The 72,089-nt window shown below is 39.2% G+C and overlaps 1 protein-coding gene across 1 annotated transcript; it reads right to left on the minus strand.

The window, feature by feature from the left end:
* Positions 1-9,974: 9,974 nt before the first annotated feature.
* On the minus strand, positions 9,975-41,578 carry gsg1l (gsg1-like). Its single transcript, XM_034144261.1, has 5 exons — positions 41,290-41,578; positions 30,308-30,355; positions 16,916-17,068; positions 14,858-14,969; positions 9,975-13,066 (listed from the first exon to the last, which is right to left on the minus strand). Exons 1-5 carry the CDS (start codon positions 41,576-41,578, stop codon positions 12,703-12,705), a joined length of 966 nt encoding a protein of 321 aa, XP_034000152.1. The 3' UTR covers positions 9,975-12,702.
* Between the last annotated feature and the right edge of the window lie 30,511 nt (positions 41,579-72,089).

Below are 72,089 nucleotides of genomic sequence, written 5' to 3' on the forward strand. Positions count from 1 at the left end.
GGCGGATCAGATAAATGTTCAGCTGCACAACTTTTCCCTTCTTCTTTGTCCATCTTCCTGATAAAATACTTAAACAAATACATCCACATGTCATACGTTGTTCTTTATGTTTGTATGATGTATGTATTGATATGATTGAATTCCAACTTGATTGAATAGCTTCACTTCATTAATATTAACATTGATATTTTAATAATTTAAGGAAAATACTTAATATTTTTGTTATCCTCAAAAGACATCTGACTCTGTGTCTCTCAGATCCATTCCCACTATAAAAACAAACATATAGTTTAATTTTTCAGTAATCAATAATTTCCTTAAACAGCTGCTTACTGTAGTATTGCATTTGCTGGGGACTATTTTCAGAGGCGGATTTGTCCACATGTGGTGCTTTAGCAAGTATTTGTGTGAGCATTAGTACTGTATATGTGTGTAAGAACACGTGTTTACGCTTGGAAGAAGTGGAACAGCTGGTATATCAATAAATGTAATTTGTGACTATCGCATTTGAAAACAAACAAACAGAAAATGTTATATTTAAAATAAAACTGAACTGATTAAGCTGACTTGTTTTGGTACATACACTTAAAGGCCTTTTACACAGAACAATTGTGTGTGTGTGTGTGTGTGTGTGTGTGTGTGTGTGTGTGCGTGCGTGCGTGCGTGTGTGTGTGTGTGTGTGTGTGTGTTTGAAAATGTTTGTTTGCTGGTTTGTTAGTCCCTGCCATTACTCTCAGTATATCATGATGGGGCAGCTGCTCTGCCAGACTGCCAGCCTACATATATTTATAATTTACAATTGATTGTGTGGTTGGGTGTATCAGACACACAAATCAGGTTTTCAACAACAATCAGCTGATTGTTGTTGAAAACCTGATTTGGGTTTGTTTATAAATGACATCAGTTACTGACACAAAGTTGTACCACTTGTGAGGACCCTGATTATTGGACAGGGTACAATTGGTTCCACTTTCTGAAAATGTTGACACTGTCAAGGTCTGATACTCAAATTGGTCCTAACAAAGGTGGAACAACAACAACAACAACAACAACAACAACAACACAAGTACGTGTGTCTCCCTACTGATCCCACCCTGATCATCATGCATTCACTTTCCCCTTATCTTGATTTAATGAAATAAAATAAAAAATTAAATTACATTTCTTTAATGTCAAGGTCTGACACTCAAATCGGTCCTAACAAAGGTGAAGGGAAGAACACACACACACACACACACACACACACACACACACACACACACACACACACACACACACACACACACACACACACACACACACACACACACACACACACACACACACACACACACACACACAGTGCCTTTGGTTTGAGGGGAGTGTGTGATATTTGGACAGAAGGCTCTGATTAACAAACTGACATTTCTTTCCACTTTCTTCATGCACTGTTGGACCTTTTTAGCTTGACTGTGTTTAAATAATACAACACTAAGAGCATCAAAGGGCCGTCGCTCGCTGATGCAACCTCCCAGTAATAGTCCAGTTAGGAGTCAGTAATTGTGATGAAAGGTCCAGACTTTTGTATGAACTATTTGGTCAACTTTTTGGGAATCAGTTGCATTAGAAATGTCTGAGATGTTTGCCTTGTCACGAACTTGGAAACACAAGGTATTGGACTCAAATGCACGACCCGGGAGACAGAGGTAAAGTATGAGTAAGATACTTTATTCCAAAAACAGGATAATAAATAAGGATCGACACTCTGGATGAGGTGACAAAAAAGGCACAAAAGAAAAATCGCTCACTAAGTGAGGAGAACAAACTTACAAAATAATTCGAGAGCATAAAGCAGGCATGAAACAAGGTGAGTAATCACAGGCACGCTGACTACTTGCATAGAGACAGGACAAGACGAACTGACAAGGAACAAAGGGAAGCTGGGGACTATAAACAAAAGGTAACTGGACACAGGTGGAAACAATCAGAGGCGGGGCTGACGCTGATGAGGGCGGGAGACACACACCAGGACAGGAAGTGGGAGACAGAAAATGGTTAAACAAAAACATGAAACATGACTGGACTTAACATTTTTGACGGGACACAACATGCCTAATGTATAATAATAATAATCACTTATATAGTAGACCCAAGAGCCCTGTAAAAGCAGGTTACATAATGAGCAAGACACACAGACTTTATAGATGTTTAGTCTCTGTTTTGTCTTTTTGTTGTTCTGCGTCTATCTGTGTTTTTGTGTCTCTTTGTTATAGTTTTTCCATTCATCACAGTCATTTTGAGTGTCTCATTAGTCTACTATATGTGGCTGTTTGTAGATGCTTAATTATATCTATTGTGAGGGTCTTCTGGTCTTTTTGTGTGTCTTTGTAGTTGTTTTATATCTGTTTGCAGTCATTCTATGTCTTTTGTAGTCTGTGTGTGTCTTTGTAATTATATCATGTCTCTTTTGGTCATTATGAGTCTCTTCCTGGTTGTGTCTTTGAGGGATATTTTGAAAATAAAAGGCAAGTGGGACCAGACCCTTTCGGCATCATGACTACACTTGATAATCTTAGTAAGTTAGTACAAAGCAAAACAAATGACAGACGAAAACAATGTCAGCCTAATATTGTGACAAAGCAGCAGTAAATGTTTACCATTTAATATGAACACACACCTGCATGCACCAAGTGCTTTATTTGCTCAGGTGGTGGAGAATAACACTGAGGATATTTATGGACCTGTCTCTGCAACAACCTGTTGTGTACCAAGAACACAGATGCATGAAAAAAGTCAATGACAATAAACTGGAGAGGGACACAAATCACAGCGACACAGAAGCTTTCCAGAGGCCCGTCCCTGAGGCTGAGTTTAAAGGGAGGTGATATACAACAGTCTCCTCTCCAATAAAAGCTGCGTACCCAGCGGGATGTTTTACAGTTGATAAGTACCAGGAGCCGTCTTGTAAAAAGTCCTACTTTAATGAACAGGCCTGGTGGCTGCTCTGTGACTTTGAAACGTCCTCTGGGATTCACCACAACGGTCTCAGAGCGGTGTTAAAGTGCGTCACCGCTCTTTTCTCTGATCCTGCCTCCTGCAGAGACATGCAGACTGTTAAATGTCTCACTGCTAATAAAGAGACATCCTGATGTTGTTTTTCTTGGCCTTGGCTCAAGCGACTGGAACTTGGTTTGGCAGAAAACACCAGGCTGAATGTGAAGCCTTTTTTCTCATACTGCCTGTGCTGCAGCACCTATTTTCACCCTCTGTCTGAAACCAGAGCCCAGTCCGCTCTGATTGGTTAGCTGGTCAACCAGCTGTTGTGATCCATATGTCAACCATTTAGAGATGTCCCACTCGCTAGTTTATCATGTACATTGTGTTGGAGTGCTATAGTGCGCGTGTTATGCAGTGATGTCACTAGATAGATAGATAGATAGATAGATAGATAGATAGATAGATAGATAGATAGATAGATAGATAGATAGATAGATAGATAGATAGATAGATAGATAGATAGATAGATAGATAGATAGATAGATAGATAGATCACCAGAGTGTCTGAATAATACACAATATAACGAAAATATTGAATTAATGGAATACTCTATAATCTACAATCAAACTATGTCACGTAAGAAACAAAGGAGTCTTATGGAGGCATTTACATTTTCCTAATTTTTAAGCGAACCCTCAATCTTTCTAAAACTGCACATGTTTACTTTGAAAAGACGTGTGCAAAGAGCAGATATTGACATGGAAACCCACATTTTGGAGTGAATCCGAAAAACGGGGCAGATACACGCAATATGTTTGACTTATGGAAACGGCCATGGTGGATCTCCTTGCTCTCTGAGTGCTCAGTCCACGTTTTTAGTTTTGACAACTTTTGTTTTGTTAGACAACTGCTTCCGCTATAAGCATCCAATTCCAATTAGCAGAAATATAAAATCATACTGTTAATAGGATCAGATATGCATTGAACCTCTGAGAAGAACTGGGTAGTCTTAATGAAGGATGGGCAGTTCATGTCATGAGAACACAGCGTATTGATTGCTTTGATGTCTCATTGGAAGCCAATGGTGTAAATATGAATGCCTCCTGTTTTCTGATGACCTGTTACCCTCCTTCTTCTGAACCTATTGTGAACAATTTATTTGTATTACTGATGCCAGATTCACTCACAAACAGCGTCTAGTGATGTATTGTGCAGAGAATAAAGCTCTTGTTTAATGCGGTGTTGTCACTAATAGAGAAGGTCATACCTGTTTGTACAGACTGAAAAATGCAGGTCCACCTTGAGATGAAGCATCGCTATCATCAAGCCCCATTAAGCCAGGAGCAGCACACAAATATTAAACTAATGTATTCTCCAAGGACTCAGACTGTGCTGTAGCTCATTTAGTGCCAAACAAGAGCTTCCTGTCATTATTTGGACGCTGCAGTACATCATGGATCAACTAGGAACCTAATACAAAGTTAAATCAAAGTTTTAACCCACATATCATCAACGTGCTGCACCAAATAATTACTTTATATCAACAACAGATCAAATCTTTTTTTTTCAATCTGTTAGTTTTATGTTTTTAGATGATTTTATACCTTTCAGCTTATATAGTATATGAATGGTTATATAAGGTTATGTAATATCTGTGACTGTATAAAGAAATTGCATTAGGTGACTGAGGTCTTTCTTGCAAGTAAACCCACAAAATCCTTAACTCATGTCTCCAGGCTTTTTCTAGAGATGTCCAGAATTATACAATTACACAACATAATGACTTAATTTTTGTACAATATTTAATTTTACATTCTGTTCTCGTGTATATAGACTTCTTACACTATTTTGTATTTGTATTTTATTATATAACTAGGTTGCGTTGTTGGAGGAACTCGGGTCATAAGATTTTCATTGCCATTTCTACACTGTAGTTTATGTGCATATGAGATTAAAACCTTTGAATCTTGAATGGCGTCACAGACAAGAATAGAAAATGTAAAAGTAAATAGTAATAGTAAAAGTAGTATTTATGACTAAAGAAAGCACAAGATGCTAACCTAAAAAAAGACAAATCAACATTATACTTTTCTGGGAATCCAGGTTAAAGTGCTATGGCAAACACAATGCACATAGTACATTGAGGTAAAGGATATGGTAACTGACAAACACAACTGATAACTGTGTATCTGACTCAGATACACTGATTATATTATCTCTATAATCATACAATCACACAGCAATCACAATTTTGGTTTAACAGTTTGATTGTAATGGTGATAATCACTGTATACAGGGTGATAATGTGCCAATCTCATGTTTATACATTTTGCGTTCACCACCCCAAATAGCCAAAAAATGAATTATTGCTTCTTTAAAAAAGCTATCTATCATTTTGTAACACAATAATCATTTTATGAATTGATTGACACTGTCTAACAGCCAATTCACTGTACTTATTTGGGTGTGCCATAAAAACTGGATTTAGCCTAAAATACAAATTGCAGTTGAGATAATAATGTTAACGATAATTCAAACATAGGGAGCAAGTTGTATTCTTGTCTTTGTGGTAGAAAAAAGACATTGAGGAAATTCACCAAAACCCATTAAAGCATCTCTCTTTACTTGAACTTTAAATGAACTTTGAAAAGACGGTCACCTGGATTTATAATCGAAAAGTATGGATATTGACAACAACCAGTTTGGAGGAGATTAATCATTTAGTGTTTAAAATGCTCTTTAAATTCAAGACAAAACACCTTTTGTGCGTTGGTAAAGTGGTTTGCAAATGTTCGTGAAAAACACATTTCGTTATAAAAGCAAACAAAAGGATTCATGCTGTATCTCCACTATCTTTCTCCCCTCCTGTGTCAGTATGCAGCTATTTGTGTTGTAATGGGCAAGGCAGAGCTCTCTTCACTTATAAATCCTCCACCTCCTTTTACAACGCCAAGCGAAGCAGTGAAACAGAGGCTTTAACTGCCCAGCTAATCTATCTCTACATCTCTGGTGGCCATTATGGCTCAGAGAGTCCATACATCACGTCTGCAAGTGGATAGATTATGGATCAAAGTCGGTGCAGCTGACACATCTGTGAGAAAGATGGGAGGGAAAGGAATCCATAACTGCAGGTCAGCATGGAGGTCCATTCATCTCTAGAGCTCGCTGCAAATGTGTAAAGTTCAGGTAACAGGCAGCGCTCATTTTGATTTTATAATCCATACAAATGAGAATTTTAAGCATGCTGTTGCATTTCTTGAGATTTTTGGGAAATAACATTTCCCTCATTACTTATTTTTTTTCACTGAATTAGTTATCGATAGTATAGTTATATATACTTGTAGCTCATGTCCAATTAAATCTACTATTACAAGTTAGTTAGTTTAATGTTAAAAAAGGATCAGGTATTTCCTTGATGAAAGCTGGCCACCTGTTTTTTTCTGTAATACAAATAGCGGCTGTTGTGTCTCGTCAAATATGTACAGTAAGTGTTAGCATGTTTCTCTTTACTTATACTCAAGTTTAATGGTTAGTCATGTTTCATGTTTTGTTTAGTTATTTTTGTATTGACAAGTCATGTCAGGGATTTGTCAAGTTATCGTGTCACACGTCTAGTCTTGTCTTCCACTTGCTGTTTTATTTTGGTACTTACCTCTTGTGTCTCATTTCAGATCCCTTGACTCTCCGCCATTTTGTGTTACCCCGCCTTCACCAGCCCCGCCCCTGATGGTTTCCACCTGTTCCCAGTTACCTCGTGTTTAAATACTCCAGTCTCCCCTTGTCTAGTGCCAGTTCGTCTTGTCCTGTCCTTGTGTCAGTAGCCAGCGTATACGCAGTTTATTTCATGCATCAAGCCTGTTCCATGTTCCTGAGTTCTCTTAGTAAGTTTTGTTCCTCATACTGAGAGAATTTTTGTTAATAGCTTTTTGAAAAAAAAATGTTTGGTTGTATTTTCTCACCTCATTAATCAATCAATCAATCAATGTTTATTTATATAGCCCAATATCACAAATGTTACATTTGTCTCAGTGGACTTCACAGTTTCTACAGAATATCAGTATGACAATACGACACCCTCTGTCCTTAGACCCTCACATCGTACAAGGAAAAACTTCCAGAGAGAAAACCCACAGTTTAAAGGGGAAATGGGAGAAACCTCAGGGAGAGCAACAGAGGAGGGATCCCTCTCCCAGGACGGACAGACGCGCAATAGATGCCGTGTGTCAATCGAAGAGATAATACATTTCACAGCGTAGGTAGACCAAATGTTTGGAAATGCATGTGTCTATAATAAGAAGATGAATCCACGAGGATGTCAACAATCCTGTGGGAGCCATCAGGGAAGTAGTATGATGAGAGTCAGGCAGGACCGCAGAGACAGGTTCAGCCACGACTCGAAATCCAGGACTCAAATACAGAACTCAGGATAGAGGATCCAGGACACAGGACCGCAGCAACAGGATCAGCCACGACTCAGGATCCCGGCGTAGATAGACACCAAAAAGAAATTTGGGGGAAGCTGGGTTATTCGGAACATGAGAGTACACAGGTACAGACAGACAGAAGGAAGAATTAAGGTGTCCCACGACAGTCTAAGCCTATAGCAGCTAAACTAACGTGTCTACGTACATGCACTCCCTTAGGATAGGTTGAGGGAAAAAGGATAGCAAATAAGAAGTAAGGAACAGAGGTGGAGAGGCACAACGTGTCTACGTACATGCACTCCCTTAGGATAGGTTGTAAGAGTGTTGTTTTTTGTGTTGGTTTACTTATCCTCCTTGTGAGCGTCCTGAGTCTTTTGAAATTAAAGTATTTTGTTATACTTTACCTCTGTCTCCTGGAGTCGTGCATTTGAGTCCAACTGCCTTGTGTCTGAAATTCGTAACAGCGGCGGATTAACCCACATTTGGTGCTCTAGTGTGAATTTGGGGCAGCATGATGCTGTATGTGCGATTTAGTAAAAAGTCATAATAGACACCAATATAGAACTCAGCCCAAGTTTAAAGATACTGTCATTTCCCTTTAAGGTTCTTATCATGTTTATTGATATTGTGCTTTGGAAATGCATATCAGTATTCCTATAAACATTTACAGTTACCACCAACCAGGCTGAGGCCCATCTCCAGCACTGGGAGCCATGCTGATAAATCAGTGTTTATTGCGCTTACTCATGAATGAATAAAAGCATTTACATACCACTGTTTGATTTTATGCCGTATAGTGTTTTGTCGCTTATTGTTAATAAATAATGTGTCCTGCTGAGCGTATATTAAACATTACACAAGTCCATGCTTCTGATATAAGGTATAGTAATGTTAAGCCAATAACACCTTTACTAACCTCATGAGTTTGCTAATGGTAGCTATTGTTTGCTTACTGCTAATGTTCTGTAACAACAGCCTTACCATTTCAGCCAATGTTTGAAAAATCATTATGTTAGCACACATTTTTTGCTGCTAAATGTAAAGTTAGCTAACATATAGTTAATTATATTGAAATATTAAGATATTATTGTTTACTTTGGTCTTATAAATGAAGGTTGTGTGGCTTTTTCAAAGAAAATGTAAGCTAACGTATCCTAATGATTGTCACTGGGGTGCACATTTTCAAAGATTGAGGCATTTATAATGAATATAAATACATTTAATAGAATTAATAGAATACTTAATTGATTGGATGATAATGAGGATAGTTTTTGTTGCAGTATCAATGCAGGTTTTATGGTAATGTTTGACAAGAAATACATAAAAAGCAAAACAATTTAGAGTTAGAAGCTGTATCTGTAATGTGTTTGATGTTTTGGGGGAAATATATATATATATATATATATATATTTTCCAATCCGGTTGGAAAAAAGACAGGACACAGGATGTGTAATACATAGATAAATATATGTAAATAAATACATTCAACAGATTTTCAGTCGTCAGCAGCATGTTTACATCTGTGTACAGAGAGGGTTTATGACCTGCTACAACCAAGCAGTTTACAGACAGGCAGGGAATTAGACATCAACTTCACTTCTGCAACCCTCAGCCAATTCAATCCCTGCTGTTTACAATCTGCCATGCCTTACATAACACACAGATTCCCAGGCAGAGCATCACACTGGGGAGAAACTGTAGTGAGCGCAGCAGGAGAAGAAAGAGTTTTTTCATCCATCATAAAGTCTCATGTCTCACTGAAAATTGAAATAGCTGACTCTCAACATCACAAAGATCCCAGACATTCATCTGTGCTTGTGAATTGAGATTATTTATCAGGTCTAATATATATTACTTTGTTTTGTAAATGCATCAAAATCAAATAAATATATATCTAAATTCAAGTGGTACACACATATACAAGAAAACAACTTGAATATTCTCTGAGATTATAAAGTCATTTGCGAGAAATGTATGAGTTTGATTCAATCTTGTTGTTAATCCGTATGATTAGCTGACAAAAAATATATGTTTGATCTGATGTTTTTTCGGGGGGGTTATTTGTAACTTAAATCTAGAAAGAGAAATCAGATTTTCTAACTAAACTTTTCTCATAAAAATGTGAAGGTTTTTACCTTACATGAAATGTCATGGAATATTACCCATTTCTTGTAAATGTATGAATTTGATCAGACATTTTAGTTTTTTAGATTAAAATGACGTATTTTTGGGGGATTTTGGATGAATAATATATAAAATACAAGTTTAGTTGTGTTTTAACATATTTGTCCCTGTAAACTGTAGATGTTGTGCACATAGCTATTTTCTGAATCGTAACAATTCCTGTAGTGAAACGAATGTTCTAGATTACATAAGATTATATTCAACAATGACAATGATATCATTATTATTTTATTTCGAAAAGAAATGATGTGTTTAGTTTGTCTACTTTTGCTATTTTCCCATCTCAAAATACAATCATCTGTGTATATATAAATCTGTCAATGTACACTTTATATTATTTTATATATATTTTTATAACTCTTACAATAAATAACGATATGTGTCCAAATCACAGTTTTGGTTGTGTAGGGACTAAAAGGATAACAATCCAAGATAATCTTTTGAATACTCACTTCATATTTGAACAGAAGTGTTTGTTTACCTGTGATGTATCGATTTCGGCCGCTAACACAGCCACTTATTGTCTGCTTTTTCTTTTAGAGAACTTTAGCTCTGGGTTACAATTTTGAGTTATTTTCTCGATACAGTGCACATCCCCTTGAGACTTACATACAGCACATTTATGCAGTCAATTTTCAGAGAGGTCGGAGGTCAACGCTTTCCTGCAGCAGCTTCCCCAAGGACACTGTGCCGTAGGAGCACATTAGCTTCCTGAGAGGGTTGACCTCTGACCTCCGGGTGATGGAGCTGTCAATCATGTGTTTGGCCCCAAAGCCCTGCCAACAAACAGAACTGTCCCTTTCCATGAAATATGGGAAATAATAAAGTTTGTGCATGAGTGAAAGCCTTTATAATTAGCTTTATGCTCTAATGTTTTTTTTATGGATGCATTGTGTCAATATTTGCCCAAAGTCCCTAAATAACTGTAAACTACTCATGTTAAAGGGGGGATTGTGAGGTGGGGGGAACTTTTTCTGGAGGGAACTTTGGGATATTGGCCTTAACAGACCATTTACATGCTCAAAAACTTGTATAACACACTACAGGAAAGGTTAAACCCCAAATAGCATATCGGGGCCCCTTTAAATACTTCTGAAGATATAAAGACAGTATAAACAAATACAATTAGACTCATACGAGAACCTTTTTCAAAGATTATTTCCCCAAACATCTCAGTCTTAGTGTTCAAAGTCACATTCATTAAGCTCTCCCAACTACAGAACCCTGTCATAAATTGCCTCTTTCAGCCTGATAAATCCCACCTGTTCATGAGCAGGTGCACACTCGTACCGTTTGATCATTAACATGCTCGATGCCCTCAAATTGCTCCATTTGCGGGGAAAGTCTAATTAACAAAAATGTCACAGAAAAAGAACTTCACACGGCAGAGCTTCCAGTCCTGCCATCATAAAAATCAGCTGACAAAAGAAAAACTAATTTAGCAGAAGCAGTAGAGGTGTTAGGGGGAAAATGCCAAATATGGAAGAGAGAGGGATTTATGGTTTGAAGTCCAAACATGTTTTGCTAAATTAGAGTTCTCCTCAACACAAAGGCAGTCAAGTTGAAGTGGGGCACCTAATGAGAAACCTGCTTAAAAGTGTGCAGAACATTTCAATATGACACTTTTTGGTCATTCTGGTCTAAAATCAAGTTTCACAATTCAGTTTGTAATGATACTTTACGGAGTCTGCATATAGAGGATGTCAGATAGAATAAATGGATTACAAAGACCAAAGTCAATGTTAGGTTCTTACATTTTCATCCTTAAACCTAAATGACCTAACACACCAAACCATGATCTTTTTCCCGGTAGTTGTATTGTCTAAACCTAACTCACCTAACATAGTTGTAGGCAAATAGTCACACCTGCACTCATAAAGTGCATTATTAGAGGACAGCAAAATGACTGAGGAATAAAGAAGTTCAAACATTTGGTCTTGATACTCCGTTTCCACAAACAGCAATAACACTTAATCAACATTAGTATTCACAGTTTGAGACATAAATAGAGCATGGCCTGGACAAGACCTGTTTTAAAGTGCTATGTGTAGTATTTTGTGTTTTAACAGATCATGCTACTTCCTTTTAATCAGTCCCTCTTTGTTCCGTAAAGCCAAAGGGAGAATGAGAGACAATATCCAGAGTGTAAAACTTCCGTCTAATACCTATCATCTAACAAAGTTACAACATTCAATCTGTCAGCATTCAAAAAGTACTGCTCCCATTAGTTCTACCTGCATGCATTACACCTCATCGCAACTTTTGGTTTCTCTCTTATCCAAGATATTCACCAAGACTCTCTTCTAATGTCATCTTTCTACCTTAAAATGTAGCTTTAGAATACATATAACATAGAACTAGCTTAGAGGGGCTAATGTTAGATATTCCTGTGTAACTTCACATTATAACGTTTATACTGTAACTCTAGCATCCATTTTATTCCTGCTTTTCGCCAAAGGAGTTACAAATGCCCTCTTTAGTTCATCAAAATGGTTAATATCATAGTTAGAATAAATGTCTGTTCCCTTGTTTCTTGTTGTAAATATTTGTCCTTTTTAATATTTCAAATTGAAGCTGCTATAATGCAAGAACAATGTACACATTATCTGCCAATAAAGTATTATCATATCCTATAAAATACTACACATAGCACCTTGAAATATACTGGAACAGCTGTTTTACGTCCACGAAGAATCTTAATTCCCAGATTTCAGAGTCAAAAATCTCTCAAAAGGTTTCTCACACTTAATGGTGATTTGCATTTCATATAATAAGTACATATTTGTCTAATATTCTTTAAAACAATTATTTTGTTACAACAAATATGAAAGGGAATAAGGGCTGCTGTGCTTTTGTTCTACACATAACTCCTTGAGATATGCTGGAGAACTTTCCATCTGAGAAGTATCCTAATTCTCACACCTCTGTTTTTCACACTTTATATTAATTCTCATTTAATATATAAAGAACACACCTCTCTAAAGTTATTTATTACAACTACTCTGTCCCTTCTTGTCAAGTTAATCTTATTCATGAAATAAGGTATGCTGTGCTTTTGTGTTCGGTGGCAGAACACCCGGACAGTTCGAACCAAAAGAAGCTTTTCCCCCCCGATACTCAGCACTGCTCCTCCCCCAGCGAGTCTGTGTTCTCCCCCAGGTCTATGGAGGCTGACGTGGCTCTCTGGCCCCGTCCTGGACCAGAACCCAGCCCTGGACACGGCCCTGGACACGGCCCCCCGACTATGAGCCCGCCTCTGGCTCCGCTGTGGCCAGGGTAGACCTCCACCGTGCTGGAGATGGACTGCATGGAGCGGTCCCGAAAGTAGTGGAAGGCCTCCTGGTCCAGGAAGTTCTGCTCCTCGCGCAGGCCCTGCTCGAACAGCTTGCGTTTGTGCCTGAACTCGATCACCGTCTTGGTGTAGGAGTTGAGCGTGGTGACGGAGGCGGCCATGCAGCAGGTGAAGGAACCCCAGGCCATGCTGGAGGGACAGAGACACGTCTGCTTTCAGAAGACTACTAACTTATGATCATCAAACAATGACAAGCCAGGTCATGGTTTTGAAGATGTAAATTTAAGATGTAAACATAATTTTTTTTCTGAAATCACCATCCACTTAATAGACAAGACAAGAGCGTTTCACATAACATTTCATTTAGACTTTTTTATCCAAAGCAACTTAGAATAAGTGCAATAAACCATGAAGATATAAGTGAAGATCTGAAACGATAAGTTGGTTCATCTATTCACCAAAAAGGATGGGAAAAAATGGCAACTCATTGCATGTGTAGAAATAGTGGAAGAATTCCGGTATTCTCAGATATATGCCTATTAAATGAGAGTATTTCCTGCCTGTTTTGGTCATATATCTTTGCAATTTTTTTTGTAGTTTTTGACAAATCAAAAAATATATCATGTTTAGATCTATGCAGTTGTGATTGTGATTTTCAGCGTTACAAAAACAGTAAATAATGGGTAGATGCAAAGGAAAGTGTAAACAGCAGTAAAACTATTTCACCACAAATATTCTCAAATATTGTGTTTACCAAAGTAAGAATTAACTTTGTAGTTCAGCTTTAAACACAGTGCGGATGATTGGCCCCTATGGCTTGTGTCCACATAGCCTCTTTTATAAGTACGTATCCATACGAATAAACTGTACTCGATCAAGATTAGATGGATAACGGGTCAAGTTAATCCACTTTTTGTGTAATGTATGATGTGCTGTTAAGTTAATTGAAGCAGAATTAGTTAGTGTTATAGATGTTACTAAGTACATGTAGTCAGGTACACAATCTTTGTGTAATTAAATCTTATGTAACTTTATACTTCTAGTTCATTACATTTCTGAGGCAAATATTGTATACTTTGTTAAATTTGTTTAACATTCAGTTAACTTTTTACATTACAAAAACACATACTGATGATATAATGCAGTAACATACCACCAAGTAATTAAAATTGTCTCTATAAAGCCAAAATTCAACTTAAAAGTATTATTTTATGAAATCAGAATCAAAGAATAATACGATATTCTATAATAATAATCTAAAAAAAACTTTGAATATGTTTACTTTTGATATTTAAAGTACATTTTGCTGATAATTCTTCTGTAATTAAGACACATTTTGGATGGAGAACTTTTCTTGTAATGGAGTACTTTTAGACAGTGGCATTTCCTTTTATTTTTTGTACCAATTGTTTACTTTAATATCCTACTATTGTCTTCAAATACCTTACATTACATATTATATAGCTGAAACTTTTATCCAAAGAGACTTATATGTACTTTAATAATGTAGTAATGCCTATTTTGGGGTAAGGTATCTTGCCCAAGGAAACTGTGAAATGTTAACTGTAGGGGGTGGGATCAAACTGTAGGCTCCTTGATTGGTAGATCATCAAGACCCTGCACCCCAGTCGCCCCTAAGTACCACAGCTGGCCCTTATATCAAGGAGACCAGGCTGTAATCAGACACCATTGTTCATTCTTCTAACACCACAGGCTTGATCCAAATTAGAGGTATACTTATTATGTGTGTGTATGTGTTGGTGTGTGTGTGTGTGTGTGTGTGTGTGTGTGTGTGTGTGTGTGTGTGTGTGTGTGTGTCTGATCTCAACAGTTGGATGTCTTCCTAGAAGCATAGATATTAAATACTTTGATTCCCAGGTCTCTAGGACCTTGGGAAAGGCATGTCCCAATTTGTCATGTTTTGTTCACAAGTCCTGATATATCCTATAAACACGTGTGTGTGCGTGTGTGTGTACTGACCAGAAGGACCAGCCGTAGTCCCAGCTGTGAGGCCTCCAGTCCTCTGGACCCAGACTGACTGTGATCTGAAACACCTGAGTGTACATCATGTGGGCCACCATACCCAAGAGACCTGCATCACAAACGCACACAGTAGTGTAAATATCCAAACATTAACCTGAGACATTGAGGCTCGACTTGTCTGAGCAGTTGCTACGTAAAAGCAGTCAACCTGTTATCACAATGGTTCAAGAAATATGTCTATATATAAAACAGTGGTTCATTCTGTTAAATTAAAGTAAGCTATATGATGTAATGCATTGACATTTGGTTCATTACCCATGTTCCCTTCAAGATAACAAGAAATAACTTGGGTTTAAAACTAATAACTCGTTCACTGTCCTAAATATGACATATTTATGTTGGCCTCTTTTATGTGATGCAGGTTTATTAGTTTTTTACATACAAATAGACAGGCCAAAAAGTAATGAAAACCTACAAATATTTGAGGGTTGGATCAACATTTTTAAATAGCCGGATTCTGATTCTGGTTTGGGACATAGGCCTTTAGTAAGTAATGGTTTGTTTAAACTAAGCTAACAGCAAGTATAATTTGCCACAGATCAGAATTTCTGCTCCCCAGAGGATGAACCCTACAGATTTGTTAATAACCCTATCCCCTCTCCTCTTGCACCAACATCAGGGTTTACATTATTAACCCCTCCCTTTCAACGCTTTAAACTAATGCTGCTGTACACCCTCAGTGTGTTTCCTATTTCTTACATAACAAAAAGATAATCTGCCTGGATAATTACAATGAACCGAACAACAGTAAATCACTTTCGCTATTTGCAGCTCAACATATTATCAGTAATAAATCAGAACACATGTAACGTATGATAATTAGTCATTATACGGCACCAATTGATTTAACATGAGACACCCAATCAATTAGAGATAGGGTAACAATCGCTCATAATCTTACAGTAAATCAAGAAAGCCATAAATGTAAATGAGGAAATGAGAGAAATGAATGAAAAGGTTATACATCACAATCTTTCTTTGTGTGTGTGTGTGTGTGTGTGTGTGTGTGTGTGTGTGTGTGTGTGTGTGTGTGTGTGTGTGTGTGTGTGTGTGTGTGTGTGTGTGTGTGTGTGTTTGTGAAAAAATAATTTCTTCTTGACCTTGACTCGTTTCTGTGTGTGTGTCACATGCTAGTAAGGGTACATGGTTCTTCTGCTTCACTGGATGTTTTACAGTATTCATTGTAGCTTTGATGCTACCCGTCAAAAATGTTTATGTCCAAAATTATATATAAAAAGCAGGTTAACATCATCATGCTTGGCCAACACCACTCGGCTTCACTTTTTACCATTGTGACAACTACTTTAGCATCATTTTTAAACATGCTTATTGTCCACTTGGTAACTCAAGAAACAGTACTATATTATTATGCTATATGGTTTTCCCTTTCCTGTAGTGTTGTATTGGTTTTTGTGCATATGAATGGTCTGCAAAGGCTAAAATCCCAAAGTTGAGAGAGTTGCTCTCCCGCACACTTTCACGGGTGAAAAGAGGTGCTACAGCACAGGCAGAATGAGACAAATAAAGAGCTTTTTGAACATGTCACAGTCGAGGCACAAAATCAAAATATGAACCTAAATTAACATAACCTTTACATTGAGGTCAAGATAATTGTTTCGCTTGTTGTGAAAAAAAATCACTTTACACACTTAATTAATGATGTAGTGTTTATCATGTTTTAGTTATAGTGCCTGTAAATGTGCTTTAAAACCATCAGTGGTGTGAGGAAAAGGATAGCCGTTTGCAACATGGTTGAAATGGAGCCAACTTCTTGTATAAGAGGTTTAACATGAGTTGGGGGAAGAAATCCTACAATCCTACACAGCGACAGCTTCCAGGGGATAACCTCTGACCATGGGCGACCTCTGACAAATCTCCAACTACTTATCCTCATGTCTGAATGTGTTAAAATAATACGATGTGCACTACTTCCCCAGAGGAACGGCCATAAAAGGTTAAGAGGTTTTGCATGTCTTTTCAGGCGTCCCATCTTACCCGACAGCACGGTGAAGACGGCGGCGAAGGCGTTGAGTTTAAGTCCGTCGATGACGTTGCTTGAGTGGAAAAGCTCGAGACACATCAGACTGAAGCCAACCACCAGCAGCAGGATGTAGAGCACCTCGGACACCACCGACAACCACAGCACACCTGCAATACACACATTGCATATTGCAAAAGCATTAAACAAAAAGCAAAACAAATAGCTTCAGGCTACAAATACAGGGTGAATACGGATAACACAATGGCAGAGGACTATTTGGCAATATTTCGGATTAAAACCCAATGCTTAGGTAGGTAGGTAGTAGCAACATGAAAGCGATGTGGTAATCTGTAACTTTTTTGGTTAAGATCAGTACTCTACAGATATCAAGAGTCAGCCAATTGAGTAGCTAACCCTACTGAGTTCTCGCTTTAAAACAGGTCAGAAACATAAAGAAATTATCCATAAAAGTACGTTTTCAAACACTTTTTTTGAGTTGATGTTAAGTGAGAAAACTCTACTTGGATTGCGGGAATTTGTGGCATCTAACACAAACATCACAACAAAACACACAAACATTGAAATATTAAAGGGCCCATGTCATGGCCATTTCCACTGATCATAATTCCATTGGTGAGGTATACTAAAATAGATTTATACTGTGCAATTTTCCAAACTCACATTGGTTTCGCATACAGCATCTCTGTAAAGTATGTGTATTCAGCAGTATTCACTCTCTCCACTAAACGACTCGTTGGAGCTCTTGCCCCCCCCCCTCCCTGTGAGCCTAGTGTGCTCCGATTGGTCAGCTCGGCCACTCTGTTCTGATTAGTCAACCACCAGAGAGGCTCCGCCCATGTCTAACAGTGCTTTTTTCGGCTCGCTCTCGGAACATCAGTCTTATAATGGCGTCGGTACAGCCGTATATTTTATACGCTAACTAACCGAACTGTACCTACAACTGTTGTTATAGAAGAGTAAGTTATTTTTACCTGTAATAAACTACTACTGTTTGATGAGAAATCAAATCATGGTTTGCTATATATGAATGATATGTTATAGGAGCAAATAATTCAGGGAAGAAAGGATAGGCCTACTAAGTATTTCCATCAAACTTTATTTTTAGAAATGTACAAAATGAACATAAATATACATATATACACGGTATATCATCCATTCCTCCCCGTTGTCGGCATCTTGCCTATCGCAGCCGGGGCTTTTTAGGACGAGGCCTCAGTGTGGTAGTCCCGTCCTCGTCATGTATTGTCCGGCGGGATCTGGCTGGACAAAATCAAATGCAAATCACAAAATATTAGAGAAACTTAGTTGTTTTAGATTTGTTAGTAGTAGTTGTGGTAGGAGTGTGGATCTATATAATCCATCTATCTAATAAACACAGTAAGCTTGCCAGCTAATATGCTAACCTAGCTTTCTTGTTTACCTTGTTAGCAAACACGATATGAACGTTAGCTCGGAGGTACGGCAACTATAATGGAGTGTAATAAAACTACTATGAAATAAAACTTCCTGACGGGCAGACCCCAGGCAGTGCGGGTGGGAAATATCACATCCTCCACCCTGATTCTCAACACCGGTGCCCCTCAAGGCTGCGTGCTCAGCCCTCTCCTCTACTCCCTGTTCACCCACGACTGCGTGGCCACACACAGCTCCAACACCATCGTGAAGTTTGCTGATGACACGACCGTCATCGGCCAGATCACAGACGATGACGAGACGGCGTACAGAGAGGAGGTCGAAAACCTGACATCTTGGTGCCAGGAGAACAACCTCCATCTCAACATCAGCAAAACAAAGGAGCTGATTGTGGACTACAGGAAGCAGCAGGGAGAGGGACACGCCCCCATCGCCATCAATGGGACTACGGTGGAGAGAGTCAAAAGCTTCAGGTTCCTTGGGGTCCACATCACTGAGGACCTGACATGGTCTCTTCACACCACCACCATCACCAAGAAAGCTCGACAGCGGCTCTTCTTCCTCCGCAGGTTGAGGAGGTTCAAAATGGATTCCAGGATACTCTGCAACTTCTACAGGTGCACGATAGAGAGTATCCTCACTGGCAGCATGACGGCCTGGTACGGCAGCTGCACCGACCTCGATCGTAAGGCTTTACAGAGGGTGGTGAAAACTGCACAGCACATCACCAGGACGGAGCTGCCATCCATGGAGGACCTTTACTCCCAGCGGCTCAGGAAGAAATCACTACGGATTATCAAAGACCCCCATCACCCCAGCCACAAACTGTTCTTTCTGTTGCAGTCTGGCAGACGTTACCGCAGCATCCTGGCAAGGACAAGAAGATTCGGAGACAGTTTCTTCCCGCGGGCAGTGAGACTGTTAAAAAATTGAACTGTTGAAACAACTTCAAACATTCAACTGCTACTCAGTAGTATGTATCTAATACCTAATATATATATATCATTCCAATAACTTGTATATAGACTCATACTGCACTATTCCACATCATAACTTTATTTCATTTTTATAACTATTATTATTTTTGTATTGCTCATGCTCTTATTGTTATTATGTTATGTTATTATGTTGCATTGTTGGAGAAGCCTGTGACATAAGATTTTCAACTGCATAATTACTCTGTAGCTATGTCAGATTGACAATAAAGAACCTTGAACCTTGAGCTAGTGGTTCATATTAGGCTAGCAATAACGTGTTTATAATTGCAATCTTATACGGGTAGTCTGCTACGTTCGGTCATTCATTGTAACTGGCATGAATACGATGTTTCCCGCTAGCATGTATAGCTAGCCTTGTTAGCTATACATGCTATCAGCGTCGGAGGAAAGCCAACTGTAATGTACCGTCCTTTGGGGGTCTGTGAGCGGGCAAAGAGAGGGGATTTCCCCGTTGTCTCTGCTGGAAGTGTGAAATAAACTTAGTTGTTTGATGTTCGTCAGTTTGCCAGCTGGATTACAATGCTAATCTACGTTTGCTAGTTGTTCAGTTGTTCAATATGCTATACTATACTATGAACAACAGATAGTGGTTCATATTAGGCTATCAAGCACATGTTTACAATTGCAATCTTATATGGGTAGTCTGCTACATTCATTGTAGCTGGCATAAAATCAATGTTTTTCTGAGCAAACTCATGTCTAGCTCTTAGTAGCCTTGTTGTTTAGCTCGGTAGCATACACGCTCGGAACGCCAGCTATAATGTAATTACGTTTCGCGACTGACCGTACGGTAAATCACCTGGAGTATACTGTCTATGAGTATTTCGTGTGTGAATGCAGACATTCTCCTGCTATGAGATACATGTATGTAAGGCCATCTGCTGATATTAGAGTTGATATGGAAACGCTAGCAACTTAGTTAGCACAGTTAGCACTGGCTGAGCAGTCCAAAACATGTTTACACATTTAAACAGTCGTGGTAGATACATTCTTTGATAAATACACAAATAACAATGCAAACTTACAGGTTGTGTACCCGAATCTTCCCGTGCTCCAAACGATCCAAACAAACTAGGAATAGCATCGTCCTTCAGTTTCAAATGCTGTGCATATCCGGCCTCAAACTGGGCAATGTTTTGGAAGCTTTCGTCTGTGAAATGCCGCGCACACAGTAACGTTCTTCGAACCTCTGAAGGAACAGTGTTAAAAATAAGTTTCAACCACTGACTTCGTCGTGGTTCTTCCGTCGGTAGGACAAACAGCTCAGATTTCTCCTCACATTTCAGGAAACAGGTCCTTGGCATTGGCATGACTGGATCGATTGTACACCGTTTACATGCATAAAAACCTTCATAACACACAAGGGGACGGGTAATAACCGGAAAAGCATGACATGGGCCCTTTAATACAGAACTCAAGCGAACATATGAGATAAAAACAGACTTCACACATTTAAAGGCATAGATCCCAAAATACACAAACACACACACATTCACACACACACACCTTTGTACATCAATTACAAGCTAAAGAACACATCTAACTTTAAGATTTTACATGAGCAATACAAACCTGAAGTTATCTGTCTCCTATACTCTTCTATGTGACCTCAATGACTGTTCAAGTGATCATTTGAACAAGTCAAAATAGAGCTTTTTAACAATGTGCTTAATTACCACTTCTTAATTCTCCATTCTTTGTAACAGATCACTTTGAAATCATAACAGAGATTGCTGTAGTGTAAAGTAAAAAACAATGTTCCTTACGGCATGGCTTACATTACATTGTTCTCAAATGATAATCTTAAGTAGGAGTGTGTCTGTCACAGTCTGCTCCATCATTCACCAGTAGTTTTCCATTCACCTGTCTCACCTGTTAACCTCTTAAGCCCTGAGCCTGTTTTTCAGGTCTCAAGCTCGAAAATGACATTCCCAGAACAAATGACCATATCTTCCCTTCTAAAAGGGTTAAATTAATAATCTTTATTCTCAAAGTAATGATAAACCTGTGAGTTGGATGTAGAAAAGTCAGAATCAATATAGATGTTTTTATTTTAAAGAAAATTCAGATTTTACATAGTAAAAAACTGTAAATTATAGTGTCCGTCCAAAAATTCTTTTTTACTTATAGTGAAAACTACCCTTGGATGATGGGTTAGTAGACTAAAAGCTTTAGGAATCCAAAGTACAACATATAATAAGTACTCTGTATCAAGATTGATGCAAAACAAGTGACATTTGACCTTTTTAGAGAGATTTAGCCAAAAAACCCACTTCTGGGGTCATTTGGGTGGATTTGACCTATCTCTGGCCCCCCTTCGTCGATTTTGATGAATGAAATCTCTTTATAACCGCTAGAGCCAATAGAATCGAGGGAAAGTTCTATATACACCAAATCGTTAACAAATAAGGAGTGAGAGTGACGCGTTACCAAAACCGGAAGCTGCATACACTCTGGTGGCTACCATTAGCAGCTAACTTTTCCGCTCCGATTTTTACATAAAAATGGAATTATGGATTATAAATAATTTTTTCAAAGGCACAGGTACATTATCAACCTATGGATCAACAGTTGTAGCATTTTTCTTTTTCGTTTTAATGCCATTGAACACGTCTTTTGACCTAATTGACAGCTACGGTGAGACGATCTGCCGTAAAAGCTCCGTAAAGGTACGTGTTGTGATGTCTGTGTTTGCTTCCCCTGTTGCAAGTTCGGATCGCTCAGTGATGATACTATACCTAAATAATCTGTGGAGTCTCAGCTTTAATCCGATATATTGTATGTGCAGCTACGATAAGTAATAAGGGTATCTTTATCTTGAATTGTGTGCCGCAGTGCGTTAGAATGTTTTCGCTCAGGGGTCATTTAGACGCTTCTTATGAGACTTGTGTTTTGTTTTGGTAAAAATGGTTCATATCTTCAGTTAGCTGAGATTCTTCCCGTTAATCTGGTGCTACACATTAATAGTTTCATAAATGTTAAGAAGCTCTGAGACATTATCTCGAAAAAAAAACGGTGGAAGGGGTCCAATGGGGGGACCGCCGTGCTTAAGAGGTTAACCACACACACATTTTTGCTCACTCTCTTTCTCTACTGCACCCATTAGTTTTACTGGCAGTATTTAAACCCTCACCAGACACACACCCGTTGCCAGATCGTACTTTGCCTTCATGCTAGTCTTTCACGCGTTTGTTACCAGATTGCCTACCCGGTTCCGACCCTGCCTGTCCCTCACCTGCCTGCTCTGCCTGTTCCCTGATCCTGCCTGTCCTTGGACTATCCTGCCTTGCCTGCTGTCTGACCCTGCCTGTACCTACGTTGACCGCCTCGCCTGCTCCCTGACCCTCTGCCCGGCCCTGACTCACCTTCTGCCTGCTGTCCTCTGGTTCGTTTGCCTGCACATCATCCGGCTGTTACTGTTCTGCTGGTATCCCTCTGCTCTGGTATTATTACCAATAAAGTACATTACCAATACTCCTTGGTTTCTCGAGTGCTGCATTTGGGTCCTTCATAAGATTGTGACAGTGTCTGTATCAGGCGTTGTCTTTCAGATGCACACAAAGAGCAACGGGATAAAAACATCAAACTGAATGCAGCAATGACTTGTGGGACAACGCTCCTCTTATTCAGACTTCACCATATGTTTCCCTTTATGCTCCGTGTCGCTCTCCAAGGTATGCCCACTGATACAGAAGTTAACTAAGAAACACAAAGTTGTGCTGAAAGAGTTCCTTGTCTTGTACTTGGCAGACGTCTGAAGCTATTCACTCAGCACTCAGGGAGTAAAGCCACCACAACTTGCTGAAGAACCAGGAGGTTTGGAGAGAGATCTGATTCAGAGGCATCGAAGCATAGATGTGAAATTAAAGCACATCATATATAGTTGAGAGAAAAAATATATAAATTCAGAATAAACTCACTTATTGGCAGCACTTTTGTGTGTTTAAAGGGGCCCTATTATCCAAATTTCAGGTTCATATTTGTACTTTCGGCCTCTACTGTGACATGTTTAGATGCTTTAATGTGAAAAAAGCTCTTTATTTTTCTCATACTGCCTGTGCTGCAGCTCCTCTTTTCACCCTCTGTCTGAAACCAGAGCCCAGTCTGCTCTGATTGGTTAGCTGGCCGGCTCTGTTGTGATTGTTCGGCCACTTAGAGAGGTCCCGTCCCTTAGCTTATCACGTACAATGTGTTGGAGCGCTAGCCAATAGAAGCGTGAGTGTTACATAGTGATGTCATTAAGGTGCTGTTTACACGGGAACGCAAACGGTTGTATCCACTACTTTTCTCTTTCGTATAGCCCGTTCGTTCACACAAGGCCGGAAACGCGGAAACGGACCCTGCAAAAAATAATGGGTCCCAAGGTGGATAGATCTGCAAACGGAACGCTCTGGGGGGCCAAACGGCTCCGTGTGTACGCCCTATACGATAATTTCCTGATAACGATGAAGCCATAGCCCCACCTTTCCCCACCTCTGCTGCTCAGTAGCTACTGTCAGTAGTAGTAGCTACTGCTACTGCTACTGACCATGCTACAGATGTTAGTACAACATCTACAGCTCCTCTACTACACCCATCAGCAACAAGTGGACATGGAGAATTACATGAACTACTACATGTTGCTAAATCCACCGCGGGGCATAAACAGAAGGGCAACCATGGCAACCATGCTCGGGGGTCTTCTTCGCTGCTTTTGGTGTATTTTGTGGCAGAAGTACAGTGCCACTTACAGGCCCGGCATATGTACTACAGTGTCTCCAGCGCTCCCGAGCGGTCTCGTGTGAAAGGAAGACTTTTTTGATATCGTATTCGGTTAGTTTGCGTTTCGTATGCGTTTGCGTGTAAATGGGGTCTAAGTGTGTTGGAGAGAAACTCAACTTAACCTATTAAAACCAAGCTAGAATCAAGCTGAGACTTACTGGCATTTTCACTTAATATTTTCATTGTTTCCCTTATAATTTTAATAAAGCATTAGAATGCATTATATAAAGCACTTAGAGTCTACTTGGCACTCTATAAAATGTAATCTACAAGTAACTTTTTATTAAATAAAGAGTCTTTGTTGACCTTCACTTCTGGTGCTTTTGTGTGTGGAAAATGACCAGATTTCCATTTTGTTGTTCTTCTGTCCTACCTGCACAGACTGAAGGTGGGGACGTTGAATTGTCCTTCCATTTGTTCTGTTAACATCCATTCATCCAGTGTTGGATGACAGATACTGCGATGAATCTCTAAACGATGATGATACATTTCTCCTCTGCAGGCAGGACACAACCCCTACATCTCAAAACAAGGTGAAGTATTTGTTTCTGATCTGGTAGGGGAGGGGGCGTTATTATTATGATATCTCCGTCTTCTTGTCTGACACTCACTGGGCCCTCGGGTTGTACAGGGCTGTAAAAGATCCCATCAGAGCAGAGAGAGACATTTTGCAGGATGATGAACACGTTTTACAACCCTACTGTACTTCTTCACGCTCTCCTCTAAAAATGTAGAGGAGAGACGAGTTTTCATGCCCTCAGGATTCACTCTTACTAGCAGAACTCGCGCAGATTTCGATATTTATATTTTCTAAATGCAGAAGCTTGTCTTGAATACACAATCTTTAAGTAAGTTTGAGAGAGCTTAAGGATCTCCAAACTGCTAACATAAGACACAAGACATTGGGTGCAATTACAAAGGGTCAAATTTAACTAAGAGAATTTGTAAGAAGACGACTTCTTTACAACACAACTGCATTGTCGAATAGGTTTTGAGAGTGTTTTTTATCTCAGATTCCTTTTTTTTTTTTACATATAAGTTTCTAAACACACTCGAGACTCTTAATCAGGTCTTTGTTCTGTGCAAATATCAACATTGACACTCTTTTATGCATGTCCGTTTATTCAATCAAATGTTTATTTTAAACCAAACCACAATCTTTGACTTAGAAGCTTTGTTGTGTTTTTGTTTTAAGGTGTTAAAAACAGTCCCCGTAATCGTGGAGAAAACATGTTTTTCTAAATGATTGATTGAGGATTTGGTTTAGTTGTACTGTATAGGAATGTCAATTAGAAAAAGACAGGATGGGACAGATGATATGAGCTGAGGGTTTATTTCAGAAAGACATGAAGCAAGAAAATAAAAGTAAAAATAATGAATCCACACAAGCAGAGTTTAGTGACTAAAAGTCATAAAGTTCTAACTAAACCTAAGAATTAACTAAATTCATTCATCATTGAAACTTAAGAATATTGTTTGTTAATAAAGCCATAGTCATTTAAAGGACAGTATTCACAACAGACAGAAAGAAGGATATAACATCTGGATCTGAAAGAGGCAAATACTTAAAGTTTCTCTTTCATGATATGAAACACCAAAGTCTGAAGAAATCTCTGAAAAATGGAGCAGGAGAAGAGAGGATGAGCAGAGACCTCGGGGGGACGTCGGTGATAAAAGTATCCACTAAGCATTTTACGATGTCAAGGTGCAAAACTAATGTGACGTCTGCTCAGATCATCTGGAGGAGAAACAAACCTGGGGCTGAACCCTTCAGGATGACAAACAGCGTGATGTTTTCTCTTTAGAAACCTGTGCTGCCGTCGGCGCGGTTCTATGGTCTGTCCAGACTGAAATATCTTAACAACTGCTGTTGCATCTTCATGAAGTTTAGTTCAGACATTCCTGTTTCCCTCAGGATGAATTGTAAAAACATTGCTGATCCTCTGTTTTTCAATCTAGTGCCATCAACAGGTCAATAGTGTGGTTTATGACTTTCATCAACTCTCGCTGTACTTTGTGTTTTTACCATCACAACTCATGTTAGCGAGACATTGTTATATTGTGAGTGTTACCTTTCCCTGGTTTTAAGGTCTATAATTTAATATAATAGCTAATGTTTTTAAGGTAGTATTATAACAACTCAGGTGATTCAGGACAGCTGATTGAAATCGGGACTGTCCCAAGTTTTACGAACGCCTAATCACCCTCATTTCGTCTCTCCCTTTACTTCGTCTTACATTTTGATTTGTTAAATTAGATTTTTGTACCTTAGGCGCGTTCACACCGCAGTACTTTTCCCACTTTAGTTCAGATATAGTTCCGAAATGTCGCGTTCACACCAAAAAGAGCCGGAACTAAAATTAGTTCATGAGAACCTTTTTACCCCCTTTTATTTTGTATTTATTTTTACTTTTATTTTTTACCCCCTGCTAGAGAGCAGGTACTTTCGTGGGAGAAAAAGGTTCCTAATGTCTGATTGGCTGGGCGGAATGCAAACCACGCCCCGTAAAACTCCCAAAAAGTTTTGTGAAGCCGCCATTTTATTATCCTCGCATTAGCATTATTAGCATTAGCATTAGCCCAGCGCAGAAACGCAGAGAGACTAACTTATGGCAACACAAAATAAAACATGGGAGCGGTGGAGTGATGAGGAGGTGTCGGTGTTCTGGCGATTTACTCGGAAGGCTTCAGTAGAAGCTGCTGGGAGTCCCAGCAGCTTCTACTGAAGCCAGTCCCCAACTCCGGGGACTTCTGGCCGGGGACTTCGGGTGGCAGTATACACCGTGAAGTGGTTTGCGGCCTGCCAGTAAACCCAAAGCAGAAGAAGAAGAAGTGACGTCAGCGGCTTCATTTGCCTAATCTTCCCTCAGGGACTTATTCCGGTGTGAACGCGATCTCTACTTAGTTCATGAGAACTAAAGAGTTCTCATGAACTAAATTCTGATGAACCTTTGTGGGAAAAGTACTGCGGTGTAAAAGCGCCTCTTGTACTGAAAAGGCAACCTTATGGTCTGAGAAGAGAAACCAATGCTGAAATAAGGAGAATAAGCAACAACAAAATAGACCAGTGTCTCATCTCAAATAAATAAATAAAAGAAAAAAAGTTAGATTTATTGATACTTTAAAAACTAAGAAAACTGTAAATAGTTTTCTTATGGCCGATACGTTTTGCATTTCTCAGGTGGGCTTAGTTCTGCCGGTGCAGTCTTGACCACAGCACAGTTTATAAAGTCCTGGCTCTGGCCCCAATTTGATTTGTGTAATCAAATTTGTGTTGTCGGTTTTTCATTAAGAATGAACTTGGCTGTGAGTGAGGAGCAGCTGTGTGTTATAAAACACAGCAGTGATCATGCAGGGCTCAAAGGAAGGCAGATTAACATATTGTATCCTTGTGTGAGAAGCAAGGTCGCCCCACTGGATGCACCATATCACTGCTCACCACCACTCCCTGCAAAACACTCCTGCTCTTCTTCCAGATGGCATCCACAGATGAAACCATCAGAAACGTTCATTATTAACAACCTGCTCTGCATGGAACAGAGAATTAGAGGCTACGCCCACCTGCAGCAGAAATATTCACGCTCAAATATTCTTTTTATGAGCTGCAGGATAAGATAATAAGCTGCTCATGCAGTTATGAGGAATCTGGAGGAGAGATGTTCTCTTATTATCCAGCCCCTCATACATACACATATGTATTAGGGTCAAATTCAAAAACAAATAAGACAAGAAGCAAGTAAGGCCAAAGGCAGCAGTTGGTGGGAAAACATAATGTAGGTGTAAATGTAAAGAAACCTAGGGCACACTGTTTTGTATGATATGTTACGTTTCACATATTCCACACATCAATATATTAAAATACATTATTAAAGTATACAATATGTATTCTACTGTACAGTATTTAAGTTTACATCCTGTTTCACCTTTTTTCTATTTTATGTGTGTACTGTATATTTGCCTATACTTGCAACTTAGCTGCATCGTTATTCGTCTTGCACTAGTTTATTCATTAATTTCCTTTTATTTCAGAATTGTTTTACATGTTGCAATTTTAGAGGAGCCTAAGTTAAAGTGTGAGAAGCTATTATGCTTTTCCTGTAGTGTGTTATAAATGTGTGTGTGCATGTAAATGGTCTGCAAAGGCTAAAATCCCAAAGTTCCCTCCAGAGGAAGTTTCTCTCCTGCCTGAAGCTTCCATTGGACTTTTCTGTTTACTTCCCTAACAGTGATGTCACTATGTAACACTCGCACTTAATTTGACTAGCTTCTAACACATTGTACGTGATAGGGTAAGGGGCGGGACATCTCGAAGCGGTTGACCAATCACAACAGAGCCGGCCAGCTAACCAATCAGAGCAGACTGGGCTCTGGTTTCAGACAGAGGGTGAAAAGAGGTGCTGCAGCACAGGCAGTATGAGAAAAATAAAGAGCTTTTTGAACATTAATCTATGTAAACATGTCACAGTAGAGGCACTACATACTAATATGAACTTGAAATTGAGAATAATATGTCCTCTATCATCAATCATTTTCTTGATAGATACATTTAAAAAAAAATTCTGGGAGATTGGTTTGAATCTGCTTGAAACCTAAATTAAAACAGAAGGCATTATCTTCATTTTTGTTGGGAGCAGGTTACTCTAACATCCATAAATCAAAACTGACAACACATTGGAAAAATCCTGAGCTTGTTTCATTTCAATTAATACATGTCACTTTCCTTTTACTCCCTCCTCTGTCAATACAATTATGATGAAGGCCTCAGGAAGCCTCAGTTAAATCAGCCCGGAGAAAATATGAAAATATGAAACCTTTGGAATAGAAGGTTAAGTCTGAAACGGTTTTGACGGATAATCGGGCACAAATGGGATTGGCCAGATGTTTTGAGGCAAAAACATTAGAATGTGTTTTTCATTCCTTCTATAACTGCCTCTACCTTTTCAGATGTGGCTATGGAGGATAGTGAGTAAATAAACCCAGGAAGTAAATCTTGAAGAAGGTCCCATTTGCCCTGTTATCAACCAGTTTTCATTTCATTCTCCAAATAGATTTTCTACGTTTTCTGATCAGAATGAATGATCAGCCTCAATGATTTGAGATTAAACAATGTAGATTTGAAAAAAGGAAACGTCATACTTGTTTCTTAAAGAATAATGAGCCCTTAGTGCAGACTCCACTTTAGTTTGCAGTCTCTTAGAGGAGGACTCACAGAGAAGTTGAAGCACAGACTGCTCCTGGAAAGATGTTGGTTAAGAAACAGTTTTCACCCAAAAATAACAGCATTGTTTTTTTTGTTCCCAAGCTCTACGGCTGTCAGACTGAGCGGTGATGCTCATTTAGACAAATAGTGAGAGCGACAACCTTTCAGTTGGTTGTACTTGTGAAAAACATTATCAAACACAAATATAAAGTAGCACAAACAGATAATGAAATCCAAGGGAGCGTCACTAGTCCGTCATTGAAATGTGGTAGAATTAGAATTGGAGGGATGAAACCCTCTTTAAGCGTCACACACACAGAGCACACAGCACACACAATGACATTGTGGCTTTTAACCCCTCCTAGTATAGGAGCAAAGCCAGTGTCCACATAGTGCCTTCCTGCCAGAGAAAGGCACTATGTGGACACTGACCCTAATGTCCTTTTGAAACGACTGCTTTATGTCAACAAAGCGTGTGACTTCGACCTACCGACAGACAACCTTCTCAGTCTAATCTTCACTTACGACTCTCATTATAGTTTTAAAGCAGATGCTCAGATGTCATTAACTTTGACCTCAATTTAATTTACATTAAACGTCTTTAAAATGAACGTCCTTCTTAGAGCCGGACATCAGAACTACTTACTACCAGAAGTGAAAGAGAAATCAGGCCTATATCTTAAATAAAAGTCAAAATAGTATGACTATAAAATAATCCCTTGCAAGTAAAAGTCTAACTCTTACTGAGGTAGATAATACAGACGTGTTACAGGATCAATGAACGTAACATAAATAAGATGTGTTTCTCTAATAATATAAAAATGGATAGGTACAGTCATTATTTATATATTTTTAAATTGTTAGAATATAATAATGTTAAATGCCGATGAAAATAAGCCAGAAAGGTGCCCAATAAAGAGATGTGTGCATATTTATTTTGGTTTCCCTTGGTCTGACGAACAGGTGGGAGCGGCAGGAAGTAGCGGCGGTGGCTAATGACGGTCATTACTCACCTCTCTCCGACGCCGGGGCCAGATCAATGAAGCTCCGACACTTCTCACCTGAGGAAGGGGAGAGAGGGGAGTATAGGGGAGAAGAAGAGATAGATATAAAGAGGAAGAGGTGAAGAAGGCAAGGGGAAATGAGATGGGAACGAAGCAGACAGAAGGGTGAGAAGGAGTTGGAAGGAAAGTTGAGAGGATGAGGCGATTTATGAGACAAGGAGAAAAAGGAGAAAATGTGCATTAGTGACAGTGCTTCAAACCATACAAGTTAATAATGCATCAGGCCTGCAGTGAGACTCTCCAGTATCAACACTTGGTTGAAATGGTTGAATTGCTTTATTTTGCACAAAAGTTAAATGATGCTTGAATGATGGTAATTTTTGCTAACACTTAGTCATTATTTTGAGATTCTATGCCATAATTATGGTATGCTTCGTCATAATGCTGCTATGGTTTCTCTTTTTTTCTGTCAGTCATTAGTCAGAATCCTTTTTCCCCCCCACAATTCTACATTTTTATTTGAGCTTTTTTCTTTTACTGGTGGAAATGGGCTTCCATATATATCCACACCTGCAACACAGTCAACAGTTGTACTCAATAGTACAATATTATTCTGAGAGTATCTTTGCATAATGCAGTCTCATGTTGGATTTGGCTGCAGAGTTGATAGGAGCTCAGTCAGGTCACAGATCAGCGGCTGCAACACGAGCCATAACTCAGCCTCTGCAGAGTCACCGGCAGCAGGCAGGAACATCCATTACCAGCCTGTATACTGCTACACACTGGCATGCACACCGACATACACACTGCTACACACACACACTGAAGCACGAACAACAGATGAAGACACTCAGTTAGTCTCCTGGATACCGAGTCAAAATCAGACCTGGAGTGCAACTTTAATCCATGAAAACTGCTGCAAAATAGAACAGATCAGTTACATACATCCGTACATATGAAAACAAGTCAAAGTCCTGCATTCAAAACATTATTTAATTAAACATATTATTAGCACAATTCAAATACAATACCTGAAATATTTAAAGTAAAAGTATTGATTAATCTCTATCAGCTTTGTGATGATGGTTTTCCTAGCTGTTCCGAAAGGCTTTTTCAAAACTTAAAGGGGACCTATCATGCAAAATGCACTTTTGTACGTCTTTTATACATGAATATGTGTCCCCGGTGTTCCAGGGAACTCACCAAGTGTCAGAAAACACAACCCTCTCTATTTTCCTCCATACCCAAATCTCTAAAAAAGGGGCTGCAATGGATCTGATAAAAACTGATCCAGATTTGAACACTGTCCTGACGTCAGGACGGTGGCGCTACGGCTATGGTGTCATCTGCTGGTGGACTAACCGGAGAGAATTACAGTGCTTGCCTCAACACCCACCTCTCCGCCTCTTCCAAGGAACGAGGGGACCGTGCGGCAGAGTTTCAGTTTCAGTTACTTTCGCCGGTCAAGATGTCCGTTAAAGTTGAAATCTTCTGGACAAAATTAGAAAAGTGCCGGTCAAAGGTCTTTCTGTTTATTCTCCGCTGTGGCTTTTTTTCTCCCTCCCCGAGGCAAGCGTTTGCTCCCGCTGCTTTAATTCAATGCAATCCCTCCCCGTCGAGGCAAGCACTGTAATTCTCTCCGGTTAGTCCACCAGCAGATGACAAACACCCACCTCTCCGCCTCTTCCAAGGAACGAGGGGACCGTGCGGCAGAGTTTCAGTTTCAGTTACTTTCGCCGGTCAAGATGTCCGTTAAAGTTTAAATCTTCCGGACAAAATTAGAAAAGTGCCGGTCAAAGGTCTTCTTTGTTATTTATTGAGCTTTAAAACAAATGAATAACGACTCTATATAATAAAACACGGAGGACGGAGATCTTTCTCCCCCTCTTCTGACAGCCCAGCAGCTGATCAGAGCACGGCTCACCTTTCCTGCAGGGGGGCGTGGTCAGCAGAATCAGACCCGTAGACAGCAAACAGCACATAGAGCAAAATGAGGCATGGCTAAAATGCATGATCTGTTTGGTATTTTGAAAACAGAAACGTATAAATATACCTTATATAGGTATGGCCCTACAATATATCATTTAAATATAGCATGATAGGTCCACTTTAATAAAGATTTAGGAAATGTTATGAACACACAAAAGAACACTTAATTTTTCAGTTTATCACATACATTTTATATCATCTGGAGAAACGTGCTTTTAACTGGAAAGAAAGGGGTTTAAGGGTTGCTTAAATTATTATAGCTAGAATACTATTGTAAAACTGGAGCTGATTCCTACCAAGGAAGCGTCCTGGACTTTGAAAACATATACTCTAAATAGGAAGTGGGTCATTTTGAGGTCACCAATTGTTTCTGGAGTATTTGAATCTTCGAGTGACACGACAGAGGAAAACTGAACCTCAACCCAATTGTCTGAAAGAGACATTTTCAGGCAACGTTACACTTTTCAACATAAAAAAATTCCACTGCACTAAAAACACTATATATGGGTTAATCAATCAATCACAATGTACTCCTTAAAGCATGCACTGCATTTACAGAACGAACCTCCTGCTGTAAGACTCGGAGACTTGTAACTAGTGATTGAGACCATTAACTCATAAGGTGAATGTTACCTCAAGTTAATAGTAGGTTCATTTTCTTATAGACTTCAATGCAATCAGACTTCTGTTTGCAACAAGTAGAGTCACTTGCCTTTTCAGGACTGTATGTTTTTGCCTGACTGAGAAACATTGCTGATGTTTGTCTGAATCCATGTTATCCATTAAACCACCTTTAACTATTTGTATCCTTTTCATTTGAGTCCTCCTACCGGTCCAACAGTTCCCTAACTCTACCTAAATTAAAGTTAACATGTCAATGACCCTATAGCTAAAAGTTGATCCATGACTCCCCTGTTATAAATGCAGCATGCTGTATTTGACGTATACTGGTCGGAAACTTATCTGAAGTGTTATAATGAATCTTTTCCAAGGTTAAAACTCGAGAGGGACTTGGTGAGTTGCAGAGAAAGTGTGCGTTAAGGTGAGCAGCATGGCGTCTGATTAGGACATGAATCTAAAATGTAATTAAAGAATGAGCGGGCCTGTCTGTGACCTGACGACAGCACTAACTTACAGAACAATCAGTATTCCTACGCTTTCCCACTGCACATAGGAGGCAAATTACCCTATAATATGTCAATTATCCCAAAAAGTCCCCGTTATCACACTGGGAATCCATCAGGCTGAAATGAAATAGATTTGCTTTAAGGAGGCTTCAGGTGGATTCCGATTTCTCTCTCTAGTACCTTTTTCTTTTACGGCACATTCTTCCCTCGCCCTGCAGCTCCGCAGTCAGTTTAATCAGTGATCCGATGTCATTCGGGGCTAATTGCAGCTGTAATGAGTATGAATGGTCTTGTGAAACAACGGCTAATGTAGCATTACTTCTACAGTGTCTGCATTTTTCAGCCAGATATGGTGCAGATCGCACGGAGAGACACACTTTTATGACAAGTTTACTCTTTGCCATGTCGTTTATTTACACGCAAATAAAGGTAGAAAGTAACATTTACTCAATTACTTTAAGTATTGCCGTTTTCTGTTTCTTTATATTTCTATTCTAGTAACATTCAGAGGCAAATATTGTGCTTTCGACTACATTTCTGAAAAACTTGCAGATTCAAAATGCTCTCTCAAAACTTTCTTGTAGAGTTTTTTATTTTAATTTTTGCCATTCAGCTGCTGTTATGTGCATTCACACTGATGCGCAGAGAGAAGCTAGTGGTGCTAATGCCGGCTAGCATGGTGGTCAGAATAACTGTTATCACAGAGGATGTAGTGGTAAACCGAAGAGACAAAGGTGGAGAGCTGGGTCAGATTTATGGAGAAAAGGAGATATATGTATGTCTCCCCCCTCTCATCATGGGGCAACGTAAAATAACTGGCTAATGAAATGGATACGCTAACAGCGTTAGCTAAGAGTCAGAAGGAATAACTGGAGTGCAGATTAATGTGTGTTTGACGGAAACATGGCTGCACCAGGATATATCTAGGAGAGCTTTGGGACTGTATGGAAAAACAAGGATTGCACCGGGAGCTTCACCATGTCTTCAACAAAAATCTATAATTTCATTGAATGATATATACATCACATCACATTACAATAAGATTTTCTGAATTATGAGTGATTTTACTTTTGGCTATTTTTGTATATTTTGATGCAAATCATTTTTATTAGGGCAGCATACATTTGACCTAAAATGGTGTATTTCCAAACTGTAGTATTACTTCAAAAACAATTGCAAAAACATTTACTTTCTTTTGCCTTATAGCATTTACAGGTCTTCTATAACATTGTTGGACTCACAATGGACAATTTTTATTAAAAAGATCTAAATCAATGCGAGTGATCATCTTCTTCCTTGGTCAGAATCTGGCACCTACATTACCCAAAATGCAACTCAACTGCTGCCAGTTCAGTCAGAGATGATGCTGTTTTATGCTAGTATCAGCTACAGTAGTCTCACTTCTTCTTAAATTCACACCTCTAGACTTCACAAAGCTTCCTTCTGGACACACACAAGCCTTACTTCTTTCTTTCTTCCTGTATTTAACATATGCAGGAGTAATCCCCAACACCTGAAAACACACTGTAATGGGTAAAATCAGTCCAGTTCCCAACTCTTTTCAAATCCAAAGAATCCAAAGATGAGCCAGGCTTGTGTGGGTCAAAATGTTAGAATTGTATACAATCCTATCCGGTGGTGTAAGAAAATATGGATCAACTTGTGTATTTAGATATTATGTTTTTTGATATTCTATTGATTCTCAAAAACACTGTACGCATATTATCTTTTCTGTGATAGGCAATTGTTATAATTTGTATTGGATTGCACAAAGAGTATAGTGCTATATTGTTTGATGTTACTGTTTTTAATACTTGGATGCATAGTTCAAATTATTTCAACTTTGACCTTTTTTAACTTTCGACGTGCAACCAATCAGAATACATCTGTATGTATTGGCGCAAGCTAGCAGGAGATGTAACCATAAAAACAAAACGTTTTACCTCAAGGCTCTGCATCCAACCTCGCAGTGAGCAAAGAGCAAATCGTGTATCATGTGAATGCAGCTTTAGGTAGATTTTTGGAGACCTGTCAACAACTCTACCCATTAGACAGTATTTGCAACTGGATCCTCTGTATATAAGATCCAGTTAGTTTACAACCTGTGAAATGAAAAGCAACCAGTTACCAGATTGAACTTGTTTAGCTGCTGTCAACGAATCACAGTCCAGTATGGATGACTTTTCATTTCATCCGGTTGAAACACTTTTAATTGAATTGCAATCATTCTGCAAAACATAAAGAAAACAATAAAAAACTGAAAATACTTCACAAACTCAACAATTTCCCCATTTAATTAAATCAGTATTCAAAGTTAAACATAGTTGAAAAAAAGCTCAGTTTGGTGTAAAAGTGAACTTCCTGAAGACTAACCTCGTCAGACTGTGCTCTCATTACTCTTGTTAAAACATTATGGAGCTGAGCAGCTTACCAGTCTCTGCGCCCTGCGTGCCAGAGAGCGTGATGTAATGAAGTTAGTAAGCCTGCCGAAGAGGCAGCGTGACAATGTTTTTTAATTTAACCCTTAAGACCCTTCACACTGTCTCTCAGCACAGATTAAACAACTTGTATCAAGGGTCATCAAGTTGAGTGAAGGCCAAAGACACACCACAAGTCTCTTACTTGACATTGCCTCGCACCACGTCTGAACCGGAAGTTATTCTTACCGGCCATCATGCCCCCCCATTGATTATCAATTAGTGATTAGACGCTGCAACTGCTCTGATACACTCTAACATCGCTGTAGTTAACATCGGAGTAGAGACAGATAACAAAACACTCAAGTGAATCACTGCCAAATGTTCTACTGTTTTATTGTCTTAAAAGAGAGCAGAGTTTTTTTATTAATTCTATTATTATTTATGTTTACTCACGTGAGGCTGATAATTGAGTTAAAGAAAATAGCTCAACAATTTAATACACAATATGCCAAAAACGTCCACAAGCACACCATGCTCTGACAGTGAGCTGCTTTGAATATCCGAACGGCATGAACAGAGTTTAAGAATGGCACGGTTTGTGCCAGAGTGCGCTCCGGCACCCAGAGTGACTATTTACAAGTTTAGTTACGTTTTTAAACTTTGTGGCATCATGACATCCCATTTGAGAATGCAGCATTAGAACCATCTCGTCTGGTCTTCAACCTTCATACATTTTCCCACACCACACCGCTCCTCCGCTCCCTTCACTGGCTTCCAGTAACTGCTAGAATCCACTTCAAGACACTAGTACTTGCGTACCATGCTGTGAATGGTTCTGGCCCTTCCTACATCCAGGACATGGTTAAACCATACACCCCAGCACGTGCACTCCGCTCTGCATCAGCCAAACGGCACCCTCACTGCGAGGCCGTGCGAGGGGGACCCAAGTTCCCATCAGCTAAAACACGTCGGTTTGCTATCCTGGCTCCAAAATGGTGGAATGAGCTCCCCATTGACATCAGGACAGCAGAAAGTGTGCACATCTTCCGGCGCAGACTGAAAACACATCTCTTTCGACTCCACTTCGAGCAATAAAAAAGAAAAAAAAAGAAAAGCACTTATATACATTACTAACTAAGCACTCATATACTAACTAAGCACTTATACTAACAAAGGACTGGTTTATCTAAAGCCAGTTGAGTAGCACTTAAAATGTTTTGGCTCTATGAAACCTAATGTACTTATATGATTCTGTTTTCTTCAAGTTTGTATCTTCTTGGTCGAATGCACTTATTGTAAGTCGCTTTGGATAAAAGCGTCAGCTAAATGCAATGTAATGTAATGTAATGTAACCAGACAGTCTGTGAAAAGCATTGGTGTAATGTAGTGAAGTACATTTACTCAAGTACTGTACTTAAGTACAATTTTGGGGTACTTTACTTGAGTATTTTTATTGTATGCTACTTTATACTTCTACTCCACTGCATTTTAGAAGCTAATATTGTTGCTCAACATGCTGCCTTTAGGTTCGTCATGAAACAATGCCACTTCCTAGGAAACAATTAATCTTAAATAATAACATCATGATCTTTTCGCTAACACTGAAACAACATTTGGTGTGCTTATTTTAAAGGTCCCCTATTATACTGTTTTTCATCAATATATTATAGGTCTCAGATATATACAAACATGTCTCTGAAGTGTTTGGCTCCAAATACCAAACAGATCATTGCAGCATCCCATAATCCCCTCTGTTTCAGCCCTGTTTCGAAAGTGCTGATTCTGTCTGTTACTTTAGATGAAAATAAGGAGCCACTCCCCACGCCCCTCTGAGAGATATTTGGTTAAAAAGAACACAATGGTGATCTAGGAGGAGATTCAGGTGATAAGAGGGGGGGGGGGTTACCTTGGTTGGTGATTGGCTAATGGTTACACAAGCCAAAAAAAACGTTATGACATCATAAAGTGGCCAAAATCTGATCAGCTCATTTTCAGACAGGTTTATATATAAATAGATCAGGAGAAAAAGTGAGCGAATATTTTTTCCTGAAACTTTCAGAATCTCTTTACACAGAGGGGACACATGTTTATGTATAAAACGTGAAAAAGTGGATTTTTCACCATAGGTGACCTTTAAGTTTTTACTGAGAGAATTAAGTACATGTAGCATCTTGTTTCTTATTTTGATTTGATTATGTGTTTTATAAACAGTTGCAATGCATGGTGGAGCTTCTGGGTGTTCCTGCAGACCATCTTCTCAGTGAAGGGAAACAACCTTTATATATACAGTCTATGGGAACAACCCATATTTTGTTAAGTCACATTCCAGCTGGAGACTCAGGGTACAACGACACCTCGTCAATAAGATGTTCTGATCTAGTAACCTTCTTTTAGACACCACAAGAGCTAACTATGACACCTCTCACTATCGCGGACAACAGGCGATAGCGAGAGGTGTACAGATTACACAATTCTGACTATTACGAATAACCTTTTATGGCTAATTTACGTAACGCTGCCTCAAATGTGATACGTGAATTTGCCAATTAAATGATGACTTGTCGAAAGTCAAATGCAAGATATGTGCAGAGCTGTTTATTCATGATTTCACCAAAAAAACAACTAGTTTACCAAATGCTAAGATATTTTAATTATCTCTTTGCAAAGTTGCAATTTATGACCTTTATGTATCACCTTTAGTAACTTAGTAACGTAAAACACCTTTAGATTTTGATTCATGATGCCAAATATAATCAACACTTTAATCAGACTTTAGTTACACCAAAGCTTCCCTGCAGTATGCAAAGTAGTTAAAGCTAGCTGCACATTTAACAGCTTTGACAAACACAGTAATGCATCAATAATATATTATTCTAAAATGGGCCGATCCACATTCCACCCACACTCACCGTATATATTCAAATGTTTTCCAAATCTAGGCAAACTGCCTAATAAAACATTAATCGAAGCAGGAAATCCACCATATTTTCTCCTGGTGGGCTTCCTATGGACTTCCTCACACTCAAAGAGAAGCAGGCAGAGGGAGGGATAAACAACCTCACTATATCCAATCATAATAAATGTGTTGCATTTAGAGACAAATGTTATTCCAGCACAGGTGTTCCCAGTTATTCTCAGTGATTAGACCTGTTCTCAGGTTAGGGTTAGACTGAGCTGCTACTAATTATTTTCTATAATGACTAATCTGCCCATTGTTTTTCGATAAAGTCTTGTTGCATTTGTAAATGTCAGAAAAAAATTAAACCTACCTTATTTAACAGAGCCCAACATGACATCTTCAAATTGGTTGTTTCACTGATTTATGTTACTTGTTAGATGCTTTTATCCAAAGCGACTTACATACTCAATACTGTGGACAATCCCCACAGGAGCAATTTGGGGTGAAGTGTCTTGCCCAGGGACACAACGACATGCTGACTGCAGTGGGGTTTGAACCTGTGACCCCCTGATCCGAACACCTACGGACAATCCATTACGCCACACGCCGATTTATAATCCAAGTCCTAAATATTTAGTTTAAGTAACTAAGTACATTTTTAAGTAGTGCACTTAAGTACAATTGCCAAGTATTTGGAATGTATTGAAATGTTCCATTTCCAATACGTAATACTTTTCTCAACTACATTTTGGAAGCAATTATTGTACTTTTTACTCCTCTATATTTATTTCACATTAGTAAGTTTACTTATTTTAAACTTCATAACATTAATAAAACATAAAAATGAACTAATCAATTGTGATGTGCTGTTATGGACTAAGATACCCAGCAATATAGTTACTTGTAACTAAAGTTAGTTTAGTTTTGGTACTTAAAGTGTATGTTGATGTGAATACTTTGGTCCTATTACCTAAGTAAAAAAATGCATGCAAGACTTTGACTTTTAACAGAGTATTTCTACACTGTAGTTGAATATATTTACTTAAGTGAAAGCTCTGAGTACTTGTTCCACCTCGGAAAAAATACAAAATAGTGAGATTACTTGGCTTTGATGTTCAAATCAACTAATCATTATATGAACTGTCAAATAATTGCGGCTCCACACCAAACAGCCAATATATGAATGGAAAACAAAATCCCCTCCCAGCTCTGCACTGTTACTGGGGTACGGTTTATCTTCTAAGGATCAGGAAGTGTTAAATGTGGTAAAATGTACGGACACTCATTATCAGCACAAGTTCAGCATTTGCCTTTAAGACCATAAACTGGTCAATACACACAAACTCTCTTAATCTGTCTGTTTCACTAAGCTGTTTAATTACTCTTATACACAGCCAAAACACATCTTAACACTCTCTCTGTTTTCTCTCTCTCTCTCTCTCTCTCTCTCTGTTTTCTCTCTCTCTCTCTCTCTCTCTGTGTGTTTTCTCTCTCTCTCTCCCTCTCTCCCTCTCTCCCTCTCTCCCTCTCTCTCCCTCTCTCCCCTCTCTCTCTCTCTGTATTGCTTGCAGAAGATAAGCAACAGATAGTGTTTGTAGTTTATCAGAAGTTAATCATTTAGTTCCATCCTCTCAGATGGACAAAATAACAGAAACACTTATAGCACTACAGAGACATTTTTTTTACAACATATGCACTATTTTCACCTCTTTAGGAAGGTACTGACTACTGAGCCTTTTAGAATGTGGTTTTGAAGATGATGTCATGTTTATAGTTTTGCTGCAATTTAAAAATATATATTTTCACTTTTGACTAACCTGAGGATTATTCTCTTGATTTCCCAAAGTCAAATGTCACATTTTGAAATCGTGTAGTTATGTCATACTAACTAGTGGTGGAAAGTAACTAAGTACATTTACTGGAGTCCTGTACTTAAGTATACATTTTGGTACTTTACGTGAGTATTAACATTTGTTTTACTCCACGACATCTCAGATGGAAATATTGTACTTTTTACTTTATTTGTCATTTGTGGTGGTTGAATTAAATGTAATGTTTTTATATATTTGTACTAACTTACCCAGTATTTGAAGTATACAAAATATGCTCCACCTTAGCCAATTACGAGTTCAAAAACTCCTTTATGAAAAATAGTGGAATATTTAATATTACAGCATTTTAGAGACAATTGAATACTGAATACTTTTATTTTCTATACTTAAACTTTTTATTTTTTACTTTAATACTTCCAAAGTAACCATTTGAACTCAGAACTTGCTTGTAATAGTCTTTTTAGACTTTACTGCTTTTACTTGAGTAAAGTATCCAAGTACATTTTCCACCAATCATACCAACAATCAAAAAGCTTATTTCATATTAGTTAAAGAAAAGCAGACAATCTGCTTATTTTGAGAACCAGCAATAATTGTAATTAAAACCATTTAATTTGTTATTTTCAAGAGTGTTTTATGTTTTTTTCTTGTTTTTCTGTGATATGTGCTACCTTAAAGTGCAAATTAATTCCTAAACTGGTTTGATTTTCCGGTATGGACACACCTGCCTCGTTGATGTTCTCCTCGCAGGAGTACCAGATGCCCGTGTGGAAGCGACGGAAGAGGAAGCGGTCGTCCCCGGTCTCCCAGCTGTAGTGCACCTTGTTCTTGTCCGTCTCGTTAACACCGTAGTCGATGCAGTTGTGGCGCCGCTGCTTGCTGCAGTTGGGCTTTGGCACGCGCTGGGTGCCCTCGCACCAGTACGTGGTGATGAAGGCAGTGGTGGAGAAAAACAGAGCCACGAGGTTCAGACCCACGGACAGCAGCGCGCGACATTTCCGCGTGGTCTTCATGATAAACAAAGTTCATCCAAAGAGGTTGTTGGTCAGAGGATGAGAGGCATGACGCGGGAAAGACGCACAGAGGAATTACGCGCGTCTGTGCCTCTTTGCTCCTCTTTGTCTTAGTTTGTCCTCGCGGAGAAGTGACAGGTGGTGCAAACTGCACGAGAGAATACCGTTATAAACCTGCCATTTACTTCAGCATTAGATCCTACAACTCCCAGCGTCCCCGTCTCAACAACTCTCAACAAGGACTGGGGCACACTGATGAAACGTCTCTCTGCCCCCCCCTCTCTCTTTCTCTCCCCTCTCTCTCGCTCCTCGTGCGTCATCGCTGTGACCGGACTGTTTTTTATCGGGAGATGCTCTATGATTCTTTCACAAAATACTGGAATATAATCATAAATGTTTTATCACAGGAAGTCACCTTCAGGTTTTATCAGACAATCAGGATAATGAATGTATTGTCATATACAAAATAAAAGCAGCAAATGTTCTCTTATAAGAAGCTTACATTTTATTTTATTGCCAACGTATTATAACAACAATAACTTTATTTGCGCACCTTTTTCAGTGCTTTGACATAGTTAAATAAATCTTAGAAATCCATGTGAAATGTCACCTTCAGATTTGTTATAAGCCAAGCAGGATATTTAGCTAACCCTAACCCTTTAGGTTACATAACAAACAAAATAATGTTATCCAAAGCCACATGTGCATCGCTCACATTTAAAAACGTGTTACAATGCTATCAATACACAAACATTTGCTTCAAGATTCAACGAAAAGTGCTGCCACTACAGGATGTACGCACAATAGATCAACCCTTTCGGTTTAAAGCTGGAGCAGAAATAAAAGTGTTTTGTCAGTATTAAGCTGTTAAAAATGATTTACCCAACATTTTTATTGTAGGGCACATCTGTAAAACAAAATGTTTAGCAAATTGTTGGGCTAAAACTATTGTACAGTTGATCAGCATAACAACAGCAGGCGATATCTTTAAAAATAAAGCTGGAGAAGATGTTCAAGCAAAAGGAATAGGATCCAGTCTGGAGCTTTGGGGTACACCAGAAAACAGAGATTAATGTAATGAGGGTTCAGGTATGCACAGTTGGTGCAAAAACTCCTGTCTAAGAGGTAATCCAGTGCAGAGGTGATCCTAAAATGTACTGCCTAAGCCTCTCAACTCAGTGTTGTGGTCTAATGTGACCAATACAGAATATTCTCCTGCACCATGACATCAAGTCAAATTCCTCGTACGTATCAACCTACCAGGTAATAAAACTGTTTCTAATATGATGAGATCATTGCAGCCCATCTGAGAAGAGCCAACCTACCTGAACACACCCCTCCTTAATTAGTTTTTCCAGCTGTGATGTGCTGCAAGAACATGTAGAAACTAGCCATCCCTCTTTATCGATCTGCCAACTGAAAGCTCACATCTCCAGGCATGAAAATCACCAGCGACAAGGCCGAGCCACCCACCACATCCATCTATCACCCCTCATTTTATGGCTCCCACCTCCAGATCAATACAGTCAGCCTATGTGTGTGTGTGTGTGTGTGTGTGTGTGTGTGTGTGTGTGTGTGTGTGTGTGTGTGTGTGTGTGTGTGTGTGTGTGTGTGTGTGTGTGTGTGTGTGTGTGTGTGTGTGTGTGTGTGTGTGTGTGTGTGTGTGTGTGTGTGTGTGTGTGTGTGTGTGTGTGTGTTATGGCAGCACAGTCTGATTCAGAGTGACAAAGCACTTCAGAAGGGTCAATAAAAAGAGAAGAAAACGGTGCGTTGATAAATGTGTGATAATGCCGTTGGATATATCTGCAGTCACACTGAGCAGTTCAAATATTAACACATATATAAAAGTATAATGACTGCAGCCCTCCTTTCAGGTAACAGTGACAGCATTTTAAACACTGGGAGTCCAGTCTTTGACTTCAGGTAAAGAAACTGATATATTTTAGTATCAGGGAACATTTTATTCTATATCACAACATTTCTAAGGGTTTTGGTCTTTTCCACAGGCAATTTAACATTCAAGATTCAATCATTGTCATTGCACAGTTCAAGTAAATGTTTAGCATCTCACAAAAATTGCTAAAAGCAGGAATAATCTACAGAAATGACATAACCTAAACCCAAATGTTAACTTACTTGCCTCGCCACATCTGTAGGTATATATTTATTTAGTAGTTTTGTTGCCTAAATTCCACGAGTTGTTTCTTATGAAGAAGAAGGTTTAATTTTAAACATAACTACCGGAAATGTGTACATAATGCTGGATGTTTGAAGGACAAATTACGAAAATTACAATACATATATATATATATATATTTTAAATATCATAAAAACTGTTGAGTGGTATATTGGTATGATTTCAAGCCTCCTTGAATCGGTCAAATTATGGCTTTGTGATTCCAACAATTTCAGCTGCCTTTGGATTACTTTATTTTTCATTTTATTACCCAGAATGTAACAACACTAACTAATTTAATGACACAAATCCAAATAGGACACTCTTAATTTTGTTAATGTTGATATATTTCTGGTTATGTTTTGTGATCTTGAAACCAACATGTCCTTTTACACGTAACACCTTGCTTCCATCATAGCCTGTAGTTATCTAGATAACCCTTTCTAACCTTAACCCTTATTAACGCTTTTATTAAGACTCTTATATTGTGATAGTATTTTAACAAACCCAGTGAGAGTCAAATCATATTTTAGTTGGTTTCTACTTTATCTTAGCATACCATTTTTTACCTTCTAAGCTCCCAAAATAGAGCTCTGATTCACTTAGTCTGTGTGACGGTTAAATCCCCTTTCTGGCTTGAAAACACACACACACACACCTACATATTTTTTACTCTGTAGTTGGATAGATGCCCCTGACAAGATTTCCCATTGGATGTATGAGACCATCTGTGGGTTCGCCCCGGCTTTGTTTGCCGTCTGAATTAAAACCCGGCATCAGCCGTCCAAGTTAACACAGCTCAGTGCTGCTGCAGCTGAAACACGATACACCCCAGGCAACAACAGCAAAACACACCAAAGCTACTGTAACTTAACTTAAGTGCACACTCAGGAACAACAACCCTCAAGCACCGTTTACTTCACAGGCTTTGTTTTGTGCAGCATTTTCTTCTGGGGACATTGTCCAGGTATTGTTTTTGTTTCTTTTTGTCTGGCAAAGTAGAAATACCACACTGCATCATGTCCTTATATAATGGTTCGTATGATATGTAACAAAAAGTATTCCTCATTTTTCACGTGTTATCCTTGTTTCAGTAATAGTACAGAGATAGCATCACAAATATGTACGGTAAGTATTAAAAAGTACTTTTTAAATAGTACTTTTTAAATAAAAATTAATTGTATTATTATAGCATATTATATAACTGTTTTTTCACCAATTAATTATTGTGTTATATACAGTATGTTGTATATTTGTCCCTAGATATACCATAACTGTATTACACATGTGCTTGCCTTTCTTATTTAATTTTATCTGTACTTTTATTGACGTAACGCTGTAAATTGTACCCGCTGTGGGACGATTAAAGGATTTCTGTAGGGATCAACACCTGGACTTGCTGCCTGAGGAACAGACTCGCTGCTCCTGACTGTTCTCAGGTGTCACATTTCTACCTGTCACACAGACAAACACACTCACTTTGTGCTGATATTTGAGAGCTATCAGCGGCTCAGAGCGACCTTGGTTTAAATTGAGTGCAGCCTGTGAACTGAAGTGGATGCTGTGTTTAATCAGAGTCAGCGGTTCAGCTCTGTGTGTCTGACACTGTGAGGCTGCAAATACACAACACAATCCAATTTAATACAAGATGCTGATCATTTATGAAGAGTTATTATACAGAAAAGTCACAATATACAATCAATATCAAGCCGCCCATAAGACTGATTCCATTTCAATACATTTACGTAACGCCACAGCCACACAGGGTAAACAATTCCACTGCACCCTCACCTTCAGCAGTTCAGCTGCAGTAAAACGTGCCAATTATCAACACCACACATTTGATTAAAGGTCCCATGTCATGCTTTTCTAGTTATTACCCATCCCCTTGTGTGTTATGAAGGTTTTTATGCATGTAAGCGGTCTGCAGAGTCAAAAACCCTCAAAGTACACCCTGTAGCGAGTAAAACTCTAACACAGAAAAGACCTGTCTATGCTGCCCCAGAACACCTGGTTGGAGATTTCTCTTTTTCCATTTGTTTCTTCCCGGAACCAAAATGGACCAATCCGCGGAGCTCCTCACACACCAGGACCTTTAGCGTACATTTTCAACTAACAGGGAGTCCCATTGACTTGCATAGAGCTCCCTGGTTGGTAATAGACGAAAAATGCTCTCTGCAGACCCATTCTCACAGCGTTTATAAACCTTTTTCTTACTCAATATCAAGCCACACTTATTGTTTTTACTTCGGCGGTGAGTGTTTGTGTGTGCTCAGGATGAGTTTCGCGCTGTCCCGCTGTATCGCCAACCCGGAAACCACACCAGTAAGCCAGCTGAGTGAGCAGCGAGCCTCGCAACATCCCGACCAATCAGAGCACACTGGGCTCACAGGGAGGGGGGGGCAGGAGCTCCAACAAGCCGTTTAGGACAGAGAGTGAATACCGGTGAATACACATACTTTACAGAGATGCTGTATGAGAAACCAATGTGAGTGTTACGGCTGTATGTATTCCCTGTTTCTTTTTCCCTTTCGTTCCTCTACCCAGGTGTGCTGCATTGCTGTAACGAGGTTCAGACGAGGTGCACCTGGAGAAGGAAGTGCTTAAAAGCTCCAGTGCAGCAGCAGAAGAGGGAGGCCTCTGGTGTGGGGACTGCTGTGTTTCTGCCTCTCATCCTAGGATGGATAATTAAACATTTGATGTGTTGATTATAATAAATCCTATGGATTTGATGATTTTAAAAGGTGTCTTTCGTGTTTTATTTGGGTCAGTGGTGGAATTTTGTAAGCCCCATAGGGCCATTTTAAGGGTGGGGCGTAACAGTGAGTTTGGAAAATTGCACAAATCTATTTTAGTATACCTCAACAATGGAATTATGATCAGTAGAAATGGCCATGACATGGGACCTTTAAGAATGTAAAATCTTGATTTGCTTGCAATCTGACATTACGTAGTCAGTATTTTCATTTTAGCTCAGCTCACAAGTATTTGTTTGTAGGAATTACTGTCTTTGTCTTTGAGTTACCGTGGCCGTTGGGGGAGGTTACTTCCTGGTTCAGCAAAAGGTTTGGCTGAGCGCTGAGGACTCATAAATACTGCAAGCAGCCAATTGGGATAAACCAACTGCTTCCATGTCAAAGGGGGGATTTGGGTTTTGTCAGTGTCCTCTTTGTATTCTGTTAATCTTAATTACCACCTTGGTTTCTACTTGGTTTTGCCAAGCTACTATATATGTTCCTTGGTTTTTCATTGTAGCAGGTTAGTTTGATGAGTTAACACCTGTTAAGTTGATGTCATGTTTATTTGAGGTCTTTCCTGTTGACCTCTTTTAGAGGCATAGTTATTAGAGATTCTTGGTTTATAGTGTTTTCTTTGGATTTTTGGGTTGATAAAAAGCCCAATTTATTTCAACAACTGTGTCCTGTGGCCTATACTTGACCACATATATTTGAACATAACCTTCAAGCATATGGTTTCTATTCATATAAATAAACTGTTAAGTCAGTATCTATCACCAAATCCCTTATGTTTACACTATTACAAAGTTGTTTGTCTGTTGCGTCACTTGGGTAAAATCATAAGCGACATGCGTGGTAATTGTGATGGGTGCCACCAAGAGCCAAAGCACAGATCAAATTCACATTGTAAATCTTTTCTTTTATGCTTACCAGAATTTAATAAATAAAAGAAAAAATGCTGGAAAGGACTTCCTGCAGATTTTAAAGACAGGATTTTGTTAAAGCTGAAAGGATCCTAAAGATGAATTCTGTGAAGTGTGGATCAAACAGGAATCTTCCTGGAACTGGCTGCCAAATCTGTACAAAAAAGACCTATATGTACATGAAACAGAACCAGATTATTAATCTGTCTGAACTCTGGAGATCCTTTGTGGTGTTGAGAGAAACCTCCAGAAGAACAAACAGTACTGCAACAATCACAACACACATTGTGATCTGATTAGAAGGCGTATGAAAAGCATGGCATGTCTATTCATTTTTTTACGTGCAATTTTATGCCCATGGTTCAGGCCCGGACTGGCCATCGGGAGGACCGGGAGGTTTCCCGATGGCCTGGCCTGTTAAGTGGCCTGCTGGCCTGAGGATTTTTATTTTTATTTTATGTATTGTGAACGCAACGCTGCGTAAATGTGGGTCTGACTCTGCCTCACACAGGGTGACTGGCTGTCTATGATGTGGCCTGCCGACATGGCCACTGTCATACAGATCATACACTAAAGCCCTCGATTGGTCTCTGTGTCATTCAAGCTCGGCAGGGTGTGTGTATGTGTGGCGCGAGCGAGCGAGAGAGAGAGAGCACGCGCACCGGTTACTTGTATTGTTGTTGTTAGCATCTGGTGCCAGCTAGCTGCGCTAATGGATATAAGGAGCTGTTTCAACAACAAGCTGTCAGACTGAGAGGCTGATAACTACAGCTCAGAGGCCTGTACTACGAAGCCGGATTTTCGCTTAGAGAGGTAACTTCAGGGTAAACTCTGGGTTTCCGGTCCTACGGCGCTGGTTCACTTCTTACCGGGGTAGATCTCCATGGTAACTTATGCTGAACGGCAAACCTGCTCCGGAGCAGATAAGAGATCAACTCAGTGAAAGCACCGCCTGCTGACCAATCAGAGCTCAGTGTGCAGAGTTTAAAGCTATCAAGTCATATTACAGGATAAAGGAAATACAGAAAAACTGCCGTTGCAGGAAAGACGGCCGGCAAAAATCAACTGACTGTGTGAACGTGAAAATTAATAGAATATCACCTCCCATCTTCAGAGCAATCTGACTATTATAACATTAGCGTTAAGAAAGCTTACTTAAAGGGGACCTATCATGCAAAATGCACTTTGTGATGTCTTTTATATGTGTCCCCGGTGCGTCGGGGAACTCACGCAGCGTCAGAAAATAAAACCCTCTCTCTTTTCCTCCGTACCCAAATCTTTTAAAAACTGGTGTACAACGAGCGGATACAGATTCCATCCGAAGTGACGTCAAATCGGCAGCGGACCCACAGAAAGTTGCTATCAGAAACAATGCCTGACGTGTTTTGGACGTAATCTCTTCTTTGTTTACATTAGCAAGCCTCGCTAACACTCAGAGCTAACCTGTACTGTGTAGAGCACATGTGTTTAAAAAGCAGGAAATAAAAAAAGAACTCACCTTGTGATAAACCTGAAAGAGAAAAAGCATTTGAGCTCCATACTATTTCAGAAATAATCCTTGACGTGGGTTAAACAGGATGGCGTTTTATCACAGCAGAATTTAACTTTATCTCCGTGTAACAGGACTGGGCAGATAAAGAGAAAAGTGGTAGTGCAGCAATCACGACAGAGGCAGTGTTCAAATCCAAAAAAAGGCTTTATTGCTATCAAACTCAAAAATACCTTCCATTAAACAAAGGCTAACGTAGCCGGGCCGCTAACCAACTTACCAGCTTACCAAAACGTTTCCTCACACTGGGAGCCTCCTGCTCCCTCCATGTGCCACACACAACTGAGCAACTCTGTGTGCTTTGTCTCCCTTGAGGGAGTGATTAGCACCAGGTGTGAGGTCTCCACACCTGCTCCCAATACTGCTAATTGGAAGAGGGTGGAGCCACCTGTTGGGAATGTAGGTGCCTCCCACTACCCTGCCTCTCAGCCCCTTACACTCCGGTAGAATTCTGATCAGGCATTAGCTCCGCCTCCTCTTCTTTTCTTTTTTTCACAGGGCTTCAAAGGAGGGTTTGAGCAGTATGAGGGATGGCTACAATGGGTGAACTGTTTGGAATTTTGAAAAAAAAACTTCACAGACATGTTTTGTATAGGTATGGCCCTACAATATATGTTTCAAATATAGCATGATAGGTCCACTTTAAATATCTGCCACAACATAAGTAACCGGATCAAAGTAACATTACGTACAGTCCGCGGCACTGTGAGTGCAGACTTCGATGTGTCCCATTATCTGAAATATATGATACATTATGATGTGATATGAATTATCACATCATAATGTATCATATATTTCCTTATCTGAGTCAGCTTCTTGAGCCGTATCTGGCCGTGCAACACTTACAGTGTCACATACTGTATGCAGAAGTATTATTTTAAACAACACATTAAGTTGACGAAACACTCGAGTCAAATGTAATTAAAGTCAGATCCACTCGTGTCTTAGACGGGGCAGTGATATCATAAACCTGTTAATGTACGCATTCAAACACTTTTTTTTATACCAGTTGTTCTGTATTCACCTTGCAGGTGCAGCTATGTGGCTTTTATCCTGGATAAAGTGTTTAAGTCATGGATGTTTAAAGTTGAACTTCTTCATATTTGTCTAATATTATACTTTACTTTTCATTCAGGAAGTATGACGCTGCGCTGTCAGTACGCTTGTCCATGTTTGTGATTGGTCAAATGTTGCTAACCCCGCCCCTTTCATGTGAACGCGCACTCAGCCGGATGGAGAAACCCTGGCTTGAGTTACCGAGTTGATAACCAGCGTCGTAGGACCGCTTAGCGAGATCGGTTTGTTTTGGGTCAGTTAAGCCAGATAACTCAAACATATCCAGGGTATGTTGAACTGGATTCGTAGTACAGGCCTCAGGTGAGGTTAAGGACTCTCTGAGTGTTTAGATTGTTAACTTAGTCTAAGTTATCTCTGTGGGTCTCAAACGGTTTGGTCACCATTTATGTAAACACATTTTTCCATTTGAGGGGGGAGTGTTTAGTAAAATATGCATGAATAATAAATAAAAATGTTAACTAGGTGAAAAAAGGTAAGATAAACTTTTAAAACTTGTTGAGAGCTAAAACTAGTCTTTGCTGCTGCCTCAAAGAGGAGCAGGGGGGAGAGGAGGGAGAGGAGGGAGAGGCTGATTCAGGAGCCCAGACACACTCAAAACTATAAATGAACCAAAAACAAATAAATAAACAGATTTCAATGTTTTTTCATATTGGAAATGGTATGTTATTGGTTATGGCCATGTTCTTATGATTTTATGATTATTTAAATGTATACAGTTCTTTTTCATATGGGCGTTTCCATAGATCTAGTCTCTTTATTTTCCCCTCAAAATGCACCAGATTGATGCATTTAACTCCAAAATTTAAAATAAAATCTTACCGGGGGAGTATGTCCCCGGACCCCCCTAGAGGATTTGAGGTCCACCCCCACTTAAAATATGTTCACATGAATAGGTTCTTAAATAGATTTGCACAATATTTTTTTAATAGTAACCCATGTCCATATGTTTATTTTTGGGTAGTAGATTTAAACTATAGGGCTATCACTATGGGCAGCAACGCTGTAAATATTGACAAATAAATCCAGCAAAATGGCACAATGGGTGTATAATTCCCGGCCTGACTTATTGTCCCAGTCCGGCCCTGCCATGGTTTGTGATAATCAAACTGAATTACTTGATTTGGGAAAAGATCCTGATAAGGGTTAACATTGGTATGTTTGTCACGTAAGTTATCTACTTAAGTTAAGTAGCTTAGTCATCATAAATAAGTCAATGCTTGACATTTACACAGAACATGAAACCTGGTCCATTGCTTTCTTAATGCACTGTACGTGTTGGATGCCATGACAGCGTTTAAAGACATTTAATGATCCATCCTCATATAGTTTACATAAAGTGATTCCGATTCTATTATTATTAACTGAGATAACACTATATTATTTCTGTAGAAACACAATAAACAGACTTATTTTTGAAACTTTGATTCCCTTTTACTTTAATTCAAACAGTTTTTTTATTACAAGAAAAATAATCATATTCCTGTGAGATTTATATGTTTCTCTACGGTCAGTGTTTCTTTATCAGTACTCAGCTTGATCACTTGTTCAGGTTAATAACTTAAGATCAATGGTGTCAGATTGTAAAAACTGTATGTGATTCTTTGGGAAATGCTTGGAGCTGATCCAGGCTCAACGGCCCCTGAACATCTTGCATAATACAGATCAAAAGTAATTTTCTTTATCCAGGCTTTTGTTTGAACTTATAACTTATGTTTAATTACATTTCTCTATTACACAAGAGGTGCAGCAGATAAATAAATGTTTACAGTCTTCAGCACTCACTGTCTGTATGAGCTAGAGAGTAACAAATAATATAAATATGTTTTGGTATTTTACTGCTACTATCTCATTTAGTCTTTTTCATTTATTTTAATTGCCTTTTTATTTCTGTCCTCCATTCCCGTCCTTTTTGCCTCCATACATTGATTTTAAATTGTGAAAATGGACATACTTCATAATTTCACTGACAGTATCCTTGAGATAAATGTGAGTTATAAAAAATTGTTTTATATAATTGTTGAACATTTTCGATATCCTGCCATGTATGTACTGCCCTGCACTAACAAAATCAGTGACATCGACCCCGGAACACATTTTGAGCTACAATTTAGGAGATTCTACCAAGACATGATTTTGAGAAAAAGCCCTTCAAGTTTGCTCACTTATTTTTAGCCAACGGTTTTTAAAACGGGGATCCGTGTTTAATATTACAAGGGCATAGTACCCCTTGCCCCCCCGAGGATCATCATTGGATGAGTTATGATTCTGAAATCAGTTGTTAGCTGTTCCTCTAATTATGTTTATCATCACATGGGAATTAGGCTAACTCCTTTTAAGCTAGTAGCATCGAGTACGTAGATTAGATTTTTACTTGGATGAGGGAATGTTCGGATGAAAGTTGTCGAGTGTGTGTATGAGAGCGTAAGTGTGCTTGAGTGTGTGTGTCTTTTTTTCACAGGGCTTCAAAAGAGGGGTTTGAGCAGTATGAGGGATGGCTACAATGGGTGAACTGTTTGGGATTTTGAAAAAAAAACTTCACAGACATGTTTTGTATAGGTATGGCCCTACAATATATGTTTCAAATATAGCATGATAGGTCCACTTTAAGTAAATGATCTAAATCCCTCTTAACGGCTGTTGGTCCCATTGTTGAGCTTGATGCCCCACCTCTCACTCTCAGCAAGATATGAACAGCAGTCTGCAGCAAAAATAACCTGTGAATCAATTCCACGCTCAGCAGATTCCTCATGGTTCTGTTTTTCCAATTAAGTGTCTGGATGGTTGCATGGACAAGGGGGGTCTGAGGAGAGCTAAGTTGTTTATTTTGGCCGGTAAATGACATTTATGCAAATTCCCTGAGGATGGATTGCTGACAGCGGTGTGTCGACTCAGACGTTTTAACAATCAGTAGCTGCAGCCGTCTTCAGCCGCGCGACAACAGGAGTTAAATAAAACAGAAGGTATAGATGGAAAATAAAATCAACTTTCTCTGGCAGCAGCTAACTCCCAGATGCATCGTTTTTAACCAAAATCCACTCCTTTAACCGTGGCAAACATTAGTAAATAAATACTAAATATCACAAAAAACATCGGTCAAATTTTCCTTTGAAATGTTTTTTAGGTTTGTGTCATACTCAACAAAATGGAAAGTAAAACATCTATGCACACTTTTTTTGGCTCCTTTCTACCTGTCAACACTTGGTTTGGACTTTTATTGTTCTAATTTTATTATAGCTAGTATTTACAACTCCAGGATTGTAATCTTTCATCAATAGTTCAATACTTTACCTCGTTGCGTAAAAAACTAAAACTACTTTGATGACTTGTTTAATGTATGAAGTATGTTTAACATACTGTATGTTTATATTTCAGAAGAATATCCATAAGATATCCAAATGTCTTGACCTTTGCTAAAGGTATGTTTACACTAACCATACTGGCTGGCTGCTTTTGGCATCACACACATTTTTGCGTCAAAACCTCTTCTTGGCTAGATCACAGTGCCACTCTGATTTCTCCCCAAATACTCTCTTCCTGACACACTTAATTGGGCAAATGATGAAACGGCCAGGTTAGTTAGTCTTTGTGTAATGCCTAAATGCTGCTACATAGGTAATTCATTCCTGTCGTGTGAAGAGGAGTTTGAAAGCGTCACCCGATGTCGTCACTGCACCCACATCTAAATCATCGATCAAGTGGCGGAAAATGTAAAGCTGACACAAACTGTCAAGAGGAGGACATTTAAAAAATAAATAAAGACGGTGTGAAAAATGATAACAATCAAAACTTTTTTCAAAAAGCCTGATGGGAGAATGTGTGTTTGACTGATAAATGAATCAGCTGCACCTACAGAGCACACCTGGCTGAGCTACACAAGTTTTGTTTATTGAAAGTACTTCATCTCCAGGAGACTTTCCCTAAATAACTGAGAAGTGTTTCCTTCTTTTCAAAACGGTGGGCCAATAGGACATCTCAATAATTTTCTCCTGTTATCAGAGAGTTAAGGGGCCCACTCCTTATTACCTATTTTTCCTGGAGCTGTCCGGAAGTGGCTCAGTCAGTAGGGGCTTGCACTGTGATTTGTAGGATCGCCGGTTCAAGTCCCCGACCAGACCTACATATGGAGTGTGGACTGCTACTTGGAGAGGTCCCAGTTCACACTGAGTCTGCCAACAGAAAGGTTTTGGGGTGAAACAAAGATGAAACCAAATGAAAAAAAGTGCAGAGAAAGTAAATGGGTAAGGTGAGTAAAGCTTCCACAGCCCTAATTCATTTTTTCATGTCTTTTAATAAGAATATTTAAAACTATCTTGGACAAACAGTTACCATGAATTCACATTTTATTTTATTCTATTTTTAAGTGCAAAACAGCTACGTGTGCCATTAGAGCTGTGCTACGTGCATAAAATAGATGTGACTTATGAAACAAAGGGTCCGTCTCCAGGGGCGGCGCCAGGGGGTAGCTTGGAGTTGCTATAGCAACTCCAACAATTGGCCTAGCAACGGCTTAGCAACCCCATTGTTTTGTTATGAAAATGCATCTATATATATTTATACACATTCTCGCGAGATCTATCAGGGGTCGTTGTAAGTTCAAGCGCGAACTGTTACTTGGCTAATGTTGTTATAATTCTCAGTGTGTGAACACAGATCGAAAATGGAAAGATTTCTTACAAGTCAGCGTAAACGACCGCGAACGGAGCCGGTCCAGCCGGACAACCCTGTGTGTCTGTTTGCGGTGTGGTGATGAGGTTAAATGCCACAGCATGCCAGTTGAAACAGTGAACGATCGCTATTGTGTACTTGTACGCTTAGGGTGTAATGGTATTATACACAAATATTGTAGGAACACAGAAACAGTGTTCAAATTCTGCTTTTACAAACTTATTTTGGTTGTGCTTACCTTGCAAAGTAATGTTATAAGTGTCAAAGGAATGTTTTAATGTAAATATTAATGATAATATCGTAGCGTGTCCAAGTTAATGGTTATTTCAGTTATCAGATGTGCACAGTTTAGTACATTTGTAAAGTTATTTAGGCAATGTTGTTGGTGGGAGTTAGGGAGAGACCGCCCCATCCAAGTGTGTGCGTGCGTTTTCCGGTGTGTGTGGAGGGAGTACGAGACGGTAGGAGTTGTGTTCGAGTGTGGGGAAAAGTCATAATGAGTGTTATACTATTGATTGGTTCTGTAAGGCGTGGTTGTGGCCGTCAATACCAGAAAATAAAGAGAACGTTTTCGACATTGAAGGCTCGTGATCTGTGATCTTGAATAGCGGTGAACGCTACAATATGAACAGGCTCGTGCTTGGCCCACTGGTATTGTTTGTTTATTTATTTTGAAAATGAACTAGCAACACCGTGCTGTCATATACAGATGGAGCCTCTTATTTTGGACCCCAGCATACAGCTTCCTGCCGACTGCCAGCCAGTTGCCAGCCAGTTGCCTGCCAAAGACCAGTATTCAGGAATGTTAGGCCCTCCCACTATTCTCCAATTTCAGGGTTTAACCAGGAGATGGCGCTATATATTAAATAACTAAGACTTAGTTTTTCACAATAGAAAATGCAGATATTATATAAAAAACTAAAGTTAAAATCTTGTTTTTAATGCCCCAAGAGCAATAACATCTTGTCACAAGCTTTTTGGAAGAAAAAGACTGACTCAAGAGACCTGTAGTTGACTAATTACAGGCCTCAATAAAGTTCTGCCATTGGTTGTGAAAAACAACGGTGGACATAGTGGAAAGTGAAATTGACATTGTCGAATTTAATAAAAATACAAAATAATGTATCTGTGTATGTGTTTTACTATGTGATCTGCACTTATCAAACATCTAATTAAGGCGAGACACCCCAGGTGAATAGGGTATTTTTAACTTAAAGATATCAGCTAAATATTTCTCCAGTTAATTACTTACAATAAGGCAATTGTTTTTTGTATTACAAGTTTTCTGAAATAGCATGTTTAAATATCCAAATAAACCATTATCTCATGAAATATGCGCATATTTTAACACATTTCAGGAACCGAAATCTGAACTTTGGATAAAGCCAGGATCAAAATTATTGTTTCATTTTGTAGTCATATTAGTATCTAAGGCTTTTACAGAAGGGATTTTGGATATCTCTTTTTATCACTCCATAAATCAGAAAATACTGTCAACAGCCCTAAAATATCAATTTTCACCATGTTTTTAGGTATAAAATGTTATATAATTCAGGCTATGAATTATATATGACCAAACCCTTCTGTAAAAGCCTTCATAATATTGATAGGAATATAACTGGAAGGTTTGGTGTATGTAACTGCTGAGTGATTCTACAATTTAGGGTACATTCCATGTCCATTGATGTCCATTGATGATAATTATAATTATTCTAACTATTTTCTTCAAAAATATCATATTTTGCCTATTATTGGAAAGCATGTTATAATATCACACAAACATTATGTGCATCCTATGCTTTATTTAGCTTGAAATGTGTCATGATGTTCTTAAATTGTCAGTTTTTGCTATGTCCGTTTTTCAGTTGAGGGTGTCTTGGATTCAAAATAATGAATAAAAACCATTAAAGTAAATTTAAAAAATGATTCATTTATTTCAAAAGTCTAAATACTAAAGAATAATAACATATTTTTAATTGATTTCCCCCTTTAAATAATTTAAATATCTTAATATATGAATGTCCGCAAAAGTTCTGTCAACTATGTTACTAACAGAACTTCCCCCTTTAACTCAAAAATTGTTTGTCCCAATACCATGTCACCAGCATCACATGATGCCATGTTCCTCTTTGGCAGACATTTTGAACACACTGTGGTGATTGTCCTCTACATTTTTACAATATTTTATGTATAATAGCACATGGTCAATTAATATACTCATTGACAATCAACAATGTTACGTACATTGTTATGGTTTACAATTGTTTAATGATTTTAATTCAATTATATGTGCAAATGTGATGTTAACCTGTTCAAGAAAATGACATGTGGTCATCCAGGCAAGGCCTACCATTGAAATGATGGGTCAAAATAGGGAAATTGTCAACTAGGTTACCTGTCAACTAAGTTACCCAGTACTGTAATAAGTGTAGTAACTTAGTTGACAGGTAACCTAGTTGACAATTTGTACGACATGTAGACGTCATTACACATCATTATCAATGGAATTTTGCACTTCTGCCTTGAAATTAACATAGTGCTGATGGTTAATAATGTGTCCAGTCAACTATGTTATTTGCGTCAAATGTTTGACTTTCATTGTCAACTATGTTGCACCTCATTTTTTCAAATTTAAAATATCTAAAATAGTGCTTCTGATATCCTTTATAGTATAATGTATATCTACACAGGTTGGAGTTTTACATGACATCTCTTAAAACTATCAAAATGACCTGTATGGTAGTTTTATAATACAAAATATCCCTAAACTTAATGACAGTGCTGAACATATCACATGAAAAAACAAAACTTTAATACAATTATTTTTTAAACTTTAAAAAATCTTTGGATATATGGTAGAATAGACTCAAGAGCCTTTCAAATTTGATTTTACTTGAAGTGCAGGACTTAATCAAATGATTGTAATGACATCAAGTTTGTCCGTAACATAGTTGACAAACTGAGTAGTGAAAACATCCTTTCCCTTAAAATAAAAAAATATATAAAAATGTTTAAGCTTTGCAACTAGTGGATATGTTACACTGAGGAATATACTAACTTGAACCACTGATTGTTCTATCTATACATTTTATTTGGCATTAGTAAATAATTATGCACATTTACAGATATTTTACATGATATGAGTGATAACACGTGTTATAAGGGCTATTTCGCACAATAGGTGTGCCTTGAGATTTTTACTTGTCCTTTGGTGTGCCTTGGGCACAAAAAGTTTGGGAACCACTGCTGTAGAGAAATGTAAACGTTCACCATCCCCCACCCGCCTACTGTATGTTGCTTTTTGACATGTAAATGGGTAACTACCCCCCTCTGAGTGAATACCTGTTGTACCTGTCCGGGGCTAAGCCCATAGGACGATGCTCTGATGTCATCACCCTCGCACATTGGTCATATGTTTACAAAAAACGATGTTAACACTTTCTCGTTCTTAATATATGCTATATTTAGGGTCGATATGTGTTGAATTTACTTTAAAATAGCAGATCACTGTGATTCACTTCTCCGCGGCTCCTCCGTGCAGAGAGACCCCCCCCCGTTGACAATTCACGAGCGTCTAACTCTCTCCCCCCTGTGAAGAGATATCACAGGGGGGGGTTGGGACACACACATTCCGATGGCCAATTCGTTTTAAACAAAGAGTGGGGTGGGGGCTGGTGAACGTTATGGTCAATGTTTGTAAACACTGTGACATTTTGACTTTATTTGATCATTTCAGTTAAAAACTAACGTTCATATTTCATATTACTGTTTTGCCTGGCTGGACCTGTAATTTACAGGAAAGGAGTGCACGCTACTAAAGAGACACGCTACCATGGAAACCAAACAATGGTGTTGCTGTATTGAAGTCCGAGTGGAAACAGTCATATTTGGAGCGTTATGTTAGAATGAAACAGCGAGGTCGTGACTCACAAAAAAAAAGTGTTACTTCACTAACTGTAAGCTTGTCACTCAGAGTAACCTACAGTTAACTTAACTGTTGGAAAAGAAAGATCAGAGTTAGGAGTGTGAACACACAGCTGAGAGCTGCCGTTTCATTCTGACTGTTTAAAAAACGGTAACAACGGACTATTTTTCTTAGCGGATGCATGTAAATTTAAATCAATACATAGAACTATGTTTTAAATCAATAAAAATATTTTCTAAATCCATAAAAGCATTTTAATTAATATTGGGAGTCATGTCGTTACTTTGTTGAGAATGTGGCCATGTAATAAGCGGGGTAATTTGCAGCGACTTGGTCATTATGGGGAAAAATAACACCCAGGGATCAAGATCCCTCCGCGACGCGGAGGGATCAGTAATTTTTAGTGAATTACTGAGTTTAGGCACGTTAATAACATTTTAATGAAGTTGAATACAGTATATTCATATTTGTCAGTGATTTCATGTCAATTCGGCGAACATAAACGATTAAATTAGGATTAAAAATCGAGAGCCGGCTGCTGTTCGTTACGGTAACCCAACTAGGACACTTGACACAGTGGCTTTTGGCAAAGCACACAAAGAAAACAAAAAAAACCGAGAGAGATGAGTTATTGTTATTACAACGTGACTTCACTATTATTTAACAACTATTTTTATTGGGTTCTTTTATTTGGGGTTAAGTACATTGTCAGAATAAGTGAGAAATGGATTTAACTTCTGTTAGACAGCTATCATACTGAATAAATATTTATGCAAAAATGTATGGCATTAATAATGTATATCTAATTACATTTAAAAATGTATGGCATTAATAATGTATATCTAATTACATTAACTGTGAATGTCTTTCATTTTATTTAAAATGAAATAAAATTACATAAAACATTTTCCATAAAAAAGTTGATTCAAGAACAAATCAGTACTTTTCTTATATGACTATTATTGCTAAATTTGAAAGGTCTTTACCAGCTTTGGAATTATATATATATATATATATATATATATAGCACCTTCTGCCATCCCATCTCTACTGACATATGGATCTTAACAAAGATCCGCTATACATTAGTACCAGATATACTGTACACGGACATTTTAGTGAACCAGACCAGCTGTTTCCGCCGGGTCTTCGCTTCCCGGGCATCACGTTGTTTACAAGTGTGTTCAGATGCTAAATGACAAGTGCAAGTGACAATTGTTGTCGTCTTCTCTGTGAACGTTTTTTTCTCCGTTATTTTGCCATTTTCAGATTTAAATTTCGAGCGGAAAGCTAACCAGGAAGTAATAATTACTTAAGCGGAGAACGGAGAAAGTAAACGTTACAGCAGGCATAACAACAGCCGGTGTTTATTTTATTATAATATATATCATTTGTTTTAAAGCTCAATATATAGTTCTATCCGTGACATATGGATCTTAACAAAGATCCGCTATACATTAGTACCAGATATACTGTACACGGACATTTTAGTGAACCAGACCAGCTGTTTCCGCCGGGTCTTCGCTTCCCGGGCATCACGTTGTTTACAAGTGTGTTCAGATGCTAAATAAAAGTTTAGCTTGTACTTTTGATACCCCGCCTCTCGGCACCACAACATCCAGTTTACTGTATTTCACATGAGCGATGTCGAACATTGAAAAGTCCTTATAAAATCTCTGTTATTAGATCAGTACTTTTCTTATATGACTATTATTGACTTGAACACTGAGAATGTATTTATTAACTTCAGACATTTGAAATATTTGAAATCAGATGAAAACAAACTGTGACGGACCCTGCCGTGTTATCTATGATTACTATGCCTTACTGTACATTCATAATTTCAGCCGGAGGGAGGTGGGCGGCGCTGCGGAGGAGCAGATTGCGAGTGAGGTGCCTGTTCTAAACGAACTATTCCAGCTGTTATAAAGCATTAAATAAAAAGTAAGCAAGGAATACAGAATGTTTCGTTACGTAACTTTGTTGAGAATGTGGCCATGTACATGTAATACATGGGATCATTTGCAGCGACTTGGTCATTGTGGGGAAAAATAACACCCATCCTGATCGTTTCAATGAAGTTGAATACAGAATATTCATATTTGTCAGTGATTTCATGTCAATTCGGCGAACATAAACATCAATGATGATGATTAAATTAGGATTAAAAATCGGGAGAGCCGGCTCGTTCGTTTTTTCCGACTAAACAACATCTATTATTTAGAAGTTGATTTCACATGACTCCAGTGTGGAACCCCACTGCACCCCCTGGTGGATCAATGATCCATTGCAGCTGGCTTCACAATAATTAAATGTATTTATCATGGGGGCGGTATCAAGTCTGACTGGGGGCCGGCCGGCCATCACGGAACGTGCACGAACCGATCACGACCCTCGCACTTTAAACTGTCCAAAATAAGACGCTTCATCTGTAGCAACTGCTAAGCTACTGCAGCAAAAAAATCCTGGTGCCGCCCATGTCCGTCTCTCTCTCTCTCTCTGAAAGATGCCAACACCAACAAAACTTAATATACACATTTCCCCATCTCTCACTCCGTAGCTCTCTCACAGCTAAAAAGCTAAATAGCTAGCTATCTAGCTCTACTATCTATCATCATTAAAACAGGAACGACATGGTAAAGTTAATGTAATGCTCACTGGTACAAACAGACCTGAAATGCAGGAGCAAAAAACAGGAACAGCTTTTCATGGAGTTCAGTTTACCTTGACAGGTACAGGCAGGGTCAAAACGTGGAGACCCGTCTATCAGGCAAACAAGTTCAGTTAGAGGCAGGCAGAATACTCAGGGACCAATTAGGCAGACAGCCAGTGGCGGCCGGCCCATAGGGGCGCTAGGGGCGCCGCCCCACCCCTTCCCACGTTCTAGATTGTCATTAAAAAATAGTTTAATTTGATACATTTTATACATATTTATTTAATGAAGAAGGTACATATTTAGTTGGTGTCAGTTAAATGTATAATATATGATCAAATATAGATTAAAATGGTTTTACGATGTCTAAAGTTACTGATAAGTGACGTGTTTCCTGCTTGGGGCGCAGAAATCTTTGCCAATAGAGTGGTGCAGGGATGACGTATTTACCCAGAAGTAAGCTGCGCATGGGTTCCCTCGACAAAAAAGCAATGGGATTTCTCCATAGGATTTTAGAAAATAGCTCGAAATAAGGTCTGTGGAAAACAAACCTGTTTGATAAATGCACGTTTTGTTGAGCCGGATAATCTCCACATGTCTACCCTACTTTTATAATTTTCAAATCATAAATCTAATCGCCAGAAGCAAAATGCTAACGTTATGCTATAAACGAACTACAGCCGAGTACAGCAGGGTCGCACGACTTCAACGTCACGCCAATTTAAGAACGATATTCAAAAATACAGATTCAAAATGTTACACGTTGAAGCGTTTGTTTTAAAGGGCCCATGTCATGGCCATTTCCACTGATCATAATTACATTGTTGAGGTATACTAAAATAGATTTATACTGTGCAATTTTCCAAACTCACATTGGTTTCGCATACAGCATCTCTGTCAAGCATGTGTATTCAGCAGTATTCACTCTCTCCACTAAACGACTCGTTGGAGCTCTTGCCCCCCCCTCCCTGTGAGCCTAGTGTGCTCCGATTGGTCAGCTCGGCCACTCTGTTCTGATTAGTCAACCACCAGAGAGGCTGCGCCCATGTCTAAACGGCTGCTCTCAGCCGAACATCAGTCTTATCATGGCGTCGGTACAGCCGTATATTTTATACGCCAACTAACCGAACTGTAGCTACAACTGTTGTTATAGAAGAGTGTGACGGCACCAGGGCCTTTGTCTTACGATGGGGTGGAGCTGAAGAGGCTAATCAGCGCGATCACGGACACCTGGCCGGAGCCGAGGTGCTAGCCAGCTGCCCGGAGTCAAACGGCAGCCCCTCCAAGCAGCTCAGCAATCCTCTCCCCTGACCACCTATCTCTGCATTTACCACAATAAATGTGCCGTGGTTTTGTAAACTCGTGTATGTCTCCTTGTCTTTCCGTTGTGGCCTACGAGCCGGTCATAACAAAGAGTAAGTTATTTTTACCCGTTATAAACTACTACTGTTTGATGAGAAATCAAATCATGGTTTGCTATATATGAATGACAAGTTATAGGAGCAAATAATTCAGGGAAGAAAGGATAGGCCTACTAAGTATTTCCATTAAACTTTATTTTTAGAAATGTACAAAATGAACGTAAATATACATATATACACGGTATATCGTCAATTACTCCCCGTTGTCGGCATCTTGCTTATAGCAGCCGGGGCTTTTTGAGACGATGCCTCAGTGTGGTCGTCCAGTCATGTATTGTCCGGCAGGATCTGGCTGGACGAAATAAAATGCAAATCACAAAATATTAGAGAAACTTAGTTGTTTTAGATTCGTTAGTAGTAGTTGTGGTAGGAGTGTGGATCTATCTTCTAATGAACAGCTTGCCTGCTAATATGCTAACCTAGCTTTGTTTACCTTGGTAGCTAACACGATATGAACGTTAGCTTGGAGGAACGGCAACTATAATGGAGTGTAATAAAACTACTATGAACAAAAGTTAGTGGTTCATATTAGGCTAGCAATAACGTGTTTATAATTGCATTATTCTACGGGTAGTCTGCTACGTTCGGTCATACAATGTTTCCCGCTAGCATGTATAGCTAGCCTCGTTAGCTATACATGCATAGCTAGCCTCATTAGCTATACATGCTATCAGCGTCGGGGGAAAGCTAACTGTAATGTACAGTCCTTTGGGGGTCTGTGAGCGGGCAAAGAGAGGGGATTTCCCCGTTGTCTCTGCTGGAAGTGTGAAATAAACAGAGTCCCCATTTCAGGGACACCTCTTGGAGGTCTCTAGGCCGTCCGTTGGGGGTCTGTGAGCGGGCAAAGAGAGCTAACCTAGCTTTGTTTACCTTGGTAGCTTTACACGATACTATGAACAAAAGCTAGTGGTTCATATTAGGCTAGCAATAACGTGTTTATAATTGCAATATTATACGGGTATTCTGCTACGTTCGGTCATACATTGTAACTTGCATGAATACATTGTTTTGCGCTAGCATACAGCTAGCCTCGTTAGCTATACATGCAGTATGTACATGTACTGTCACAATGTACGGTAAATCACCCGGAGTATACTGTATGAGTATTCCGTGTGTGTGACTGCAGACATTCTCCTGCCATGACAAACATGTAAGGCCATCTGCTGACATTGTAGTTGATATATTTAAACGCTAGCAACGTAGCATAACAAAAATGTTTTTCCGACCAAACTAAGGTCTAGCTCCGTCGGTAGATCGGTAGCATACACGCTACGCCAGCTATACCGAACGGTAAATCACCAGGAGTATACGGTCTATGACTATTTCGTGTGTGAATGCAGACATTATCCAGCTATGAGGAACATGTATGTAAGGCGATCTGCTAATATTGGAGTTGATATATGGAAACGCTAGCAACTTAGTTAGCACAGTTAGCACTGGCTTAGCAGTCCGAAACATGTTTACACATTTAAACAGTCGTGGTAGATACCTTGTTTGATAAATACACAAATAACAATGCAAACTTACAGGTTGTGTACCCGAATCTTCCCCTGCTCCAAACGGTCCAAACAAGCTGTGCATATCCGGCCTCAAACTGGGCAATGTTTTGGAAGCTTTCGTCTGTGAAATGCCAGTTCTTTGAACCTCTGGAGGAACAGTGTTAAAAAGAAATTTCAACCACTGACTTCGTCGTGGTTCTTCCGTCGGTAGGACAAACAGCTCAGATTTCTCCTCACATTTCAGGAAACAGGTCCTTGGCAGTGGCATGACTGGATCGATTGTGAACTGAACCAGAGCTTCCAACAGTAAATGTTAGGCTGGCAGAGGGTGCGGCCAGCGCCGATGGGTGTGGCCATAGCTCTTCGGGATTGGTCCATTTCGTTCCGGGTACCGCATGACATCAGGCCGTACCCGGAACTAAATGGAAGACTCAAATGGGCAGTGACGTATCTCCAACGAGGCGTTTTGGGGAGGTATTTTCTGTGTTAGAGTTTTACTCGCTACAGGGTGTACTTTGAGGGTTTTGACTCTGCACACCGTTTACATGCATAAAAACCTTCATAACACACAAGGGGACGGGTAATAACCGGAAAAGCATGACATGGGAGCTTTAACAGTTTGCAGGAGGCAGGTACTTGCTTTCAAGCAGAACAGGGGCAAACAAACTTAGCGGGAGTGTTTACGTGTTTGGTGTAATGACGTACAGCGTCCTCGACAACTTCTGTAGTCCTATTCAGCCACTTGTTAACAACCATCGTTTTTTCAGACACTTAAACTCTTCAAAAATCACCAGTGGGGTCACTGCTGATGTATTTTATGTCGTAGAACAAAACGTGATCCGTCTCTTAAATGTGTGTCAACCACAGACCTTATTTCGAGCTATTTTCCAAAATCCTATGGAGAAATCCCATTGACTCTGAGACGAGGGAACCGGTAGTGGTAAAATGCTAACTCACCTCCGGGTTTTAGGACTCGTCACTGCACCACTCTATTGACTCTCGTTATAAGTGGTGCATGCACAGTCCGCACCTCTTCAATGCAACAGATAGGAGCAGCTTGGGGTGCACCAAACTGCGCCAAAAGCAGCTGTTGACACCGCCAACAACTAGGGGGCAGCAGGAGCCCAGAGTGAGTGATTGACGTTTGAATGAGAGAGAGTTAGACGAAGAGTGGTACAACTTCACAACTTGTTTTGGTATTTTACTATGATATTCTAACTGTAACAATAAAAGGGAGGGGGCAAATCACACCCTTACTTGTATTCATATGGCGAACACAAACACATCACAACTTTATTAAAAGGTCCCATCATATGCTTTTCTGGTTATTACCTTAGCTTTTTCTGCATGTAAACGGTCTGCAAAGTCACAAACCCTCAAAGTACACCCTGTCGCGAGTAAAACTCTAACTCAGAAAATACCTGTCTATGCTACCCCAGAATGCCTGGGGCAGCTCCGCGGAGCTCAGACCCCACAGGGCAGACCAGCGAGCCCCGCAACGTCCCGCCAACACGGCACCCAGACCCAACGCAGCATTCTCATCTGTTTGTCATTGCTGGTGTCATTTTCTGGTTGCTAACAAACGCCATTGTAAAACATAAACACTGATGTTCAGCTGTAACGGTGGCTGACTAATCAGAACAGAGTGGGCGAGCTGACCAATCAGACCATAGTGGGCTCATAGGGAGGGGGGGGCAGGAGCTCCAACAAGGCGTGTAGGACAGAGAGTGAATACACATACTATAGGCCTACAGAGATGCTGAAAACCAATGTGATTTTGGAACATTGAACAATGTATATATATTCTAGTAGACCTCAACAATAGAATTATGATCAGTAGAAATGGCCAAGACATGGGACCTTTAAGGTGATAATACTTTTTTTTTCTGCCCCCTGGCGTCCAAACAAGTAACTATTGCAGCTTTAAGGTTTAGAAAAAAAGGTAGTGTTTATTCTCAGAAACAGATGGTGAACCTGAATGTTTTAAAGAGAGAATGAGATCAAAAAAATGGAAACAGTGTGGTGGTAGTCAGACTTCTTTTAATCCTCTCTGTAACTTCTGTAAACTGTAGAGAAGCATGCTTATCCGTCCATCTGTCTGTCTATGGCATGTGGACACACTATAACTGTATGCAGTGTGTGTGTTTGTGTGTTTGCAGCCCAGAGTTTTCCTGATTTCCCCGCGGTAAGAAAGTGTGTCTGCGTGCTGACCTGCAGCTCATTATACCCTCCGCTGAACCTCCTTTCCTAATCTAACGGGACTCTCTGTCTGTCTATCTGTCTCCGCCAGCCATCCGCATCAGGCTTCCACTAAAATTACTTCTCGCAGGCCAACGGCATTATTTTCATTATCTTACGCAATTATCTTGGAATGGTTTTATGCCAAAGAGTTCCTCAAAATGTGAAAACATTTCTATCTATCCTTGTTGAAAGAGTAGAAGGGCTCTGAATCCACACCGTTAATGTATTAATATATGTATGTATCAGTGTAACTGGGAGATATGCAAGGACACTTTAGTGTGGGTGAAATTGAACCGGTCCAACACAAACAAATGTAAACTAACAATGCAAACGTAATGTTGCCTGCTGTTGATTCTGGACACGGTTTCGGATGGTTTTAATTGGTTCCACAGAACTGTTATGGCTTTAACAGGTTGATGGGAGTTGCACAGACGCCTAGTGCAGAGATTAGAAACATTAAATGGTATGTGATGGTTCATGCCTAATTCAGGGTAATTGAAGCTATAGTCTGACCTACACATGGTTTAGGTGGATTATGTGCAAGTAGTTTTTTCCCTATATATATATATATATATATATATATATATATATATGCCATAGAGCTTCATTGTTGACAAAAAACGTATAAAACCAGCAATGTGTCTGTTTATTTTTTCCCACATTGCCCATGTCCTCCTCTTCTTCTTACTCTTCTATTTTTTTACATGGATAGTTTGTCTGGCTGGCTTCAAAATCAAAGTATCCTTGTCCTTCCTTTCCATAGTTTCTTTAGATTGCTGGTCGCTTGGAGGGTCAAAAAGGTTAAAAATGAGCATTATTCACTGTTTAAGAGCAAGATCAAATGACTAACTCGTAATTGATATGTTACCTGACAGCCAATACAATACAATGTAACAGGACTGGGCTAACTGACTTACCGGCTAGGATCAGAAACAAAGTTCTTCAGAGACTGGGAGCCTCCTGCTCTCTGCATGTGTCCCTTGTAGTGGAGATCAGCTCCAGGTGTAGCTCTCCACACCTGCTCCCAATACTGCCAATTGGGAGAGGGTGGAGCCACCTGGTAGGAATGTAGATGCCTCTTATCACCTTGCCTCTCTGACCCTTAGAACAATTGATATTATAACTTAAGCTGTTTCATAAAATAAACAGCTTAATTGTATTTTGTATTATTATTATTATAACTCCCAACTATAGGCAGGTTCAGTTCAGTGATGGAAGCTTATACAAGTGTGAGTTCATGCATTGTTTTGGTATATGTTGTGTCAAATTGCAGGCTGGAAATGACATGAAGACAAAGACAGGAGGCTGCAGTATCATGATGTGACCACTAGAAGTTAAAATACCTTGTGTTTTTTGGATTAGTAATTAGTAAAGAAATGTGGGTGGTACCTCACTCGTCAGTCAGACGAGTGTTCCAAAGACGATGGTGTCACTTTTTCCCTTGATTGATTTATATCTGTTTTGAAACCTCCAAGTTAAGCTTCAGGCCATGACGTGTGGAGATGGCAGCTAACAATCTGCTATTCACATCTTAAACTGCACTGTAACTTTTATCCATGTCTTTTTTCTTTTAATGTTTATTTTATTATCTTTGCTTTTTAATGACTGATTTTAAATGCCACTTTCTTAAAGGTGGGGTAGGTAATTTTGGAGAAACCAGCTCGAGTGCGCTAACATTTGAAAATACACAGCCGGAAAAAATCTGCCACTTCCTTACAGAGCCCCTCCTCCAACACACACGAACGCGCACATGACCAATGAGGGCACGAGATAAGTTTGTGCACAGATGGAAGGCTGACAGGCAGGTAGGCCATCCAGTTATTTTAGCCGAGCCGGCTAAAATGATTGGTCGTGCTTTTTACAGTACTACGGCTTCCACAGATGACATTTTTTAATGTATTTTTTGTCAAAGCACTTAAGATATTCATTGCTATCGGGATGTTAAGAGCATTCCATGGAATATAACAAAAAGTGTATCTCGAGCCGGTTTCTCAAGCTTACCTACCCCACCTTTAATGTCTTTCATTTTTTGTAAAGCACTTTGAATTGCCTTGTGTTGAAAGGTGCTATATAAATAAACTTGCCTTGCCTTGCCTTGCCTTGCCTTGCCTTGCCTTGCCTTACGGAACTTCTAATCTCCCGACCTGATATTTTAATTTTGTATTCAATCAATATATTTTTGGAAAGGGAAACTGTGCGCAAACAGCAGTAGATATATATTCATTTATAAAAAAATTAAAAAAGGGGGAAAAAAGGGCACTTTCTCTGGAGGAAGAAAAAGGGCAGGGGCTCAAGCCCACTTTGATGTCTATGTGTGCACGTGCCTTGGTGTAAGTGTGGTTCCCAGGAATCAATCAAGTCTTGTAGACTGCCGTCAGAGAGCGAAGCGGCACAACAGGCCCGGGCTTGTGCTTCAAACCAATGAAGCCATAATGTAACCTCCCACCTGCTCCTGCTCTCATGGGAAACAGAATACATGGAAACTTTGATACTGTGTCAAATAAACAACAGAGGAAAAAATATTTAAAATCTAATCAGATCAAATACTCAACTTTTGCTTGAGTAAAAGTAAACAAATTATATTTTTTGGAATCCACGGTTGAATCTTTTCTCAAGTTTGGGTTACTGTTAGCAACGTTGAGAACGTAGTTTTTTGCAATTGCAGTTAGAGATGATCAAAGCTTTGCTATTTTGCTTTCAGAGAGTTTATTTACAATGGCTTACATTCCAATTTAATTTGATATGATGGTTATTATAGTCCAAGAAGCATCTTTAAGTGACAGTAAAACAATCCACCTCTCATAAAAAGGCTTTTTTAGATATGGTTGTTTTTAATGAAGGAGACGAATAGAGCCAATTGTGAGGAGAAGACGGGAAATGACAGGAGAGATGAATGACAGCAGGAATTCATCAGTCATGGATGGAAGGATAGATGGATACACAGCAGTATACAACTATGATATTAAAGTAGAGTATGTGAACTTCTCAGAGATGATGGACAACGCAAAGAGACAGTGTGACGTTCGTTTTGATTACGGCAACATTTAGACAGCTGAGTCAGATAAAAGCTAAAACGTCAGTGGTGACGTTGGGATACAGATACATCGTTACAATATATTTGTCAACGGCGGACCATGATTGTCAATCTGTCCAACTTTTTGTTCCACAGCAGGGATGTTTTAAATAAAATGTGATCTGAGCTCGGACAGTGAGGCTAAAACTGTAAATCAGCTGTCTCCACTTGGTGCACACAGAGAGAAGGCCATTATAGTGGAGGCAGATGTGATGGATGGACGCAGATGTGATGGCTGGAGGGCAGATGTGGAGGAAGAAGAGAAAGTGACAGATGCAGAAACAGGAAGTCAGACAGGTCGTCCCTCTGCTCTCTTTTCATTCCCAAAGATCTGCAGAGACACCTGACATCTTCATGAGTGACCTTGACATTTTCAATTTGGAAGTCAGAATTTCAAAAAAAGTTGTAATATTTTGATAATAAAGTAATAGAAGTTCAAGAACAAATTGTTTATGTTACAAATGTGGTATGGATTAACATAAAATAAGCACTTTATAAATTCATATCTATTTAAATATTTAAGAATTTGGTTATTTGTTTGTCCAATCAGGATTACATACATGCATGAAACATGTTTGACCTTTTGGGAGATGTAGATTTCTTTGTTATTGAATAACTGTTTGATTATTGATTTGAACTGAAGGACCCATTTTGCAGCACTATGCCATCCATCTTCATCGAGAAGCCCTCAATCATTCTCCCTAAAAAAGCTTCAGATATTGATTGAATACTGCTGAAGCCTTGAAGCCCATCCCAAAAAGTTCATAACAAGGGCATTAAACAAAAAAACAAGAGGCATAGGCTTGTTAAAAGTGCAAGTCTAAACGCAAGAATGAAGCCCTGATGCATCCATGTTATGAAAAGGCCTGACCAAGCAGGTATGTCTTTAGCAGCCTTAAAAAAACAGTTCTTGGAGTCAATAAAAACAACAAATCGCTCAACCGCAAGAGAGGTATTCACAAAAGATATTGAGATCAACCTCAAGCAGAAAGACAACTGACATGAGACGAGTATTAGCTTGCGAGGTTAACACCGAGGTGTTACCATACAGTAGGTGCCAAATGATTTGTGTATCCACCCCCTCATTCAGATCCACTCCAGTAGTTTTCCATAATCCAGTTGAGAAATTAACCTGAAAACATTACATCCTTGGACGAAGGTTATTATCATTGATGCATGAATTAATATATAATGTCGCAGTTGTTAAAGGTTGACTGTATTTTAACTACTTTATAAACTAATTCTGGAAAGCTAAATCTATAATACACAATACGTTTTACTGTTTGTTCTTACCATAACTTTAACTTCTTGTGAATTTCTGATTACTAATATTATAACTTTTTAATATATTTTTCAATCCTGATCTCCTCAAAGTCCCTCACAGATTATAAATGTTGTATAATTGTCTAGAAGCATGTGTTTGGTGTTAAAGTTTCTGTGAGTCTCCGCAGCATTCAAGAGAAATCCAACTTGAGAAAGTCTCAGCTCACTCTTAATCCTTTGAGCTTCGATTGAAATTCACAAGGACCATTAACGCCTGGGGGTTTCGTCCAATTCAGATTCCGAGCTCTCGCTGGGGACCCCGCCGTAAAGTCGGGCCAGGCTTCTTTTCTTAGAGCCCCTCTGTCATATGTCAGGATTAGTCAGGCGTGGAAGGCACCTTGTTATTGAAAAGCTCACCTGTCCGTCTCGCTCACTCGATCTCCAGGAGAGGGAAATGTCCAATTTCAGTGATATTTTACTTTGTAATGAAAGTGTCAAGGGGATGTAAAAAGGAGGAGATGCACCATAAATCCGCACCTCTGGAAAACAGGGTGTAGGTGGAGAGCACACAGTGAGTCGATGTTTTATTCAGTCTGTCTGCGTTCCCCTCTGTGCTGTTTGACGAGGAAAATGCTCAAAGCTGGCAGGTTAAAACAGCAGACAGCTATTTTTTTTCTGCCTTCAACCAGAAGTTATCTCCAGACAATTATTCTGATCCATAACCAGCATGATTATATGTAAATAAAAGGCTAATAAGTTAGTATGAAGATGGTATTCTAAAATGTGTTTACATACATTTTGTGAAATTAGATACCGCTCTAACATCTGCTTTTAAATGTGTAGCTGGAGCAAACAGCAAATTAGCCTAGCTTAACATAAAGAGACAAGACGGTGAAATATCAAGGCTCTACTATGCTTACAGCTTACACAAATGTTGGGCAGCAAGCAGAAAAGTATATTATGCATCATGACAGAATATGTGATGTTCGGGTTGATCACAGCCATTGCGACTAATGTTAGCAGTCTGTTATCTCTAGTTGCCAACGAGTTAGCAAAACTTGAGGTTGAAGTTAGATTGATCAAACGAAACTGAAAAACGGAGGCTTCCCCTAAAAATATTTTCGCATTTTCTGTAAAAATCTTCAGTATTAACTCTAATGTTTATGAGCTTCCTTGCTTTTGCAACAGCGCCAGTACATATTTAAGACAAGAGTTGATCCTAGATCGATGTAGCATTTTGGTTGTTAAAGTCTCTATGTTTGAGGAGTTTACGTTCGTACAAGTAGTCGCACAAAACTACATTGTACA

This window comes from Trematomus bernacchii, unplaced genomic scaffold (assembly GCF_902827165.1).
Source record: "Trematomus bernacchii unplaced genomic scaffold, fTreBer1.1, whole genome shotgun sequence".
NCBI classification, from domain to species: Eukaryota; Metazoa; Chordata; class Actinopteri; order Perciformes; family Nototheniidae; genus Trematomus; species Trematomus bernacchii.

What these genes read in the sequence shown, in the direction of transcription:
- gsg1l (XM_034144261.1), bottom strand. Translation starts at nt 41,578, where the DNA reads ATGAAGACCACGCGGAAATGTCGCGCGCTGCTGTCCGTGGGTCTGAAC. An exon ending in CGTCTTCACCGTGCTGTCGG is followed by an intron (nt 14,970 to 16,915) that starts GTAAGATGGGAC and finishes TTTGTGATGCAG; the next exon opens with GTCTCTTGGGTATGGTGGCC. An exon ending in GACTACGGCTGGTCCTTCTG is followed by an intron (nt 13,067 to 14,857) that starts GTCAGTACACAC and finishes CTGTCCCTCCAG; the next exon opens with CATGGCCTGGGGTTCCTTCA.